Genomic DNA, 72,089 nt, shown 5'->3' on the forward strand with positions numbered 1-72,089 from the left:
AAATAATAATAATAATAATAATAATAATAATAATAATAATAATAATAATAATAATAATAATAATAATAATAATGAGACTAAAGAATCTTAAACAATTACATCCTTATGTTGACTAAAAAATAAAATAATATATATATATATATATATATATATATATATATATATATATATATATATATATATATATATATATATATATATATATATATATATATATATAAACTAGTACCACCTATTGTTGACTAAAAATTATAAAATAAAATAAAATCATTAATTAGAACATCCTTATGTTGACTAACACTCTAATACTTACACTATATAAACACCCCTAGACTCCTAGTTTCTCATTCACAAATCACACCAAAATCCTCTCTCAAAAACAATCTCTCCCTCTCCCTCTCTTGTGGTATTCGGATCTTCAAGCTTGTTCTTCGTGTTCATCAAGATTTTCAAGCGTGTTCTTCATTATTTGGGTTATTTGATCTTCATCACCAAGTTTTCTTCTTGTTTCTTGTTAATCTTCATAATCATTAACAAGGTATGATCCAAAATCTTAAAACTTTTAAATCTTTCTTTCAATTGATGTTTATATTCATAATCATATTCGTGCATGATCTTAACATTCATATTATTTAGATCCTCAAAACCCTAAACCCTAATCATTAAAATACTACTTTAATTAACTAACCCTAATTAATGAAACCCTAATACTACTTATACTATTAATTAACATGTATACACTATTACTATTACTAACACCTATAACCTACTACTTATATTATAACACATAAAAACATTCTGGGATATGTATTAGAGATGTATAGATCTTCGAACTTTCTTGACGAATGGTTTCTACGGAACTCTAGGCGGAAGGGTTTGGATTTCCGATTTAAAGGATCCTATAGCTCAAGCCCCTAGACTTGAAATGGCCATTCGAAGGGAAAGGGGTGATTGGAAGCTTATCTAATACGACAAGTATCCTAAAATGGAAAACACTCTTAAAGTAGAAACTTTCTAGTTATAGAAACTTACTAAGATAAGAAATCTACTAAAAGTGGAAACTTTCTAAAAATAGAAACTTACTAGGAAAGGAAACTTAGTAAAACGAACTATACTTACAACACTATCTTACTTAAACATCTACTTAAACTTGGGCAAAAACACTTACTACTCTTAAATGTCAATAGGTTGACTTTTCTGCTCACTCATCTAACTTTCTATTCCGAGGAATAACTCTCTCTCTCTACTTAATAAGGTGAACTTCATAGCCCCACTTTATATTGTGCACAACTTATTTAACTTTTTAGGGTGAGACACATGCTACTTTTACTATTTACAATTTAGACACAAGTACCAACTGTTAAACTATGCTATACCCGGCTATGTCCGACTAAGTCCCTACAGTGATATTTTTAATTACTCGTTGAATGCATGCTTAATTATTGGGGGTAGGCTTATCGGGAGTAACGTCCCCGATATATTTGACCAAGTCATTGTATTACTTAATAATGAAATTAAACCGACAAGTATAAACTACAACTTGTCTTTGGGGCAAACTTGAATGTTTAGTCTAAATATCACGCATTGGCATAACTTTTTGATCTACGAGATCAACTTTATAAACTAAATCTTTGGTCTAAAACAACGGTCAAATATATTTGTTAAACCTATGAACTTCACTCAACCTTTTTGGTTGACACTTTAGCATGTTTATCTCAGGTGCTGATTGATCAAGCTTACTTACTTACTGCTTATGTGATGCTACTTGGACTTAGGATTAAGAGATATCGCATTTATTATTCTTTCATTTGAAACAATTACTTTATTGTAATTTCCATTATTGTAACGACATTCATTTTTCGCTGCGTACTCAATAAAGTTTATTCTTATCATTTAGTATTGTTCTAGTATATTATAATATGTTGGTTTATTTGATATTAATGTCACATTCACCCAGGCCCTAATTGGGGGTGTGATAGATTGGTATCAGAGCAAACCAGGCTGTTATAGAGAACCAAGTTGACCGGCGATTCACGATCGTTACAAAATTGTAAAAACTACATGTTGTGGTATATGTAGACATATATATATATGGTTGACATAAGATTATGATGAGTAAGTATCTCACTAAATATATTAACAATGTGTGATATACATAAGAAATGAGATTACTAAGTTAAGAAACTCGAAATGATATATATAACGATTATCATTATGATAACGTTTACTAAATACATATGTATCATATTAAGATATTGATACACTATATTTAACATGATAAAATGATATTTAAATATATCATTAAGTGTGTTAATAATGAACTACATATGTAAAAACAAGACTACTAACTCAAGAATTACGAAACGAGACTTATATGTAACGATTATCGTTGTAAAGATATTTTAATGTATATATCATATTAAGAGATATTCATACATCATAATATCATGATAATATAATAATTTAACATCTCATTTGATATATTAAACATTGGATTAACAACATTAATTGAGATCGTTAACTTAAAGGTTTCAAAACAACACTTACATGTAACGACTAACGAAGACTTAACGACTCCATTAGAATGTATATACATGTTTTGTTTAGATATGTATTCTTACACTTTTGAAAGACTTCAAGACACATATCAAAGTACTTCTACTTAACAAAAATGCTTACAATTACATCCTCGTTCAGTTTCATCAACAATTCTACTCGTATGCACCCGTATTCGTACTCGTACAATACACAACTTTTAGATGTATGTACTATTGGTATATACACTCCAATGATCACCTCTTAGCAGCCTAGGTGAGTCACCTAACACATGTGGGAACCATCATTTGGCAACTAGCATGAAATATCTCATAAAATTACAAAAATATTAGTAATCATTCATGACTTATTTACATGAAAACAAAATTACATATCCTTTATATCTAATCCATATACCAACGACCAAAAACACCTACAAACACTTTCATTCTTCAATTTTCTTCATCTAATTGATCTCTCTCAAGTTCCATCTTCAAGTTCTAAGTGTTCTTCATAAATTCCATAAGTATAGTTTCATAAAAATCAAGAATACTATCAAGTTTGCAAGTTTACTTCCAAGCTTTCTAATCCATTCCAAGTAATCATCTAAGATCAAGGAACCTTTGTTATTTATAGTAGGTTATCTTTCTAATTCAAGGTAATATTCATATTCAAACTTTGATTCAATTTCTACAACTATAACAATCTTATTTCGAGTGAAAATCTTACTTGAACTGTTTTCGTGTCATGATTCTACTTCAAGAACTTTCAAGCCATCCAAGGATCCTTTGAAGCTAGATCCATTTTTCTCATTTCAAGTAGTTTTATCCAGAAAACTTGAGTTAGTAATGATGTTCATAACATCATTCGATTCATACATATAAAGCTATCTTATTCGAAGGTTTAAACTTGTAATCACTAGAACATAGTTTAGTTAATTCTAAACTTGTTCGCAAACAAAAGTTAATCCTTCTAACTTGACTTTTAAAATCAACTAAACATATGTTCTATATCTATATGATATGCTAACTTAATGATTTAAAACCTGGAAACACGATGAACACCATAAAATCAGATATACGCCGTCGTAGTGAAACCGGGGGCTGTTTTGGTTTGGATAATTAAAAACTATGATAAACTTTGATTTAAAAGTTGTTCTTCTGGAAAAATGATTTTTCATATGAACGTGAAACTATATCCAAAAATCTTGGTTAAACTCAAAGTGAAAGTATGTTTTTCAAAATGGTCATCAAGATGTCGTTCTTTCGACGGAAATGACTACCTCTTTAGTAATTGACATGTAACTTAAATTTCTGACTATAAACCTATACTTTTTCTGTTTGGATTCTTAAATTAGAGTTCAATATGAAACCATAGAAATTTGATTCACTCAAAACGGATTTAAAATGAAGAAATTATGGGTAAAACAAGATTGGATATTTTTGATCTTTTTAGTTACGGGAAATGTTTAACAAATCTATACAAATCATATCCTAGCTAACTTATATTGTATTATACATGTATTCTAATATATTATGTAATCTTGGGATACCATAAACACGTATGCAAATGTTTTGACATATCATATCGACCCATGTATATATATTATTTGGAACAACCATAGACACTCTATATGCAGTAATGTTGGAGTTAGCTATACAGGGTTGAGGTTGATTCCAAAAATATATATACTTTGAGTTGTGATCTAGCCTGAGACGTGTATACACTGGGTCTTGGTTTGATTCAAGATAATATATATCGATTTATTTCTGTATATCTAACTGTGGACAACTAGTTGTAGGTTACTAACGAGGACAGCTGACTTAATACACTCGAATCTTTAAAACATAATAAAATGGTTGTAATTATATTTTGATCATACTTTGATATATATGTACATATTTGTATAGGTTCGTGAATCGATCCGTGGCAAAGTCTTATTTCCGAGGAAGGAAATATCTGTGAAAGTGAGTTATAGTCCCACTTTTAAAATCTAATATTTTTGGGATGAGAATACATGCAGGTTTTATAAATGATTTACACAATAGACATAAGTACGTGAAACTACATTCTTTGGTTGACTTATCGAAATCGAATATGCCCCTTTTTATTAAGTCTGGTAATCTAAGAATTAGGGAACAGACAACCTAATTAACGCAAATCCTAAAGATAGATCTATTGGGCCTAACAAACCCTATCCAAAGTACCGGATGCTTTAGTACTTCGAAATTTATATCATATCCGAAGGGTGTCCCGGAATGATGGGGATATTCTTATATATGCATCTTGTTAATGTCGGTTACCAGGTGTTCACCATATGAATGATTTTTATCTCTATGTATGGGATGTGTATTGAAATATGAAATCTTGTGGTCTATTGTTACGATTTGATATATATATATAGGTTAAACCTATAACTCAACAACATTTTTGTTGACGTTTAAAGCATGTTTATTCTCAGGTGAATATTAAGAGCTTCTGCTGTTGCATACTAAAATAAGGACAAGATTTAGAGTCCATGTTTATATGATATTGTGTAAAAACTGCATTCAAGAAACATATGTCGATGTAATATATTTCTATTGTAAACCATTATGTAATGGTCGTGTGTAAACAGTATATTTTAGATTATCATTATTTGATAATCTACGTAATGTTTTTAAAACCTTTATTGATAAAATAAAGGTTATGGTTGTTTTAATAATGAATGCAGTCATTGAAAAACGTCTCATATAGAGGTCAAAACATCGCAACAAAATCAATTAATATGGAACGTTTATAATCAATATGAACGGGACATTTCACGTAAGTGTCTTGTAGATGATTCTTCATAGATGCCATTAGACGAAATTGAGTTGAACAACAAGTTAGAATATGTTGAGGAGCCGATTGCGATACTCGACGAAAAGGTGAAAAGGTTGAGGAATAAAGAGGTGAGAACTTATAAAGTTCAATGGCGTCGTAGTAAGGGTTCCGAGTTTACATGGGAGCCCGAAGAGTTTGTGTTGGTTTATCTTCCCTCTTGTCATGCGGCTTGGATCGCGAGGACGCGCTCCGATTCAAGTGGGGGAGAGTTGTAAGAACCGAATGATAATTGTACAATGGTGTAAATAGTGTACATTAAGTGTGGGCTGCAGTGTGTAATTAAACTGGGTCAGAAGCTGTTAAGACCACTAGTGTATGCCGCGCACTATTAGGGATGCGCATGGCGCACTGCCCCTGGGCCAGTATTTTGCTTTTTAATTAAAAGTTAAATGAAGGGTATTGTTGTCTTTTCACTTGAGGACGAGTTGGGGTTGTAAAGGCCAGTTGTGTGGTGGTTGCAAACACATTCAACACTACACCAACCTTATCTTCAACCCCAAATCAAATTCTAGAGAGAGAAGAGTGTTCTTGAGAGAGAAAGCTTGAATCAAGGAGGAAGAAGCTTGACGGGTTAAAGCTCAAGTATTAAAGTTGTTCATCTAGTCTTTTGCTACGTTTTGGTTGTGGTGGTATGTTCTAACCTTGATTTCCCTATTTTAATTTGTTAAGGGTTAGGGTTTGGGTTAGTGATGAACACAAAACCCATATTTGGTGATTTTGGGTGTTCTTGGCTAAGATTGAGTCATGAAGACTCAATAGTAACTAACCTAGGGTTCTAAATGGTTAATTGGGGTTTATGAGCCTAAATTGGTTAGTTAATTACTAGCACACCTAGATGTTTGGTAAATGGGTGTTATGTGGGTTTGTGGATGACCCGAAATGGGTGTGTTGATCTTAAAGTGGTCAAACGGGTGATAACTGACCTAATTGAAATAGATGGGTATGAAACACACAAATTATGTATTAGTTAGTGTTGTTAGACCTAAATCACTAGCTTTTAGTGATATGTGGTGGTTTTGACCTTAAGGGTTGGTTTTGGTGAAAATGGGACATTTAATGCATTAAGTCATTAAATGCACATGTGTAAGTTGTTGACTTTTAGCACAACTAGTTTGTGTGTTGATCAAGTACTTATTGTATTAGGTACTTTGCTTCAAGGCTTGCGGAAGTTAAAATCGTCACCGAATCATTAAGGTGAGTGGAATAATTATGCGCATATGTATATGGCGTATTTATTTGTGAATGTTATGGTATGAACCACGAGCCGGTAGTACCATAGCATGTATGTGATGTATCATGATGTGAACCACGAGCCGGTAGCATCAAATGTGAACCACGAGCCGGTAGCACTATAAACGAGTGAGACTCAAATACGTATGGTGTGAACCACGAGCCGGTAGCACCATAGCGTTATGGTTAACCATATTATGTTGTTGGATATTGTTTAGCATGATATATATATATATAGATATATATATATATATATAGATATATATATATATATATATATATATATATATATATATATATATATATATATATATATATATATATATATATATATATATATATATATATATATATATATATATATATATATATATATATGTGTGTGTGTGTGTGTGTGTGTGTGTGTGTGTGTGTGTGTGTGTGTGTTGAGTATATGCTAATGTGATGTTGCGATAGTGTATGAGTTGTTAGCATTATGAGTAAGACGGCATGCTATTTGAGTTATATTCTCGTATGAGGTAATTGGTGGGTGCGAATGTAAATAGATGGGTTATATATGTGTATGTATAATTGTTGCACTCACTAAGCTTTGCTTACCCTCTCGTTGTTTATCTTTTTATAGGCTCCGGCGGAGACAAGGGTAAGGGCGTTCGTTTGGACTAGATATCCCGCTTTGTTTGATAAGGGACGCTTTTGGGGTGATAGCTTTTGGAGTTTGACCGAGAATTGGGTAGTTTAACCCCCAAACACCATGCTCATGTTGTCGTTTAGAATTTAAACTAATGTGGTCGAAACTCATGTTTTGTATGAAACTAGTAAAATGGTCGTTGTGGGCCCCATTTTGTAAAACTCGTTTAATGATTGAATCGTGTTAGTTTTACATATAAGAACATGTCGTGAAAAGCGTTTCGTCTAAATATGTCGGGAAGTGGGTGATCTTTATTTGAAAATTTACCGATTCGGACAGAAGCTGAAAGAGCCTGTGCGCGCCGCGCACCCTAAGGTGCTGCGCGCCGCGCACTATACTGAGAAAAAAAATTCGCATATTCAGTTGGATATTGGGTTGGGTTGTTACAAACGGCAATGGAAAATGATCTTTTCGGGTTGCATCATTAAGTTTACGATAATCTATGCAAACCCTCCAACCGGTGACTTGCCGTGTTGGAATAAGTTCATTATTCTCATTTTGAATTACGGTCGTCCCTCCCTTCTTGGGTACCACTTGAACAGGACTGACCCATGGTGAATCAGAAATGGGATAGATCAGACAGGCGTCCAGAAGTTTGATTGCTTCTTTCTTGACGACCTCTTGAATCATAGGGTTGACCCTTTTTTGCCTCTGAACTGACGGTTTGAAATCATCTTCCATAAAGATCTTGTAGGTGCAATAGTTGGGGCTGATTCCTTTATGTCAGAGATCTTCCAAGCAATTGCCTTCTTATGTGATTTTAGAACTTGAATCAATTTCGCCTTCTCTTGTGGCGTGAGGTCTTTCGAAATGATTACGGAGAGTTGGTGATTCTCCTTCTAAGAATGCATACTCCGGATTGTCGGGTAACTTCTTTAACTCCAATTCCGGAGGTTCCTCGATAGATGGCATCATTCTAGCTATCTCCTTTTGATCTACCGAGTCATATCTCTCCTGGAATTCTGATTCTTCTTCAATAGCGGTCATTGATGCTATCTGTTCTTTGTTCTTAGAAATTGTCCTTCTTAATGCTTCTTCTTCAGAAACGTCTTCTTTAGTTTTGAAGGTTAATTCAGGGATTTCAACACAGTCCTCTTTTGACTGGGGTTCCTGGGATACCGAAATGAAATCTATTTCTTCATTCGGTCTTCTCCTTAATAGAGGTAGGGGAATTCCTTGCCCTAGCGGTGCTATTTGGATTGTCTTGCCAAGAAAGTTACTTTCGGAGAGGGGAGATTTATTTTGACCAGTATCTATGGCTGAATGGGTGTCGAGATTTCCTTCAGGAGGTGTAAAGAATAGATACTTAGAAATTTGATCTTGACTACATATAGACATGGTATCCTCCAAATATACGTTGACAAATTCTTGAAAAGAATCAGTGAGATTGATATCTTCTTCGCGGGGGTGGCTCATGAGTTGGTCGACATTGAATGTGACTACTTCACTCCCAACTCTTAATTTCAATGATTTCTCGTGTACATCGATTATAGCCTTGGCAGTATTCAAGAATGGTCTGCCAAGTATGAGTGGGACCTTCGTGTCTTCCTCAATATCCATAATGACAAAGTAAACGGGAAATACGAACTTATCCACTCTGACTAGGACATCTTCAGCTATTCCTCGAGGAACTTTAACTAATCTGTCTGCGAGTTGGATAATCATTCTGGTAGGCCTTAAGTCATTTAATCTTAGCTTCTTGAATAACTAAAAGGGCATTAGGTATACACTGGCTCCTAAGTCTGCTAATGCATTGCTAATTTGGACATCTTGCAGGTAGCAAGGTACCGTAAATCTTCCTGTATCTCCTAACTTAGGGGGAATACCATGTTGTAATACTAATGAACATTCTTCACCTAAGGGCAAGCTAACTATCTCTCTTAATCTCTCTTTGTTTGAAAGTAGTTCTTTGAAAAATTTAGCGCAGTCATAGTATTATAATTTTATAAATTTAAATAGTTGATTCTGCAGACGCACACGACTCACGCTCATCAACAACCCATTGTCGAAGAGGCCGAGACTCTAGAATATGAGTTATCTGAAACTGGTAACAAAGATTCTTACTTTCTCAAGATTGTTACTCTGTTTACTAACACTGTAAACAAACAATTATCCAAAGCAAAGCTAACCAATAAAAGTTTAAGTCTTACTTAGGCATCGTCATACAATAAGAAGCCAGAGTTCAAAAGCAAGTCTGAGTACCAGCAGAACTCTTAAATGAAAAATCATTCAACGAAAAATGTCAGACCAACTGACCAGAACGTTGATGCAAAAGGATGTTATAACTGTGGAAAGCCAAGTCACTTTACACGGGATTTTCGGAAGCCCATGAAAAACCACGAAAACTACTATTGGCATAAAATACTATTAGCTAAGCAACAAGCTTCTAAAATAGCACTTCTAGCAGATAATGTAGCCTTATCTCATACTACATATAAGGAATATGAGAATCATCAAGCAAGCTTCTGTTAAATGGCTCAGCAAACATCATTAAAGGATTTTGAAGAATCTAATTCTCTCTATTCTGACACAGAGGACAACTCTTTAGAGGTACAAGTTCCTCAAAAATATGTTGATATTCTTAATATGCTATATAGTAAGGTTTTCAGCTTGAGTAAAGACAAGAAAAACCTAACAGAAAATCTTAATATCATAAATATGATTTACAAGAATAATCATTAACCATTTCTGAACTCGTTATAAAATGATGCCTTTTTTAATGAATTTGATGTTTTCATAAGTTAAATTGACAATTTAAGCTGAAAACCTTACTTTATCTAAGTCAACATGTGTTCTACCAGTGACACCAATTCAGATTCAATCTTCCATCGTTGAACTTGAAAAAGAAATGGAAGATTTAAACAAGACCATTGAGTCCTTGAAGATTGAAAGGACTGGGGAATCTTTGAGAGCAAATGCCCTTTTGGAGGAATTTGAAATTCAAAAGGAGAAAAATAAACAATTTCAACCAGAGATTAAACTGTTAAATGATAAAATATGTGATTTAAATCATGAGATATTCATGAAATGTGGTGAAAATATCAATCTTTCAAAAGATACTGATTCGTTTAAAGAGGAAATGGTTTATTACGAGAAAACGTTATATCAACAAAAACAATCAAAGCAAACTATTTGGATACATCAACCAAAATATTTTGAAGCAATTCTTGAAGAAGAGCACCACAGTTTCAATGATAAATCTGGGTTGGGGTATGATAATCCAGGAACTTTGCTCTCAATTCAATCAGAAGTACTACCACTTTATGATCCCGACTACATGGGTTTTGGTCTTTTGATGAATTATGTTCATTCTTCAAATGAAGATTTAGATGATGAAATTCAAATATCAAAACAAATGTATTATGGAGTTGATTTGGCCTATGATCATTTAAATGATTCTTATGAAAAACAAAAATTAACTTTTTCACATGCTCCCGAGAATATTATAGATCCTATAGCTTCAGCATCAGTAATGATTCATCATCTTTACCATCTGAATCAAGTTCAAAATCATATATACCTTCATCTATGTTGGAAAAATGTAAAAATATGTTTCATTTGAAACAAGACTTGAAGGTTCTCAAAACAGTAGGTTTCCATAATGAAGAACGTTTAATGAATATTATATTGGCTCTTCGACATCATTCTAATTTTGTTGAAGAGAAAATCATCTCTTGTGAAGCACAAATGGAGAATCACAAATGTAAATATGTGGCTACAGAAACTGGTATGTCACATTTTCATAAAGTTAACACATCATCAGTTAGTACACAAACTGATTATTCTCCTTATATCCTGGATATCAAAACCAATGATGAGGATTTTGAACCTCGGGTTTTGTTTATGACACTAATACGAAGTTGAATGATTCTCCTTATATTCCAGATATCAAAACCAATGATGAGGATTTTGAACCCTCGGGTTTTGTTTATGACACTGATACGAAATTGAATGATTCTTTTCCAAGCGAATTTGATGAGATCAAATTGAGATTAGAATCACTCGAATCTACGTGTTCTGAATCATTAAATTCAAATAATCAAATTGATTATGATTTGTGTTTCGTAGATAGTGATATTCCACCAACACGTAACTCTGGTAAAAGATGTAAACAACCAAAACCAATTCTGTTAATCAATAAAGTTGATCAAAATTTATCAAATGTTGATTTCAACAAAATCTCTTCAGCACCTAATTTATTTGATCTTACAACTTCTAAGGATTATGTTTTGGTGACGTACACATAAGTTTTCTCTTTATCATATGTTTTTGAAAAATACCCTCTGCCCAATATCATAAGTAACACAATTCCGAATAATCAATTTTTTGATTGAAAATTAACATCTTGAAATACGTATCAAAGATTTAGAAACTGATGTTGAATTCAGAACTTTCAACTTCCTTCGAAGAAACGATGGAAACATCTGGTGACTTCAAATGGTTCCTCACAAAACAAAATTCGCCAAACGTCATTAAAGAAATCAAATGGTTCTTCACATAACAAACTTTCTAACTTTTAATCTTCTTCATGGATACCAAAGACTTCTACTCAATATCCATTAAAGTCATCACAACATACTAAACAAATAACTCCAGGAGTACATGAAAATTCAAATTACCATACTCAAAGGAATCGACCACTTCTTGTGACTATACCATGTAAAAATGGAAAACCAACAAGATCTCAAGACCATTACGGGTGATTTTTAAACAGTTTAGAGAAAATATTTATAGACTCCAAGGGTCCTTGCCAAACTTTTGTGACTTTTCAAAACTCAAAAAGATATGATTTTCCAATGCGTTCAAAAAACCTATTTTACTATGATACACCTAGAAACAAACCTAGATGGAACGCAATGTCCATAAACCAACTAGATAGTACCTACAAATGGTACTCAAAACATAATTTTTGAAAACTATAATGGTTTCTACATTCTTCAGTGAAGAACCCGCGCTTCAAATTGGTGATAATCACCATAATGGCTTTTGTACATATTACAGTAAAAAAAATCCATGCTTTAGTGTTTTTCTCGCGGGCTTAAGGATTACATCTTCATTCAGTGAGGTTATATGGAAACAACCAAATCTAATTTGTTTCAGGGGGGGGGGGGGGGATTCTTATTACTTCAAAATGGAGTAACCCTCATGTGCTTATCACGAATACTAACCATGATATTATCTTTTGTTTACTATTAACTATTGAATAAATTCACCATGAAAATAAATCACTAAAAGAAAAAGGTGTAATGTCACCTTCGAAAGGAAGTAAAGTCTTTCACTAAGACACTTATGTTTGAATTTGGTTAGAGGTTGTAGTCCTGAACAGCCGAAGGTTCGCCGAAATTTTTTGAAAAGGCTTCATGCGTATCGGCTGGAAATCCTATTGCGCATCAACGTTAAACAGGAACTGGAGGTCAGAATTAACTTCATCATAAGGAAGATCTTTCTCAAGCAAAGGGGGGCACCATGATACTACTTTGATATATTACTCATACCCCAGATGGATGATCTTCATAAAGATCAAGCTATTATGTTTCATTGCGATTAACATAGCCTTGCCTTAACAGATAGAGATGTTCAAACTCACGCCTCACCGATGATATTTGGACGTAATGTAGCATCTTCCTACCCTACAATATTTTCAATCACCATCAATGCGATGTTAGATTCATTGGGAAGCCTTGACTTGACCAAGAACGTGAGAAACTCGCAATCAATTCACTTGGATTATATTCAAGTGTTAATAGTTTTTTGTTCATCGCTTTCCTTTTCACCCAAAAAGTTTGTGTACCGAACAAGTAAACTTTTCGTTGCTAATCATTACCAGGTTAGCAGTGATTGAAACATACATTTCACTATTAACAATTGCTTTCACATCACGTTCCTTTTCACCCAGAAGGTAGTTTGCTGAGTAAGTTAATTGACTTATGTCGCTGTTCAATACCAGGACTAGTTGTGGATGACACACTACCTTACAAAAAAATTCATGTGTCTTGCCCATATTAGGTCTTATAACCCGAGGTGATTTTGTTAGGGTTTCATACTTGCAACTTGTCACAAACCTAAAACCAAGGTTTTCTATGGATGACACATCTCAATAACCTAAGTTACATGGGACTAAATCCATGAACTTTCATTTATTTGTGCATCCTAACCTAAATCACAAGAATAGCCGATATCAGCACGTTTGATTACAGTGTTGCATTCCTAAACAAAAAGGAATTTTCGTAGATGACACAACCAACCCTTCCTATTTTTCCTTAATTTTCTTGATCCTATCCTAGGTCACAAGGATGGTTTTTTTATACAAAAATAATTGTATCGTGCCGCTATCCTAAAACACAAGGATTAGTCATGGTTGACACAATCCTTTACAATTGGTTCTTATCACTTACTTATGTGGTTCTTGTCATCATATCAACAATTTATTCATCATGATTCGTCTCACAAACACATCATGTGGGAAAGAAAAATTTGAAGTTGATACTCACATTCGAGAAGATAATTCATGATGACAAAGTTACGCTTATTAAGTCAAGATCCTCCCTCATTAACTAAAAGACCAAGACCAAATCAAGATCTACAAAAAAAAAAAAAAACATTCAGACCTAACCAACACACCAACACCTTGAAGATCAAACCAAATCAAATCTAGACAACAAACATTTAAATAAACAACAAATGAGCAATTGCGAGGGAGAAAGAGATAATGCATTGATCTAGGAGGAGCAAGAGAAGATCACACATCTCAAACTTTGTCACACAAAGTTCTTGATCAGGCATAGATTGATCGGGTCAGGTTCGGTCCATGCTTGACATCAAAGAAGGGGGATTTAAGGGTCAATTGGGTTTAACTCTCTGGTCCGGAGTACCGTAAATAAACCCTCACGAGATGATGATCTCTGTAGGGGTGGTTAAACATAGACCCACCATCGACGGGTTGTCCGGTTAATGATGGCTCGCGCAGGGAATAGGGTTTATTTTCATAGAACGTTACCTGTATACCGAGAGTGTCTAGTGATACGTTATGAGTCCGGTAGTGCGGGTAGAGAGGGCGCTATATAGATAGAGCACTTAGTCCGTACGTGGGTACTAAAAATAATATGTGTGTAACTTCCCAAAAAACGGATCCTTTGCCTTGTGATTCGAGTCTGTTATTTATAGCTACAGTGCCATTTTCTTATTGGAGCCACGTGATCCACGTTGATTTCTTGTCTGTACTACCTGGTCGTTCAGGGGAGGGGACCAGGGAACAGTACAGTTACTCTTTGCTAGCTGTCGGTCCTTTTACAGAGATCGTGGTAAGTACAGGACTTACCATATTGCCAGGAACGACACGTTGTTCCAACTATTATCCTCACTTCAGTCGCCATCTTCAAGGTATATAGAACTTTTGACTTTCTCCACTTTTACTTCTTTCTTAACGTCTTTGTATTATGTTGACAGCAATTCCCTTCTCCAAGTATCTTGAATTCTCATCTTCTGCATCTGTGGCGGTGGATCGCACGCTTTTGGGGAAAGGCTTCTCGATTAAGCGCACTGTTACCGCAGCCTCTGCATCTAGTTCTTCACGCAGGAAAAAGAAGAAGAAGGTTGCGGCGCAGTATGCTAATTTGCCCAAGCGGTGTCCTCGTAGGAAACTTGTTCCATCACATAGTGATGCACCTGTTCAAAAGAAGCGTAAAAGATCGACCGTTTCCTTCTCGTCAAAGCGCGCTCGTACTGGTATGTTACCCGTTTATTTTGTTACGTATTTTGCTTATGCTTTGACTCTACTCATCATTACTACTTCTACCCAGATGATGGGCGCATGCCTACTGCAAGAGGGGGCGTGAATAAACTTCACCCGTCCCCTATTCAGGTCGATAGCGATTCCTTCGTCGAAAAACAGCGTCCTAATTCGACGAGTTCTGCTAAAGGTGAGAGCGTCCAGGGTCCCGGGCCTAGCAATGGGTCTTCTGGTGACGAAATGTCTATAATGAGGGACACCATAATGAGTCTTTACGGCAGGCTTGATAATGCGCAACAGGCCAACAAAAAGATACAGGCACAACTAGATTGTGCTAATTGCCAGAATAGTGACCATGAGGAAACTATTCATGCACTTAGGGCACAGTGCGCTAAATCAGAGCGGTGTGTGAAGTCAGCTGTTCATGAGTTAGGTGTGTTAAAGGCGGGTCTTCCTCTCATAGTGGATCATGCTTTAAATAGCGATGCTGTAAATGATCGCTATGAGGTTGCTTTGAAAGCCATATAGGATGTTTAAGTGCCTCCACTTTTGGGACATTATGAAGGAACATATTCAGGTGCCCACCATTCTTCCTAAAGCTATCCTAGATTGCCTTATTCTTGAGCCACGCGAAGCTGCTAGGGAGGCTTGCGGAGCCTTGTGCCACATCCCTATTCCCCAGCTTGAGGAGTTGTTACGCGATTCATGAGTGACGGCGCAAGATTTGGTGGATTCTAAGTTGTAGGTTTGCTTTGTAATGTCATAATGCGTTATTGCGCGTGTAATATTTTATTACATGTGTATTTTTTAAAAATAAAAAATAAAAATATACCATTGTGATGTAAGTTTGTGATATATTGACTGCTCATATTATTGCTTTGTTATCGATAACGTTGTTACTTTCATTCTTGGCGTGCCATCGCTAATCTTTATGTGCATTGATGTGCACTCAACACACACTTAGATCGCGTGCTCGTAATCGCGTCTAAGAGTCTTCCAATGGTAGTTTGGGATTGTGGTCAAGTGCGACCAACGCTTTTTCATTTATAGTCATGACTTGCAGATCCCTAGGTCTGCTCGAGCGGAACTAGGTCAACCCAATGACCGTCGCTCTCCGGTAAATAGTCTAGTATGTCACCAAATAGACTTCTGCAGTGCGGGAGCTAGGGAAAGTCATCCCTTAAAGAGGCCGGAACGCACTAGTATATTACTGTGCGCATGCAGTTTAAGTCAAGTAGCTATTCTGATTTCAAAGGCACGAGAAATAATTGACTGAAAATGACGCGTTGCTTTAATATAATCGAAAAGACGATTTTACAATAACGCAGTACACGGTCGGCCTACAAAAGCGCGTGGTTTAGTAATTACATGTAAATCTAGACAAAGTAGGTGAGTGATCAATTCCTCCTAATTCCTATATTACAAGTAACATTTCTTAAGCGCGGTAGCATGCCAGGTCCGCTTGATTGCATTGCCCTTAAGCTCTGCCAATTTGTAAGCTCCGGTATTACTTATCCCAATGACCTTATAAGTTCCCTCCCAGTTTAGCCCCAACTTCCCAGTGTTTTGGCCTCTGCTTGCTTGGTTGTCACGCCACACAAGATCTCCTACCTTGTATGTCCTTGCCCGCACACGCTTGTCGTAATATTTCGCTATGCGCTGCTTATTGGTGGCTTCGTAGATTGCCGCCATTTCCCTGCGCTCCTTTTCATAATTCAGATTAGTGTGCAGCCTTTCATCATTCTCACTCTCACTGTATGACATAATCCTTTCTGTTGGGACGGTTATTTCTGCTGGAATTACTGCCTCTGAACTGTATACCAAACTGAACGGTGTTTCTCCTATGATGTTCTTGTGCATCATTCTGTGTGCCCATAGAACTTTGGGTAACTCATCTACCCACCCGCTGTGCTTCATTCCTAACCTTGCTTTGATGGCGTGCACAATGTCTCTATCCGTAACCTCACATTGGCCATTAGCCTGAGGGTGTGCGACGGAGGTGAAACGTTGTTTGATGTTCAAATCCTGGCACCAGCTGCTGAAGGGGTTGCCTTCAAATTGTGTTCCATTATCGCTGACAATTTCGTTAGGTATTCCGAACCTGCATACAATGGTTTCCCAGAAAAATCTCTGATCTGCTTACTGGTGATGGTGCGCAGGGGTTTCGCTTCCACCCATTTGGTAAAGAAGTCGATAGCAACCACTAGGTATTCAGCGTTCCCTGCACCCATTGGGAAAGGTCCCACTCTGTCTAAAGCCCATTTGAAGAATGGCCATGGCGACGTGATGGGTATCATAGGGTGTTGTGGTGCTCTGCTAACGGGTGCGTGGAATTGGCATTCTTGGCAAACTCTTCTCCTTTCTGCCTTATCTACGTACATTCGGGGCCAATAATACCCTAGTCGCTTGGTCCTCTCAGTGACTGTCCTCGACCCAGAATATAACCCGCAATATCCTTTGAGAATCTCGTCAATAATCGTAGCGGCCTCTTTGGGTCCCACACATCGTAGGGACAAGCCTAAATAAGATTTTTGATACAGGATTTCCCATCGTAGCTCGTAATTTGGCGCTTTCACCCTAATATTCATTGCTTCCTTCTCTCCTTCGGAAAAAGACCCAGTCCGCAGGAATTCTATGATGTCTGTCATCCAAGTCGCTTCTTCCTCTTCGACAGATGCAACCGTTATATCCGGCTCGGTGGATTTCTTGAAAACTTGCTCCACTAGTATTTTCTTTTCCAAATGATTGAAGGTAAGAGCTGCTAGCTTACTGAGTACATCCACCTGTTTGTTCTAACTCCTAGGGATTTGAATGATTCTGAAGTCAACGAATGTATCAGCTATAGAGCGAACCAGAGCCAGGTATGATTGCATGGATTTTTCGTTGGCGTCAAATGTGCCTTTTATCTAATTGGAAACTTATTGCAAATCCACATATGCTTGTAACTTTTTTTACACCCAACTCCTGGGCTATACGCATCCCTGCTAGTAGTGCCTCATATTCTGCCTCATTGTTTGTCACCTTAAAGTTGAACCGTAGCGCGTATGTGTGCTCTTCCTGATGCGGACCTGTGAGGATCAAACCTGCACCAGCGCCCTCTGAGCTTGCTGTGCCATCGGTATAGAGCTCCCATAGTTCAGGAGAAGGAGTGGGAAGTTATTCGGGATCGCAGATTACTAGCATATCGGCGACTGTTTTGGCCAGATAGTCTGCCATCACCTGTCCTTTAATAGCGCTTCTAGTGCAGTATGCGATTTCATGCTCGCCTAGCTCTATCGTCCATTTGGTTAATCTCCCCGATATCTCTGGCTTGTAGAGTAGTTATCAAATAGGTTGGTCGGTGAGTACCGTAATTGGATGTGATTAGAAGTACCTGCGTAGATAGAGGGAAGTGACAACGAGCGCGTATACAAGCTTTTCTATGGGGAGATAGTTTAACTAGCTTCCTGACAATGCTTTGATGACGAAGTATATTAGCATTTGGGCGTCTTCTCATTCAGCTATAAGGACGGAACTAATAGCTTCTTTATACACCGCAAGGTATAGTGTCAGAGTTTCACCCGCTATTGGTGCTGTTAACATCGGGAGATCTTTGAGGAGCGCCTTCATCTCTTGGAATGCTTTTTTTGCCTCCTTAGTCCATTTTAAATCTGACTTTTTAGCGCAGTCTTTCAAGGTGTGAAAGAACGGGAGCGATCTTTCGGCGGCCTTAGACAGGAATCGCGTTAATGCGGCCAATTTCCCATTGAGGCTTTGGACTTACGTTTTTGTTTTAGGAGAGGGCATTTTCTCAATTGCTTATATTTTCTTTGGGTTCGCTTTGATTCCACGCGGAGTCACGATGTGCCCTAAGAAGTTTCCCTCTTCTTCTCCAAAGCTACACTTAGCGGGTTTGAGCTTCATATTGATGCTCCTGAGCGTGTTAAATGTTTCGAGAATATCTGCTAGCAATTGTTCCTCGGTGTTGCTTTTAATGACGAGGTCATCAACATACGCCTCAAGGTTGCGCCCAATTTGTTTAGCGAACGTTGTATCCGCCGCGTTTTTCAGTTCAAAGGGTATTTTAGTGTAACAGTATATGCCCTGGTCTGTGTGGAACGCGGTCTTTTCTTCATCTTTTTCAGCCATTTGTATTTGGTGATACCCTTTGTTGGCGTCCAGAAAACACTTAAATCTAAAACCTGCGAGCGACTCGACTTTCCAGTCTATCTCTGGCAATGGATAATTGTCCTTGGGGTAAGATTTGTTGATATCTTTAAAATCGATGCAAAGCCGCCACGTTCCATCGGACTTGGCTACCAACACGGGGTTAGCCACCCATGTCTGGTAGTTCACTTTGCGCAGTATATTAGCCTTTACCAGCTTGTCAACTTCCCTGCGCAACCATTCACTTCTTTCGGGCGCCATCGGCCGCTTTTTCTATTTGATAGGAGTCAAATTGGTACTTGTGTGGAGATAATGTTGCGCTATCTCTCGCGGTACTCTAGTCATGTCAGCATCGCGCCAGCAGAACACGTCGGAATTAGAAATGAGTATATTCCTCAGTTTCTCCTTAGTCTCGCGTGTGAGACTCCCCGTATTTTTACCTTCTATTCTGGATATTCGGAATTAACTATAACCCACCATTCATTCGCTCCTTTTTCTTCAGGAGTAGCGCTTTCTTTATCGGGAACAGACGAGCATAAAACATCCAGCGGCGTCGATTCGAGGGTGGCGACTCCTTGCTCTGTTGGGAACTGGACCATCCCGTGGATTGTGGATGGTATAGCGCCGAATTTTTAAATGGAGGTTCTCCTCAGTATAGCATTGTATCTAGAATACAAGCGGACTACACAAAATTCTATGCTCAGTGCGCTTTTTTAATTTATCCTTGCTGTCTCTCAGCTCCAGGCTCAAGTCTAGAATTCCAATGGGCCACGCTGATTCTCCTGAAAACCCAGACAAGCCTGTGATTGGAGGCTTGATGGTCCACCTTGTCGGTGTGGGCAACTGCGGAAGCAATGTTCATACATGATGTCAACATTACTGCCATTGTCCATATGAAGGCGCTTCACACCATGACCTGACTCGGGTAAGTATCCCTGCACTACAAGGGGAGCGCAGGAAGTGTCGAACGTTCGGATGGAGGGGAATGATATCTCTATCGCCTCTGAGCTTCCGCTAGCGCCGGCTTTGCGCTTAGTTCCTAGTTGCTGTCAGCAGTTGGTCATCGAATGCACTTACCTTTTCGTAACAGATGCCTGTATAGAAAAAATAAATGAGTGATGGACATATAGAGAAAAGATCAAATCAAAACCTTTTAACTTATATGTCCCACGGATAGCGCCAAATGATCATGCATAAATTGATCGAGTCGGGTTTGGTCCATGCTTGACATCAAAGAAGGGGGATTTAAGGGTCAATTGGGTTTAACTCTCCGATCCTGAGTACCGTGAATAACCCCTCACGAGAAGATGATCTCTGTCGGGGTGGTTAAACATAGACCCACACGGACGGGTTGTTCGGAAAATGATGGCTCGCGCAGGGAATAGGGTTTATGTTCATAGAATATTACCTGTATATCGAGAGTGTCTAGTGATACACTGTGACTCCGGTAGCGCGGGTAGAGAGGGTGCTATATAGATAGCGCAGTTAGTCCATACGTAGGTACTAAAAATAGTATGTGTGTAACTTCCCAACAAACGGATCCTTTACCTTGTGATTCGAGTCTGTTATTTATAGCAAAAGTGCCATTTGCTCATTGGAGCCACGTGTTCCATGTTGCTTTCTTATCTGTACTACCTGGTCGTTCAGGGGAGGGGACCAGGGAACATTACTGTTACTCTTTGCTAGCTGTCGGCCCTTTTACAGATATCGTGGTAAGTACAGGAAACATCATCTTTATGTAGCGCGCTATCCTAACCTGGCGCACACTAGCGCACATTTACTTGCGCCTGAAGTGCCAGAGCGTGAGGGATATGCACATATGGTGCAAGTGTGATGTGCAACACGAGCCAATCGGGTATGCGTATCATTAGTTCTCTCTACTCAAAAAGAAAAGACGGCACTGCTTCACATCATTTCAAGACAAAACACAATCAAAAACCATACAAGACCAAAAGAATAATTCGAAAGAAGAAGATTTTGTCACAATTAGGGATGGCAATGGCCACCCGATCTGATGGATATCCACCCGATCCACCTGCTTCGTGATGGATATGGATGAAACTAAATGGATATGGATATGGATATGGATGAACCTAAATAGATATGGATATGGACATGGATGAAAAGTTTCATCCATGGATATATCCATTATCATTCGAAATACGTATAAAAATACATAAATATAGATATATGCTTATATATTTGTTATTACAAGCTCATTTGCCGTTGGATTTACATTTTATTTTCAAACCTATAATGAAATAACTATAATATATTACAATAAAACATGTATATCTAACGAAATGGACTTACAAATTTCATATTTAATTTTTTATAATCTATGTCTTATAATAAATTTAACAAATTTTGTTATATCTTCGACAAAGATTACACATTTTTATGGATATAGTTTAATAATGTCATATTATATTTATTTTTGTTATACTATGTTTTCGTTTTAATCGCATATAAGAAAATATTATAACATTTTTTAATATCCATTGGATATCCATTAACCCGCTTAATCCACTGGATATGGATATGGACGGATGACATGAAACTAAATGGATATGGATATAGATATGGATAAACAAAAACTAAATGGATATGGATATGGATACGGCGTCACCCGATCCATATCCGATCCATTGCCATCCCTAGTCACAATATTAATCAAGTGCCTCTCAAAGAGAAAATAACTTCCAACAGAAGATTTTCGCCAACTGTTCATCAACATGACACAACATCAACCATTTACTCGCTTTACAAAGTCAAGATAATTTCCAACAGAAGAAATTTTTAAGAAATCAACAAACTAATTACCGAAACCATCTACATAAAAGATGAAAAGATGAGACAAGAGAACACAAATTACATTCAAGACTTAAAGACATCAAACAAGCCTTCCAATTAGTCTCCTTTAGAAAATCAATGACAAGAGACAAATCACATTTAAGGGGGAGATTGTTAGGCTTAATTTATAGACGTAATTTGTATTTATTTCTAGAGGATATAAATACCCCTCACCTAACTTAAGTCCTAATCTTTTCCCACACATTTGTAACCAACTCTTACACCATCAATCACACACACATCACAAAATCCTCTCAATCTCACAACCTTATCATTCTCTCCATTCATGTAATTGTAACAAGTTGTTAGTATCAGTTTCAATAACAATAATAGTCATCTTCATCATTCTATTAAATATTCATATATATATATATATATATATATATATATATATATATATATATATATATATATATATATATATATATATATATATATATATAGATAATACATTACATAGACACGAATACAACTTGATATTTAAACACAAATTTATCGAAAACTTACTCTTTTAGGTTGTCATGTAGACATTATTACTCAACTTCAAACATTTTTAACTCGTAATCCATTTTAGGTAACAACTAAAATATGAAGTTGAAAGAGAGAGAATGAGAGGACAGAGAGAGTTTAGAGAGAATGCAAGGAACATCAATTTGGGCACGACTAGGGTTATAGAAGGTTACAACGTGACACTCCAAGATCGATTAACAAGACTTTTCGGAATCCATTTGATCTCCTTCATGTTTTTCAACTTCCCCGACGATTGGAATGTTGCGAAACTTTGGAGGACCTTCAAAAACTTAGGTGATGTTAGTGATGTGTACATGGATGGGAAGCATTTAAGAAATGGTCATGGTTTTGCTTTCGTAAGGTTCGCAAATGTTACTGATGAAGATCGATTATTGGCTTCCTGCAATAGCATAAATTTCGATGGCAAACAGATAAGAATCTTTAAATCCATTGATAGGGGTAATGAAACTAGAAGGGCAAAACAAACCTCCAACTTTCATGGAGTTAATCGTAGAAACAATAAGACAAATCTCAATGGGGCCTCTTATGGTGCCTTTCGAGATAAACGAAATTATAGAGATGTGGCTGGGCAATACGGTGAGGATTTAAGGTATAAACTGCAAAATTGTAGAGATGTGGTTGGGCAATATGGTAAAGACCTAAGACATAAAATTCAAAATCGAGGGGCAAGAAATAACAATTACAGTGATGAAGAAAAGGTGTGGATTAGAAACAAAGTATTGGAAATAAAGGTAGAAGATAGTATCATGCATATCAATAAACGCATGTTAGTGGGAGTTGTTAAGGACTGGAAGAACATATCACAATTAGGGTCGTTGTATAGAGAAGATGGGATAACAAACTGTGATGTTAAGTATTTGGGGGTTTAAAATTTCTTCTTATCTTTAAATCCACGTTCGAGGCTAATCAAATTCTTAGTAACAAAGATATGGCAATCCACAAATGGTGTAACTGTGATTTCTTAGGCAATGATTAAATCTCGAATAATAGGAGGTTAGTTGGGTTGGATATTCAAAGTGTACCGGTTATGGGGTGGAATGAACTGTCGTTTAACAAGATTGGAAACTTGTGGGGGGATGTACTAGAATTCAATAACTGTGAGATCAATTATGAAAATCAAAATCTAGTGGTGGATAGTGTTCTTGTCCATACTAAAGATTCACAAAAGATAAACGAAGAGGTGAAGTTTAAGTTTGGAGATAGCATATATCGTGTTCATGTAAGTGAAAGTAATATCATGCCTACACAACTAGAGGTGAAGGATAGTTGTATTGCAGAATGCTCGGTTGATCAAGAGAATGATGATGATTATTTTTTTAAGATACATACATGGAAGATGATGAGGATGAAGATGGATCAGAAGGGTTTGAATCTGATGAGGAAGTCTTTGATCTAAATTAAATCAATATGCAGAACATTGAAACAGAACCTCCAGTGGCCGGAGAACATTCAGGTAATCGGAATAGTCTAGTAAAGGAAGGCGAAGAGGATGAGTGTATGGGAATTAGGGGTCTTTTCGAATGTAACAATTATGATGATGCGTTGGGAGACAGAAAAAGCGCCGCGAGCAATAATTTACAGTCACCTATTCCCGAAAAATATCCTTCTAGCTCGGTAAAACCAACAAATGTAAATGATCACTCAAATTCTAGCCCAATCAATAATCCACCTATTAATTCTGTTAGGCCAATTCCAATAAATAACGGCAAGTAAATGTTGGGCTAGATGATAGCGGGCCTGGAATGGAGAAGGCTAAGGATAAAGAGCCATCGGGTAAAAAACAAACTTCCAAACTGTCGAGAAAAAAATGACAAATACACCTCTAAACAAATCGAATGGAGTTGAGGTGAAGCGTAGGAATTGTTGTTGGGCGAATTTAAGAAAAATGGAAATCATCTTCCATTATGTTGAACCCTAAAGGTCGAGCTAGGGTGCAAACGTCAAATAATCAACATATGCGTTCTACATGTACTGTGTGCAAATCAAAGGTTTCTGATTCGATCCCAAATCCAAATCATAGCGGCAGTGTGAATTGTTCTGAACCACTGAAATCGCAGGAAGTAAGGGACTATGGTCAGAAACTGGGGCTCAAATAGAAGCGTAAAGCTTCTTCTCAGTAAGTTGATCTATGTTTTCTTTTCCAGTGCAGTACTCTTTTTCCATGAAGATAATTGCGCTTAAATTCGGGGGTTCTGTTTGGGTACCAAAGATGATAAATAGGGGTATATAAAAAATCTTATTCTAAAAGAGAAACCTTCTGTAATAGCTTTGTAAGAAACTAAGTTAAAGACCACAGACTTTAACTGGGTGGGTAAGATTTGTTCGGATGATTGTGAATTTATTCAGAAAGAAATGGTGGGAAAAATTGGGCGGGCAATTGTTAGTATGGGGTACCAAAATATCTGATGCAGAATCAGTCATTCGGGGAGACTATGTTATTGAGGTTAAAGGAAAGTGGGTTGGTTCGACTTGAATTATAATATTGTAAACGTTTACGGTCGACATGATGATGTTGGAAAACAAAAACTATGGAAGGAATTAACGAAAATTGTTCGAGTCGGATGTTGAGGGTGCGTGGATATTGTGCGGGGACTTTAACGAGGTTAGAATGAGGCTGAAAGATTCAATTGTGAATTTATCGAATATAGGGAAAAACGGTTCAATGTTTTCATTAGTGATAATTGTTTGATTGAAATACCAATGTTGGGTCGTATCTACACTCGAGTTAGTGGTGATGGATTAAAGTTTAGTAAACTGGATCGTTTCCTTATGATGGAAAAAAAAATTCCTACATCCTTGGAGGGACTTAACGGCGTGTATAATGGATCGACACCTCTCGGATCATTGTGCTATCATTCTAAAGGATGAAGAGAAGGATTTTGGCCCTAAACTGTTTAAAATTTTTGATGCTTGGATGGATGAAGAGGATGTTGGGAAAATTATACAAGATGCGTGGGAAAAAGAGGTATCGGTGATCAATAGGAAAGATTGTGTGTTTAGGAATAGGCTCAAAAATGTAAAAAATATTATTACGGAATGGAGTAGAAATAAGTTTGATAAACTCGATGGTGAAATAGAAGTGCATAAAGTTGCTGCGCTGAATCTAGAACTAAGGGCTGAAGTGGCGAGTTTACATGAAACTGAATTGAAAAATTGGAGAAATTCAAGGAAACCTTTAGTTCAAAAAAGAGAAAATTTAATCGAGTATGCTAAAACAAAAGGCAAGAATAAAGTGGGTATGGGAAGACGATGAGAAACAATAAAAATACAATTCAAGGACTATTAATTGATGGTATTTGGAATGATACACCGGAAGTTATAAAAGATGAGGCGGCTTCACATTTTGCTAGTCGTTTCAAAGAAAATGATCATGAAAGGCCGAGCCTAGATGGCCTTGAGTATCCACTCTTAGCAGCTTCCGAAGCTAATTGCTTAGAGGAAAGATTCGAGGGAAAAGAAATTTGTGATGCTATTTTCGAATGTGATGGTAATAAAGCACTAGGTCCTGAAGGGTTTAAATTGAGATTCTTTAAACAATATTGGGATACTATCAAGTTCGACCTCATTGAAGCAATTGCTTGATTTTGGGAAAAGAGGGAGATATCTAAGGGATGCAACGCTTCATTTGTTACACTTGTTCTAAAAGTTAATGACCTGCAAGTTCTAAATGATTTTTGTCCCATTAGCCTCATTAGTAGCTATTACAAAATAATTGCTAAATTACTTTCCAATCGTCTACGAAAAGTCATCCCCTCTCTTGTGGGCCTGGAACAAAGTGTGTTCTTGAAGGGTAGGTTTATTTTAGATGGTGCATAAATTGTAAATAAATGTATAGATTTTCTTAGATCGAGAAGGGAAATAGGACTTATATTCGAAGTTGACTTCGAGAAGGTTTTTGATTGCATTAATTGGGAATTTTTATTGGAAGTTATGAGATGTATGGGGTTTGGTGCTAAATGGTGTATGTGGATCCATTCTTGTTTATTCACGGCTTCGGTTTCTATTCTTGTAAACAGGTCACCGACAAAAGAATTTTCGCTTGAAAGGGGTGTTAGGCAAGGCGATCCACCATCACTTTTCTTATTTATTCTTGCGGCGGAGGAACTTAATATACTTGTTAAAAGTGCCTTAGACAAGGGACTTTTTAAAGGCATTGAAGTTAGGGATGATAAAATTCATGTCTCGCATTTGCAATATGCGGATGATACCATCTTTATGGCTGAATATAGTAGGTCGAATGCGCGAAGTCTTCAAAATTTACTGAAATGTTTTGAATTAGCATCCGGGCTAAAGGTGAATTTCCATAAAAGTTGTTTGTATGGCATTGGGTAAGTAATGAAGAATTTCTCGTGATTGTAAATCAATTCGGTTGTCAAATGGGTTCATTTCCGTTCACTTACCTTGGCCTCCCGATTGGGTGTTGAAAGGACCCGTTCATATACATTATAAACGATTCACAATAGTTGATTACATCGCTAGGTATTTGACCTCTATATGATACATTTTACAAATATTTCATTCATTTCTAAAAGACAAACTTTCTTTACAACGAAAGTTGACGGCATGCATACCATTTCATAATACATCCAACTATAATTGACTTAATAATAATCTTGATGAATTTCAACGACTCGAATGCAACGTCTTTCAAAATATGACATGAATGACTCCAAGTAATATCTCTAAAATGAGCAAATGCACAGCGGAAGATTTCTTTAACACCTGAGAATAAACATGCTTTAAAGTGTCAACCAAAAGGTTGGTGAGTTCATTATTTTATCATAATCATTCATTTCTATTATTTTAATAGACCACAAGAATTTCATTTCCAGTTCCCATAAATATACGTCCCATGCATAGAGACAAAAATCATTCATATGGTGAACACCTGGTAACCGACATTAACAAGATGCATATAAGAATATCCCCTATCATTTCGGGAAATTCTTCGGATATGATAAAAACGAATTCGAAGTACTAAAGCATCCGGTACTTTGGATGGGGTTCGTTAGGCCCAATAGATCTATCTTTAGGATTCGCGTCAATTAGTTGATCGGTTTACTAATTCTTAGGCTACCAAGCAAAAGGGGCATATTTAGCTTCGATCATTCACCCATATAATGTAGTTTTGATTACTTGTGTCTATTTCGTAAAACAGTTATAAAAATTGTGCATGTATTCTCGGCCCAAAAATATAAAGGGTAAAAAGGCAAATAAAACTCACCATACTGTATTTCGTAGTAAAAATACATATAACGTCAATGAACAAGTGCAAGGTTGGCCTCGGATTCACGAACCTAAATTAATTATATATATTTATATGTTGGTCAATATTTGTCTAACAATTAGGTCAGGTCATAGTGTACCACAATCCTAATGCTCGAGACTAATATGCAAAAGTCAATAAAAGTCAATTTGACTCAAAATGATTTCCAAAATTTATACATGATTATAATATATTTTAAATATCGTCATTTTATATTTTTAAAAGATTTATTAGAGTAAATAATATAATTCATTTATTAATAAATAACATTTTTTATTAAAATTTATATAATAAAATATACTTTTATATATATTAAGTAATAAAATTTATAGAGTTCATTTAATATCATAAAGATAATATGATAGGTATTATTAAAGTAATTTATTACACGTAGTAAAATATGTTTGTATCACATATTTATTTGATAAAATAATATATATAATAATAGTAAGTAAAAGTTGTATTATTTTGTAATAATAATTATTATTATAAAAATATCAATATTTATAATTACTAAGATGACATTATGATAAAACGATAATTCTAATTATGATAACTTTAATATTTAATATACTTTTTAATATTATTTTTAAAATAATAATTCTATTTAAAATGATAATAATAATGATATTTCATAGTAACAATGACATTTCTATTAAAATGATAATTTTTGTTAAAATGATAGTTTTAATACTAACGATACTTTTAATAATAATAGTAATAATAAAAATAATAAGAACGATAATTTTATCTAAATCAATATCTTATAATATTTTAATTTCATCATGATACTCTTACTCATTATTTCCTAATCGTTTCGTTTAATAGCTTTTAATCGTCTTTTATATCGTGTTCATAATAATGATAATAATAGTAATCAAAATAATTAGGTGTTACTAATATTTGTTTTAATTACAATAATACTAATAATGATAATTACTATGGCATTATTAACGATAATACTAATAATTATTTTAATGATAATATAATAATAATAATAATAATAATAATAACAATAACCATTTTTAAATAATGATATGCATTAATAATGATAATAATAATAATGATAATAATAATAATAATAATAATAATAATTAGATAATAAAATTATTATACTAATTATAACTTTAACAATAATAACGATAGTAATAATAATAAAAATAACAATAATATCTTTTATTAATAGCGACAATGATAATAATAATAATAATAATAATAATAATAATAATAATAATAATAATAATAATAATAATAATAATAATAATAATAATAATAATAATAATAATAATAATAATAGTAGTAGTAATAATAATAATAGTAGTAATAATAATAATAATAATAATAATAATAATAATAATAATAATAATAATAATAATAATAATAATAATAATAATAATAATTAGATTATAACGACGATAATAACGACGATAATAATAATCATTTTTAATAATAACACAAAAATTCAGTTGACTATAACTTCTAAACCGTTCATCGAAACCATTCCATATCTAAATGAAAAGTTCTCAAATTTTGGCTAGTTTTCCAACGACATGCATATCTTATACCTTATCTCAATCTCATATATAACTAATTCAGGATTCAACATAACCTAACTAAAGGCAATATCAAAAGTACAAACATGCATAATTCTATATACTCGAGCACTATTCAGGGATACACTATTAGTATGTAAAAGTTAAATTATGAGTACTCACGTATCAATATTGAGATTCAATATTGCAGGAAAGGTACGTAAACGCAACGGAGATGATAAACACTAGTTTGACTCATGAGCAAAACTCCCGAACCATACCCATAACCTCCAAAGCTATAACCCATAATTTCCTTAGCTCTATCCCGCTCAAAAAACAATTTCGAAATCATTCGGACAGCACTCCGTCGTAATATTTTATGTATACTAATAATATCTTGAAATAATACAGAGTAAATATATATATGTAAATCGATTGAGAGAGTTTAGAGAAAAAATATTTTCAAGTTTCTATGAAATAATGAAACCTATTGAATTCTATTTATAATAAATTTTTGAATTATTAAAGTGAATTATTAAAATATGAATTATTAAGGTGAATTATTAAAGTATGAATTATTAAAGTGAATTATTAAAGTATGAATTATTAAAGTATGAATTATTAAAGTAAATTATTAAAGTATGAATTATTAAAGTTAAATTAAAGTAAAAATAAAGTAAAGGTAAAGTTTAAGTATAGTAAAAGTATAAAACTATGTACGTATAATACGCGTATAAATATATATAATATTAATTTAAATCGTTATATATATTTAATAGAATAAAATATAAATATCGTTATCTTTATCATACTGGTTAAGTAATGAGTTGTCAAAAGTGGTTCTAGATATTTATAAAATTTATATACGTTTTAATAATAAAGTTCTTTTTAAACTGAAAACGTTTTTGTACGTTTGAAACTAAATCAAATAAATATGATAATTTTATTTTCCAAAACTAAATATATTTAAGAATCATTTTGTTTAAAGGTTAAAATAATGGAAATCGTTATATCATAAAATATTTTAGAAAAGAAAAATCATATATATTCATAATAGGTTTCAAGTTTTTTTAATTACAGTCTGTTGGTGAAGCATGCGATAAAGTTCAAAAGTTAAATAAACGTATGAAATCATCTTAATAAAAAATGTCGAGTTACTTAAGTTGTCGATATCCAACATCTAAGTTATTTACACTCCACGTTCTTACTTATAAATCACTTTACCATTTTCTGATTGTTGTCAAAAAGAATAGATTTCTTAAATCACAGTGGACCTCATAACATAGACCCGTAATCATATCACAATGTATCTGATAAATCAATCATTTGATATTATCTTCTAATTCCATCGATAAACATATTGAAACAAATACGTTCATGTAAAGTATTATACGTTTAATACTTTATTAATATTCTCAAGTTATAATATATATACATATATATACATATTTATTTATATATAATGGTTCGTGAATCGTCGGAATTTGGTCGAGGTTATAATGAATGTATGAACACAATTTAAAATTCTTGAGATTTAACTTAACAAACTTTGTTTTTCGTGTCGGAATAATATAAAGATGAAGTTTAACTTTGGTTGGAAATTTCCGGGTTGTCACAGTACCTACCCGTTAAAGAAATTTCATCCCGAAATTTAAATGGGATGGTCATGTCTGACAATAAGTATGTTTTCATGACGTATACGAGTTAGAAATTAGAGTTTTATTATCATCAAGTAATATAGATAAAGCAATTTGATTTTTATGAAGAGTACGAGTGAAGTTATCACAAAAGAATGAAATGAGTAAATGCACGTTCTTTTTAACCAATGACATAGTCACGGTTGATTTCCGGAATTCAAGGAATTTAGAGAAAATCTTCGTAATAAGATTTGGTTCTTCGGTAATTAAGGAAGTTAGGATCCGCTTTGATTAAATGCGATAATCTGTTTTGATTTCTCTGTCGGATATTTTACTATATATCCACCCCCTTCGTTTCCTTATTTCCACAACTCGCACCTTTTGTTCTTTCTCCCTCAATTCATACTTTATAGCATTCGCTAATATGCTCCATCCAGTTCTGATTCTTGATATACTCCTAACTTTCATATCTGTCATTCTTCTTTTTCATCTGCCGCCAGAAGAATCTATTTACTTCTACTATACTCTTGGTTTTATAGTGTTTTTAGTTCTCCCGTGTCTTTATATTGCTATATGCATCGATATATATGGTTTGTAATTTCTGAATTTTTGTTGGATTTTATATCTTCCCTCATACTTCAAAGTTCCTGCTTCTGTCTTCTATAATCATTGTCATCCACAGTTAACACTCCCTCCTATTTGCTGCGATTTATATTCCAATTTCTATTTTGGAGCTTTGTCCTTTCGTTTCTTCTTCTTGCGATTAAGCATCGCTTGTAATGGTCCATAATTCACAGATATAAATTTCGGAATGAATATTGTTAATGTTCTAAGAAGGAAATGGTAATGGCACGGTCTTGATTTGTTAAATTACCATAATACCCTGGAAAAGACCGAATCATCAAGAAATATTTTCTTAATATTTTAGAGGTTAAATAGAATACAAGAGTCCTGTAACATGGCACATGATGATGTTATGATCTGTGAATCATCACGTTTCATTTAAAAACTCAGCATGACTTACTATAATATAATCACGTTGATCAAGTGTCATTATATTATACTAACTCATGCTTCAGTTCCCAACACTACTTCAGAAGTATACATATTTTAAATTCGAATTTTTTAGAATTTAGAAACTAAAATAGTTTCTTTTATGATGTAACACAGATAGCACAAAGAGATAAATGATTTCGAATAACAATAGTTATGAAGATATCTTCAGAAACATTGAAGATATTTATAATGAAAGATATGATGATATCTTAGAATATCTAAGATCAGAGGATGATGAAGAATATTATTCACAAAGGTTTAGAGTCAGGAGTAAGGTATTTGATAATAATTTCAGCAGACACTGAATCATTTGGATTCTTTGAAGGCAGGTTTAGTCTTTGTGATTTGTCCACAGCCTCCTTCATGGTTTGCTTAATCCATTTTCCAGTTCCAAACCTTCTCTTTTTCTAAGCTTTTCCAACACACTATCCTTTATTATCAAACTTTTGACTGTTAAGGTCGTTTACAATTTTTGCTGCTTCATCAGCATTTTCCAAACTTCGGAGAACTAGTTCGCAGTTTAGGGTATTTTTCAGAAACTTCACATTCGAAGTATATAACTCTAGGAGATAGATGTTATATATATACCTATAACCATTGGCAGAGACATGCTGCAAGATTTCAAAATACTGATTGCTGATTCCCAGTAATTGGCATGACAATTCTTGTTACAAGATGCTGATGAGTAAATGATGGAGTTTCGATAAATATAATGATTTTTCGGAAAGTCAAAGATCAGTGAAGTTGTTGGTAAGTTTATTGCTAATGTGGTGAGACATAAAAGGTTCTCCGGTAACGATGACGAAAGGGCAACGTCTATATCAAGGTTATAATAAGACTGTTTCAACTTAAAAGTCGAAGTTGACTTGCTGGAGCTGTGACAAAACTGACTAATTTGAAAAGGAATCGCAAAGTTATTTTTGCTAATAATTGCCAAAGGGTCTGACACGGATACGTGTTAAATTATGACTCTAGTTTCGAGAGCTTTTCAGATGCAAGACTGTGGTTAATATGTGGTTGGATCATCATCTCGATTATTCATTATTTGAAGTGTCTTCAGGAATTTCGAAGGGTTTTGAACACAGATTGTAATCGTTAATATACATATGATGTTCTAACACAGTTTTAAGTCAAAGTATAGCTTGTGAAAGATGTAAGGATCTAAGAGTGATGATTTTGGTCATATCTCGAGTTGAATTATGAGATTTCAAAATCAGAATATGTAATTAAATTTTAAATGAGTATGGTTGTTTTGATTTCTATAAAAGAATGTATATTGTTGTGAAAGTAGGGAGTATAATGGATGATTTGCTGAATCAGATTCGAAGAATGTAACATATTAATTGTGAATTTATATATCTCTCAGGTATTACCTACCCGTTAAAAAAAATTCACAATTAATATTTTGTACAAAATAATTTTATTACAGTCTTTATGAAAATATATATATGTATATTTTCTTCAGATGTAATATAGATTTAATGAGTTAATGTTAAATTAAAATCATTTGATTTAAGGTTGAAACTAGAATTGAATAATCCCTAAAGGCTTTAAAAATTACATAACTTTTACGGAGTATTTCTTTAATGACATTGAAATTATGAATCAATACTTCGTTATTTGTTGATGTATGATGTTCGGTTCGTGGAATTCTTGTGAATTTTGCAAAGTACGAATGATGTTATTTGAAAAGTTTCGAGTACATCGATGATGCAAGTGTAAAATCAAACATATATTTGAATAATACACTTGATTTAATATGAGATGGAATTTATTGAATTAAAACAGAGATTGTAGTTAACGATGGTTAATTTGTTAAGGAAGGATGTACATCTTAGCATATTAGTAATATGAATTTAATCGAGTAGTATTTACCCTTATTTATTTCATACATAATAGCTTAGTACGAAAGATTTATTTTGATCTCAAAATTTATATATATATATATATATATATATATATATATATATATATATATATATATATATATATATATATACATATAATTTCTTCAGAGGGAATGAGTTAATACTTCATAACTCATTGATACAATATACGCGTTATTGATTCTTAATGATGTCCACGGTGATTCTTGAACTGACGGACTTTGTGATGTTATAGGTGCTGCTGATTCTGATGACACTGACGGCACTGACTGTGATGGTGATGCTACGGTACTGTTGATGCTGTTGGTAAAACAAATCTAGCTTATAAATCACGCATCATTCTTGTCAGGGTTTCTACTCTTCCTTCTATCATTTCGATCCACTCATCTGATTTATAGTTAGGGTTAGAATAGATAATCTCTAAGACTTCAGAGATTACATAATCGACGCGGAGTGTTTCTCCAATGAAGTTATGAATCAACACTTCATCGTTTGTTGTTGTTGGTATTCCTTGGTATCTACAGGGCGTATGACATTGGTGCTAGCGGGACAGATTGTAAAGTTGAGGTTTACGACGCAGTTGCAGTTGGGGGTGGTAATGGTACTGTTGGCGTTGATGATGGTAGTACTAGTTATGCTGCTGCTGGTGTTTGTAACCTTTGCACCATATTCTCCAAAGCCACTACCCGAGCGCGAAACTCGTTGACTTCTTCTATTACACCGAGGTGATTGTCGGTTCGGACGAGCGGATAAATAAAATCTAGAATTTGATGTAGTATATAATCGTGACGAGATACTCTGGAAATGAGAGAGAAAATGGTGTTTCGGACAGGTTCGCCGGTAAGTGTTTCGGGTTCTTCGCCAAGAGGGCAATGTGGTGGATGGAAAGGATCGCCTTCTTCTTGTCTCCAATTATTGAGGAGGCTACGAACCCATCCCCAATTCATCCAAAATAGATGATGGCTGATTGGTTGATCCATTCCAGTCACACTGCTTTCGGAGCTTGAGTTGGATTCCATATCGGAATTCGAGGGACTTGAACTAATGACGAATTCCATTTCGTTCGATTGAATAAAGGATTTTTCGATATGAAATGATTTTTCGGCTATTGAGTGGTATTCTAATTATATAGAATATCTATATATATAGCGTAATAGATTTCGTAGATTACGGAAGAATTTACGGGATATGTCAGGCAAAGTTTACAGTAACAGATATGCTAAGATATGAATTTTGTCTATACACTGTTCATGCAATCAATGCAGTAAGACGTGTCTAGACTATGAATGATAAGCAGGCAATTTTCGACAAAAATGATAAGCAAAACTTTTGACAATGCAGACACGGTCGAAGTCCAGACTCACTAATGCATCCTAAAGACTATCAGTTAGACACACTAATGCAGAACTGGTTTGCTAAGACCACTGCTCTGATACCAACAGAAAGGACCCGTTCATATACATTATAAAAGATTCACAATAGTTGATTACATCGCGAGGTATTTGACCTCTATATGATACATTTTACAAACATTTCATTCGTTTCTAAAAGACAAACTTTCTTTACAACGAAAGTTGACGGCATGCATACCATTTCATAATACATCCAACTATAATTGACTTAATAATAATCATGATGAATTACAATGACTCGAATGCAACGTCTTTCAAAATATGTCATGAATGACTCCAAGTAATATCTCTAAAATGAGCAAATGCACAGCAGAAGATTTCTTTAACACCTGAGAATAAACATGCTTTAAAGTGTCAACCAAAAGGTTGATGAGTTCATTAGTTTATCATAATCATTTATTTCTATTATTTTAATAGACCACAAGAATTTCATTTCCAGTTCTCATAAATATACGTCCCATGCATAGAGACAAAAATCATTCATATGGTGAACACCTGGTAACCGACATTAACAAGATGCATATAAGAATATCCCCTATCATTCCGGGAAATCCTTCGGACATGATAAAAACGAATTCGAAGTACTAAAGCATCCGGTACTTTGGATGAGGTTCGTTAGGCCCAATAGATCTATCTTTAGGATTCGCGTCAATTAGTAGATCGGTTTACTAATTCTTAGGCTACCAAGCAAAAGGGGCATATTCAGCTTCGATCATTCACCCATATAATGTAGTTTTGATTACTTGTGTCTATTTCGTAAAACAGTTATAAAAATTGTGCATGTATTCTCGGCCCAAAAATATAAAGGGTAAAAAGGCAAATGAAACTCACCATACTGTAATTCGTAGTAAAAATACATATAACATCAATGAACAAGTGCAAGGTTGGCCTCGGATTCACGAACCTAAATTAATTATATATATTTATATGTTGGTCAATATTTGTCTAACAATTAGGTCAGATCATAGTGTACCACAATCCTAATGCTCGAGACTAATATGCAAAAGTTAATAAAAGTCAATTTGACTCAAAATGATTTCCAAAATTTATACATGATTATAATATATTTTAAATATCGTCGTTTTATATTTTTAAATATTTTTAAAAGATTTATTAGAGTAAATAATATAATTCATTTATTAATAAATAACATTTTATATTAAAATTTATATAATAAAATATACTTTTATATATATTAAGTAATAAAATTTATAGAGTTCATTTAATATCATAAAGATAATATGATAGGTATTATTAAAGTAATTTATTACACGTAGTAAAATATGTTTGTATCACATATTTATTTGATAAAATAATATATATAATAATAGTAAGTAAAAGTTGTATTATTTTGTAATAATAATTATTATTATAAAAATATCAATATTTATAATTACTAAGATGACATTATGATAAAACGATAATTCTAATTATGATAACTTTAATATTTACGATACTTTTTAATATTATTTTTAAAATAACAATTCTATTTAAAATGATAATAATAATGATATTTCATAGTAATAATGACATTTCTATTAAAATGATAATTTTTGTTAAAATGATAGTTTTAATACTAACGATACTTTTAATAATAATAGTAATAATAAAAATAATAAGAACGATAATTTTATCTAAATCAATATCTTATAATATTTTAATTTCATCATGATACTCTTACTCATTATTTCCTAATCGTTTCGTTTAATAGCTTTTAATCGTCTTTTATATCGTGTTCATAATAATGATAATAATAGTAATCAAAATAATTAGGTGTTACTAATAATACTATTATCAAAATAAATAGTAATCAAAATAATATTAGTAATCAAAATAATATTAGTTTTAATTATAATAATACTAATAATGATAATTACTATGACATTATTAACGATAATACTAATAATTATTTTAATGATAATTAGTAATCAAAATAAATAGTAATCAAAATAATATTAGTTTTAATTACAATAATACTAATAATGATAATTACTATGACATTATTAACGATAATACTAATAATTATTTTAATGATAATATAATAATAATAATAACAATAACAATAACCATTTTTAAATAATGATATGTATTAATAATGATAATAATAATAATGATAATAATAATAATAATTAGATAATAATAATAATAATACTAATTATAACTTTAACGATAATAACGATAGTAATAATAATAAAAATAACAATAATATATTTTATTAATAGCGACAATGATAATAATAATAATAATAATAATAATAATAATAATAATAATAATAATAATAATAATTAGATTATAACGACGATAATAACGACGATAATAATAATCATTTTTAATAATAATACAAAAAATCAGTTGACTATAACTTCTATACCGTTCATCGAAACCATTCGATATCTAAATGAAAAGTTCTCAAATTTTCGCCAGTTTTCTAACGACATGCATATCTTATACCTTATCTCAATCGCATATATAACTAATTCAAGATTCAACATAACCTAACTAAAGGCAATATCAAAAGTACAAACATGCATAATTCTATATACTCGGGCACTAGTCAGGGATACACTATTAGTATGTAAAAGTTAAATTATGAGTACTCACGTATCAATATTGAGATTCAATATTGCAGGAAAGGTACGTAAACGCAACGGAGATGATAAACACTAGTTTGACTCACGAGCAAAACTCACGAACCATACCCATAACCTCCATAACTATAACCCATAATTTCCTTAGCTCTATCCCGCTCAAAAAACAATTTCGAAATCACTCGGACATCACTCCGTCGTAATATTTTATGTATACTAATAATATCTTGAAATAATACGGAGTAAATATATATATGTAAATCTATTGAGAGAGTTTAGAGAAAAAATATTTTCAAATTTCTATGAAATAATGAAACCTATTGAATTCTATTTATAATAAATTTTTGAATTATTAAAGTGAATTATTAAAATATGAATTATTAAGGTGAATTATTAAAGTATGAATTATTAAAGTGAATTATTAAAGTATGAATTATTAAAGTATGAATTATTAAAGTAAATTATTAAAGTATGAATTATTAAAGTGAATTATTAAAGTTAAAGTAAAGTAAAAATAAAATAAAGGTAAAGTTTAAGTATAGTAAAAATATAAAACTATGTACGTATAATACGCGTATAAATATATATAATATTAATTTAAATCGGTATATATATTTAATAGAATAAAATATAAATATCGTTATCTTTATCATACTGGTTAAGTAATGAGTTGTCAAAAGTGGTTCTAGATATTTATAAAAGTTATATACGTTTTAATAATAAAGTTCTTTTTAAACTGAAAACGTTTTTGTACGTTTGAAACTAAATCAAATATATATGATAATTTTGTTTTCCAAAACTAAATATATTTAAGAATCATTTTGTTTAAAGGTTAAAATAATGGAAATCGTTATATCATAAAACATTCTAGAAAAGAAAAATCATATATATTCATAATAGGTTTCAAGTTTTTTTAATTACAGTCTGTTGGTGAAGCATGCGATAAAGTTCAAAAGTTAAATAAACGTATGAAATCATCTTAATGAAAAATGTCGAGTTACTTAAGTTGTCGATATCTAACATCTAAGTTATTTACACTCCACGTTCTTACTTATAAATCACTTTACCATTTTCTGAATGTTGTCAAAAAGAATAGATTTCTTAAATCACAGTGGACCTCATAACATAGACCCGTAATCATATCACAATGTATCTGATAAATCAATCATTTGATATTATCTTCTAATTCCATCGATAAAAATATTGAAACAAATACGTTCATGTAAAGTATTATACGTTTAATACTTTATTAATATTCTCAAGTTATAATATATATACATATTTATTTATATATAACGGTTCGTGAATCGTCGGAATTTGGTCGAGGTTATAATGAATGTATGAACACAATTTAAAATTCTTGAGATTTAACTTAACAAACTTTGCTTTTCGTGTCGGAATAATATAAAGATAAAGTTTAACTTTGGTTGGAAATTTCCGGGTTGTCACAAGTGTAATATGACAAAATTAAAAGATTGGGATCCGGTAATTAAAAAAATAAAGAAACGCCTCTCGAGTTGGAAAATGAGATCGATGTCATATGGAAGAAGATTAGTTCTTATCAGATCAGTTCCTTCGAGTCTCCCGTTGTATTTTGTTATCACTCTATCGTGCCTCGAATTATCTGTTAAAATTACTAGAGTGTGTGAGACTTAAATTTTTTTAGGGTGGGTCGGATTCGGGTTCAAAAATCTCTTGGGTAAAATGGGATACTATTTTAAATTCATATGGGATGGGAGGGTTAAATATTGGGTCTGTTAGAGAAAAAACTTGGCTTTACTCGCAAAGTGGTGGTGGAGGTTCAAAACCGAAACCAACTCACTTTGGATTAAAGTTATATGTAGAATTTACGATTCGTGTGGTGACTTAGGTTACCGCCCCCTTTCATTGCTGGTAACAACTTGGAAGAAATTGGGATCGAGTTCAAAAATTCCTTCACTAAATCAATTGGGAACGGGGCGGATACTGCTTTTTGGAATGAAGTGTGGGTTGGGAACAACAAACTCAGGGACTTATACCCTCGTCTATATCGGCTAGAAACAGAAAAAAATGCAATAGTGTGTTCAGGGATACAAGGAGGCAGGTACGATTAGGCATGGGCCCGCCAACCTTTGGGCCGAGGCTTAGGCGCATTAGATTCGTTGATGCAGATGCTGGCGGAAGTGCGACTAGGTGATGAGAAATATAAATGGATTTGGGCTTTGGATGGTGAAAAAGAGTTCACGGTCAAGAAATTATCGGGGCTATGTGATGACTTAATTCTTGCTTCAGGTAACAATTCAAATCATACCTTGCGAAACAACTTAGTCCCAAAAAAGATTGAAATATTCGTGTGGCGTATAATGAAGAAAACACTACCGGTACGGATTGAGTTAGACAAATGGGGTATTGATCTACATAGTATTAGATGCCCCCTTTGTGATGAAGACTTGGAAACAACGGATCATACCATGGTATTTTGCTCGTATGCGCATGATATTTGGAATCGAGTTTTTCAATGGTGGGGTTTCGGTGCATTCTCGAACCTTAGCTTTAATGAAATCCTTAGAGGCAATCAGGGGTCTCGATATCTACTTTCGGGAAGAAAATTTGACAAGCTATCGAGTGGATAAGTACTTATTACATTTGGAAGAATCGTAACAACAAAACATTTCGTGGAACTTCGTAGAACTTCGTGGAGTGCTTCGGTTTCTCTTAGCGAAATTCAAGTCAAGTCTCTTGAATGGATTTATCTTAGATCAAAGGGGGAAAAGTTCGATCGGATAACTTCGTTGAGCAACCCGCACTCATATTTATCGAGTTAGTTTAGGGCATATTGGTTGCTCTCTTTGCAGCCTTCATCTCGAGTTATTATAGCGATTGTGTTGTAATTATAAACATTGTACAAATTGTTTCGTGATTTATAATATTTTACTTGCTTTCAGAAAAAAAATAAAAAAATAAAAAAATAAATATATATATATATATATATATATATATATATATATATATATATATATATATATATATATATATATATATAGAATATTATTAGAGCAACGGTCATGTTACTTTTACTGAAAATTCATATAATTACCGTTACCTTTATAGACTATTTGTCCTTGTGCTAAATAATTAAAGATGCAAACTTAAATAAGTACCAACTACCAATATGTTACAACTATTATACGTAGCAGTATAAGAACACTCAAAGCATTAATCACATTTATGTGTTAAATACAAATTTTGAAGCATCATTTTCATATTAGGTTAAGTTGTCATTATTAATTCAGACTTACACTAATAAATTAATGTCAATGTAGCAAACGGGCTAAGTGGAATTTAGCGAGCTTATTCCTAGGAAGGATAATTTTTTAAAATTTTAATTATATAAAATTACTGCTTTTTTTTTTAACCATTCAGGCATAGCTTGGATGGCCACCAGGACTTCCTGTGAGGGGAGCCACCCGGGTTCGAATCTTGGCGAAGCCATTTCGTTCAAAAAGGGAGCTCACCTGAGGATGTTTCATCTGGGATCCGGGTAAGCCTGGGGGCTCGGGTACCCGAGGGTTTACCGGTCCGTAGGGCTCCAATGTGGGTGTTGCGGGGCGGGTTCCCTCGTTAACAAAAAATAAAAAAAATAAAAAAATAAAAAAAAATTTACTGCTTTTGTCTTGTTGCATTTGATATCGTTGTATTTAATATGCACGTTTGAATGTATGATGCACACTTATTCCATTCTCTTCTTGACAAAACTACATACTTAACATATAAAAATAGAGTTGTTTAGGTTAATAGGTTGTGTTTGGCAACGAGTTTATGTTAACATAATTGAAATTACAACATGATAAATGATCGGTTAGATAATTTAACCAATTAATTACTAACTTTGGTAATAAACTTTTCCATGTACACTACTTTGTTTAGCATACCTTAATTTGCAGCTTTTTAAAGTTGAAAATTGAATTGATAGTAGCTTATCGTGATTTGTATATTGTTATCTGAAGTAAATGAACATGTATCACTACAATAAAGTTTGTAATTTTTGGCACTTTTTAAATGAACTTTGACGTTTATAATGGTGATATGTAAGTTGGAAGCATAAAAAAATATGGCGTCAAAAATTTTAAGTGTGAAAAAAATATAGCGTTAAAATTTTAAAGCAATATTAACTCTTTGACACTTTTAAGTGTCATTAAGTTTTTCATTTTGACACTTTTTAGTGTCAAAAATGTTGTGACGGTTATAGATATCAAAAATATGTTAAATTATTCACGCTTTAAGGAGTTAAAAATAATAAAAACCTTAAAAAAAAAATTAATAAATAAATAAAAAAAAATAGTGTGTTAACTACTTACCAAAGAAGATATGTAGACGTGATATGATTGTAAAATTGATGTGTTCGTGAAAGGGTAACTGAAATGATGATTGAAAGTTGTATGGGAGTCGTGTTAATTGGAATCACTTTTCAAAAACTTTATTTGGACCATGTGTGTTATATGTCTGTGTTGCAAGAAATTTACTTTTGAATGACTTAATACTTTTGTTTTGGCAAAATTAAAGTAATTTTTTTTTTTTTGGAAAAGTAATAATTATATTATAAAAAAAAAAAATACAAAGCATGAGCAAGCAACTGCATGGCTTGCAGAAACAGCACGAATAGATGCAAAGGTTTGCAAAGGTTTGCAAAGGTAGCAAACCAAACCAAACCCAAAAGCTAAAACACGAGACTAATTATACTCGAGACTAAATACAACCATTACATTAATTTTAAATAACAACTAGGGTCGTTTATTCACGAAAGCCAATCAATTTTCCGTTTCTTCAATCTTTTAGAGATTCAATTAAAAGCTTTAACTTGTATCTCGTTCAAAGCTACCGGTGGGTTCCAACTTTTGCCCCGAAAAAACATCTCGTTTCTATTCTTCCAAATTAGGTATGCACATACTCATTCAACCGCTTGCCAAATTTTCTTCCCGGTCGTGGATGGGGAACTTGGACCATTTCCCCTCAATAATTCGATAATACTAAGGTTGGTCATGTTTCCAAGACCCCACCACCCGAAAACTCGATCCCAAACGTCCATTGCACACTTACAAAATATTAGAGAATGCTCCACGGATTCTAGATCATTATCACATAACAGACATCTTACACTATGCAAATCTATTCCCCTTTTATCAAGCTCAATTTTCACGGGTATTCTTTTTTTGCATACCCGCCAAACAAATACTTCAACCCTTTTTGGTACCAAATTATTACGCATACTTTCTTCATCAAATGTATTCGCGATTAAAAGTTTATCAATAATAAGAGAAAGAGATCGAACAGTGAAAATACCATTATGTGACAAAGTCCAGGAACATGTATCGCACCCCGATTCCTCGAAACCGTAGCTCGAAATCAGCTGCTATAATTCTGATAAATCGCCTTGTGTACGCCCTGATGGTTGCCTCGTCCAGTTGCTCATCAGAGTGTTTCCAGCTTCAGACGCGCCAATTCGATCAGTAATTCGAACCCCTTTATCAGCCTCTAAACGAAATAGTCTTGCGAACTTTGAGCTTAGCTTTCCGTTAACCAACCACTTTATCTTCTGTTAACTTTTTTAACGAAGGAGTCTTTGAAGTCAACTCCAAATTCTTGGATGTATGTACCTGTAACAAGAATATTTTTCCACAGTCTTGGTCTCAAAGAGCGAATTGATTCACTCTTCAATTTCAAGCCACCACATGTACCGTAAATGCTTCGAATGATTTTTGCCCATAAATAATTGGTTTCGGTATTAAACTCCACCACCATTTACCCAATAAAGAAAGATTTTTACTTTTTAAAAGCCCGACATTTAACCCTCCATTTTAGTAAGAATTAACCACATTATCCCATTTAACCCACGAAATTTTAGAGTTTACATCCGACCCGCCCCAAAAGAACACTCTCCTCACACTCTCAAGAATTTATAACACACTAGCCAGAGCACGAAAGATCGAGAAGTAATACAATGGTAGGCTACTAAGGACCGATTTAATTAGGACCAATATTCCTTCAAACGACATCGACCGCATTTTCCAGCTTGAAAGTCTTGATTTAAATTTATCGATGACCGGATTTCAACTACTCAACCTATTCATTTTTGCACTAATCGGTAGTCCTAGATATGTAAAGGGAAAGGACCCCACTTGACATTCTAAACGAGATGCAAATTGATTTAATTCAACCACACTTGACCCGATACCATACAAACAACTCTTTTGAAAGTTAACTTTTAAACCCGAAGTCAACTAGAAACATTTAAGTAGGTTTTGAATGTTTAGTGCATTTTCACGACTCCACTCTCCGATAAAAATCGTATCATTCGCGTATTGGAGATGAGATAAACTTATTTTGTCGTTTCCAATTTCAACACCTTTATAAAGACCCCTCTCGGTGGCGGCTTTGGTTAAAATGTTCAATCCCTCCGCGGCTAAAATGAAGAGAAAATGTGATAGCGGGTTACCTTGTCGAATACCTCTTTCCAACGAAAACTCTTTTATTGGTGACCCATTTACTAAGATTGAAATAGCCGCGGATTCAAGACACGCAAGGATCCACTTCCTCCATTTGAAGCCAAAACCCTTGCTTTTCATAACATCCATTAAGAAGCTCCAATTTAGGCAATCAAATGCCTTTCAAAATCAACTTTGAACAAAATGCTCTTTTCTTGATCTCTTTAAGATACTCAATACTTTTGTTTACAATCAATGCAACATCTAAGATGAATCTACCTTTAATAAACGCACTTTGCTCTGAACCAACAAGATGTGGCATCACCTTCTTCAAACGATTAGAAAGAAGTTTTGCAATGATTTTATAATAACTACCGATCAATCTAATCGGGCGGTAGTCACTAAGACCAATGGGGTCGGTATTTTTTGGAATTAAAGTGACAAAAGAAGAGTTACATCCACGCGAAATCTCAACCTTATCTCAAAACCATTCAATTGAACGAGTAAGTTCCCCCTTTATTTCTTCCCAATATTTTTCATAAAAACGCATGTTAAAACCATCAGGACCGGGTGCTTTAGTACTACCATATTCAAAAACCGCATCTCTAATTTCTTTCTCGCTAAAAGGGAGTTCAAGATCCGTGGTGTTATCCAAGGAAAGACAAGGATAGTTATGTGAAATGTCCCGTTCTTATTGACTAAAAACGTTCCATATTAATTGATTTCGTTGCGAGGTTTTGACCTCTATATGAGACGTTTTTCAAAGACTGCATTCATTTTTAAAACAAACCATAACCTTTATTTCATAGATAAAGGTTTTTAAAAAGCTTTACGTAGATTATCAAATAATGATAATCTAAAATATCCTGTTTACACACGACCATTACATAATGGTTTACAATACAAATATGTTACAACAAAATAAGTTTCTTGAATGCAGTTTTTACACAATATCATACAAGCATGGACTCCAAATCTCGTCCTTATTTAAGTATGCGACAGCGGAAGCTCTTAATAATCACCTAAGAATAAACATGCTTAAAACGTCAACAAAAATGTTGGTGAGTTATAGGTTTAACCTATATATATCAAATCATAATAATAGACCACAAGATTTCATATTTCAATACACATCCCATACATAGAGATAAAAATCATTCATATGGTGAACACCTGGTAACCGACATTAACAAGATGCATATATAAGAATATCCCCATCATTCCGGGACACCCTTCGGATATGATATAAATTTCGAAGTACTAAAGCATCCAGTACTTTGGATGGGGTTTGTTAGGCCCAATAGATCTATCTTTAGGATTCGCGTCAATTAGGGTGTCTGTTCCCTAATTCTTAGATTACCAGACTTAATAAAAAGGGGCATATTTGATTTCGATAATTCAACCATAGAATGTAGTTTCACGTACTTGTGTCTATTTTGTAAATCATTTATAAAACCTGCATGTATTCTCATCCCAAAAATATTAGATTTTAAAAGTGGGACTATAACTCACTTTCACAGATTTTTACTTCGTCGGGAAGTAAGACTTAGCCACTGGTTGATTCACGAACCTATAACAATATATACATATATATATCAAAGTATGTTCAAAATATATTTACAACACTTTTAATATATTTTGATGTTTTAAGTTTATTAAGTCAGCTGTCCTCGTTAGTAACCTACAACTAGTTGTCCACAGTTAGATGTACAGAAATAAATCGATAAATATTATCTTGAATCAATCCACGACCCAGTGTATACGTATCTCAGTATTGATCACAACTCAAACTATATATATTTTGGAATCAACCTCAACCCTGTATAGCTAACTCCAACATTCACATATAGAGTGTCTATGGTTGTTCCGAAATATATATAGATGTGTCGACATGATAGGTCGAAACATTGTATACGTGTCTATGGTATCTCAAGATTACATAATATACAATACAAGTTGATTAAGTTATGGTTGGAATATATTTGTTACCAATTTTCACGTAGCTAAAATGAGAAAAATTATCCAATCTTGTTTTACCCATAACTTCTTCATTTTAAATCCGTTTTGAGTGAATCAAATTGCTATGGTTTCATATTGAACTATATTTTATGAATCTAAACAGAAAAAGTATAGGTTTGTAGTCGGAAAAATAAGTTACAAGTCGTTTTTGTAAAGGTAGTCATTTCAGTCGAAAGAACGACGTCTAGATGACCATTTTAGAAAACATACTTCCACTTTGAGTTTCACCATAATTTTTGGATATAGTTTCATGTTCATAATAAAAATCATTTTCTCAGAATAACAACTTTTAAATCAAAGTTTATCATAGTTTTTAATTAACTAACCCAAAACAGCCCGCGGTGTTACTACGACGGCGTAAATCCGGTTTTACAGTGTTTTTCGTGTTTCCAGGTTTTAAATCATTAAATTAGCATATCATATAGATATAGAACATGTGTTTAGTTGATTTTAAAAGTCAAGTTAGAAGGATTAACTTTTGTTTGCGAACAAGTTTAGAATTAACTAAACTATGTTCTAGTGATTACAAGTTTAAACCTTCGAATAAGATAGCTTTATATGTATGAATCGAATGATGTTATGAACATCATTACCACCTTAAGTTCCTTGAATAAACCTACTGGAAAAGAGAAAAATGGATCTAGCTTCAATGGATCCTTGGATGGCTCGAAGTTCTTGAAGCAGAATCATGACACGAAAACAAGTTCAAGTAAGATCATCACTTGAAATAAGATTGTTATAGTTATAGAAATTGAACCAAAGTTTGAATATGATTATTACCTTGTATTAGAATGATAACCTACTGTAAGAAACAAAGATTTCTTGAGGTTGGATGATCACCTTACAAGATTGGAAGTGAGCTAGCAAACTTGAAAGTATTCTTGATTTTATGAAACTAGAACTTTTGGAATTTATGAAGAACACTTAGAACTTGAAGATAGAACTTGAGAGAGATCAATTAGATGAAGAAAATTGAAGAATGAAAGTGTTTGTAGGTGTTTTTGGTCGTTGGTGTATGGATTAGATATAAAGGATATGTAATTTTGTTTTCATGTAAATAAGTCATGAATGATTACTCATATTTTTGTAATTTTATGAGATATTTCATGCTAGTTGCCAAATGATGGTTCCCACATGTGTTAGGTGACTCACATGGGCTGCTAAGAGCTGATCATTGGAATGTATATACCAATAGTACATACATCTAAAAGCTGTGTATTGTACGAGTACGAATACGGGTGCATACGAGTAGAATTGTTGATGAAACTGAACGAGGATGTAATTGTAAGCATTTTTGTTAAGTAGAAGTATTTTGATAAGTGTATTGAAGTCTTTCAAAAGTGTATAAATACATATTAAAATACTACATGTATATACATCTTAACTGAGTCGTTAAGTCATCGTTAGTCGTTACATGTAAGTGTTGTTTTGAAACCTTTAGGTTAACGATCTTGTTAAATGTTGTTAACCCAATGTTTATAATATCAAATGAGATTTTAAATTATTATATTATCATGATATTATCATGTATGAATATCTCTTAATATGATATATATATACATTAAATGTCTTTACAACGATAATCGTTACCTATATGTCTCGTTTAAAAATCATTAAGTTAGTAGTCTTGTTTTTACATATGTAGTTCATTGTTAATATATTTAATGATATGTTTACTTATCATAGTATCATGTTAACTATATATATATCCATATATATGTCATCATATAGTTTTTACAAGTTTTAACGTTCGTGAATCACCGGTCAACTTGGGTGGTCAATTGTCTATATGAAACATATTTCAATTAATCAAGTCTTAACAAGTTTGATTGCTTAACATGTTGGAAACATTTAATCATGTAAATATCAATCTCAATTAATATATATAAACATGGAAAAGTTCGGGTCACTACAGTACCTACCCGTTAAATAAATTTCGTCCCGAAATTTTAAGCTGTTGAAGGTGTTGACGAATCTTCTGGAAATAGATGCGGGTATTTCTTCTTCATCTGATCTTCACGCTCCCAGGTGAACTCGGGTCCTCTACGAGCATTCCATCGAACCTTAACAATTGGTATCTTGTTTTGCTTAAGTCTTTTAACCTCACGATCCATTATTTCGACGGGTTCTTCGATGAATTGAAGTTTTTCGTTGATTTGGATTTCATCTAACGGAATAGTGAGATCTTCTTTAGCAAAACATTTCTTCAAATTCGAGACGTGGAAAGTGTTATGTACAGCCACGAGTTGTTGAGGTAACTCAAGTCGGTAAGCTACTGGTCCGACACGATCAATAATCTTGAATGGTCCAATATACCTTGGATTTAATTTCCCTCGTTTACCAAATCGAACAACGCCTTTCCAAGGTGCAACTTTAAGCATGACCATCTCTCCAATTTCAAATTCTATATCTTTTCTTTTAATGTCAGCGTAGCTCTTTTGTCGACTTTGGGCGGTTTTCAACCGTTGTTGAATTTGGATGATCTTCTCGGTAGTTTCTTGTATAATCTCCGGACCCGTAATCTGTCTATCCCCCACTTCACTCCAACAAATCGGAGACCTGCACTTTCTACCATAAAGTGCTTCAAACGGCGCCACCTCAATGCTTGAATGGTAGCTGTTGTTGTAGGAAAATTCTGCTAACGGTAGATGTCGATCCCAACTGTTTCCGAAATCAATAACACATGCTCGTAGCATGTCTTCAAGCGTTTGTATCGTCCTTTCGCTCTGCCCATCAGTTTGTGGATGATAGGCAGTACTTATGTCTAGATGAGTTCCTAATGCTTGCTGTAATGTCTGCCAGAATCTTGAAATAAATCTGCCATCCCTATCAGAGATAATAGAGATTGGTATTCCATGTCTGGAGATGACTTCCTTCAAATACAGTCTTGCTAACTTCTCCATCTTGTCATCTTCTCTTATTGGCAGGAAGTGTGCTGATTTGGTGAGACGATCAACTATTACCCAAATAGTATCAAAACCACTTGCAGTCCTTGGCAATTTAGTGATGAAATCCATGGTAATGTTTTCCCATTTCCATTCCGGGATTTCGGGTTGTTGAAGTAGACCTGATGGTTTCTGATGCTCAGCTTTGACCTTAGAACATGTCAAACATTCTCCTACGTATTTAGCAACATCGGCTTTCATACCCGGCCACCAAAAATGTTTCTTGAGATCCTTGTACATCTTCCCCGTTCCAGGATGTATTGAGTATCTGGTTTTATGAGCTTCTCTAAGTACCATTTCTCTCATATCTCCAAATTTTGGTACCCAAATCCTTTCAGCCCTATACCGGGTTCCGTCTTCCCGAATATTAAGATGCTTCTCCGATTCTTTGGGTATTTCATCCTTTAAATTTCCCTCTTTTAAAACTCCTTGTTGCGCCTCCTTTATTTGAGTAGTAAGGTTATTATGAATCATTATATTCATAGATTTTACTCGAATGGGTTCTCTGTCCTTCCTGCTCAAGGCATCGGCTACCACATTTGCCTTCCCCGGGTGGTAACGAATCTCAAAGTCGTAATCATTCAACAATTCAATCCACCTACGCTGCCTCATATTCAGTTGTTTCTGATTAAATATGTGTTGAAGACTTTTGTGGTCGGTATATATAATACTTTTGACCCCATATAAGTAGTGCCTCCAAGTCTTTAATGCAAAAACAACCGCGCCTAATTCCAAATCATGCGTCGTATAATTTTGTTCGTGAATCTTCAATTGTCTAGACGCATAAGCAATCACCTTCGTTCGTTGCATTAATACACAACCGAGACCTTGCTTTGATGCGTCACAATAAATCACAAAATCATCATTCCCTTCAGGCAATGACAATATAGGTGCCGTAGTTAGCTTTTTCTTCAATAACTGAAACGCTTTCTCTTGTTCATCATTCCATTCAAATTTCTTCCCTTTATGCGTTAATGCAGTCAAGGGTTTTGCTATTCTGGAAAAGTCTTGGATGAACCTTCTGTAGTAACCAGCTAGTCCTAAAAACTGGCGTATGTGTTTAGGAGTTTTCGGGGTTTCCCACTTTTCAACAGTTTCTATCTTTGCCGGATCCACCTTAATACCTTCTTTGTTCACTATGTGACCGAGGAATTGAACTTCTTCCAACCAAAATGCACACTTTGAAAACTTAGCGTACAATTCTTCTTTCCTCAATACTTCTAACACCTTTCTCAAATGTTCACCGTGTTCTTGGTCATTCTTTGAGTAAATAAGTATGTCATCAATGAAAACAATGACAAACTTGTCAAGGTATGGTCCACACACTCGGTTCATAAGGTCCATGAACACAGCTGGTGCATTAGTTAAACCAAACGGCATGACCATAAACTATTAATGACCGTAACGTGTTCTGAAAGCAGTCTTTGGAATATCATCTTCTTTCACCCGCATTTGATGGTACCCGGAACGTAAGTCAATCTTTGAATAAACAGACGAGCCTTGTAGTTGATCAAATAAGTCATCGATTCTCGGTAGTGGGTAGCGGTTCTTGATGGTAAGTTTGTTCAACTCTCGGTAGTCGATACACAACCTGAATGTACCATCTTTCTTCTTGACAAACAAAACAGGAGCTCCCCACGGTGATGTGCTTGGTCGAATGAAACCACGCTCTAAAAGTTCTTGTAATTGGCTTTGTAGTTCTTTCATCTCGCTGGGTGCGAGTCTGTAAGGAGCACGAGCTATTGGTGCAGCTCCTGGTACAAGATCTATTTGAAATTCAACGGATCGATGTGGGGGTAATCCCGGTAATTCTTTCGGAAATACATCAGGAAATTCTTTTGCGACGGGAACATCATTGATGCTCTTTTCTTCAGTTTGTACTTTCTCGACGTGTGCTAGAACAGCATAGCAACCTTTTCTTATTAGTTTTTGTGCTTTCAAATTACTAATAAGATGTAGCTTCGTGTTGCCCTTTTCTCCGTACACCATTAAGGGTTTTCCTTTTTCTCGTATAATGCGAATTGCATTTTTGTAACAAACGATCTCCGCTTTCACTTCTTTCAACCAGTCCATACCGATTATCACATCAAAACTCCCTAACTCTACTGGTATCAAATCAATCTTAAATGTTTCGCTAACCAGTTTAATTTCTCGATTCCGACATATATTATCTGCTGAAATTAATTTACCATTTGCTAATTCGAGTAAAAATTTACTATCCAAAGGCGTCAATGGACAACTTAATTTAGCACAAAAATCTCTACTCATATAGCTTTTATCCGCACCCGAATCAAATAAAACGTAAGCAGATTTATTGTCAATAAGAAACGTACCCGTAACAAGCTCCGGGTCTTCCTGTGCCTCTGCCGCATTAATATTGAAAACTCTTCCACGGCCTTGTCCATTCGTGTTCTCCTGGTTCGGGCAATTTCTAATAATGTGGCCCGGTTTTCCACATTTATAACAAACTACATTGGCATAACTTGCTCCGACACTACTTGCTCCGCCATTACTCGTTCCGACACCATTTGTTCCTTTCGTTCTATTAACACCTGGTCCGTAGACCTCACACTTCGCCGCGCTATGACCATTTCTTTTACACTTGTTGCAAAATTTGGTGCAGAACCCCGAGTGATTCTTTTCACACCTTTGGCATAGCTGCTTCTGATTGTTGTTGTTGTTGCGGTTATTATTGTTGTTGGGATGATTGTTGTAGTTGCTGTTGTTGTTGTTGTTGTTGTTGTTGTTGTTGTTGTTGGGCCGTTTGTTGTAGTTGCGATTGATGTTGCGATTGTTGGGATAATTGTTGCGATTATTGTTGTAATTGCTGTTGCTGTTGTATTGGTGATTCTTATCACCGTTTTCCTCCCACTTTCTTTTGACTTGCTTCACATTGGCCTCTTCAGCAGTCTGTTCTTTAATTCTTTCTTCAATTTGGTTCACGAGTTTGTGAGCCATTCTACATGCCTGTTGTATGGAGGCGGGCTCGTGTGAACTTATATCTTCTTGGATTCTTTCCGGTAATCCTTTCACAAACGCGTCGATCTTCTCTTCCTCATCTTCGAATGGTCCCGGACACAATAGGCACAATTCTGTGAATCGTCTTTCGTACGTGGTAATATCAAATCCTTAGGTTCGTAACCCTCTAAGTTCTGTCTTGAGCTTATTGACCTCGATTCTGGGACGGTACTTCTCGTTCATCAAGTGCTTGAATGCTGACCACGGTAATGCGTACGCATCGTCTTGTCCCACTTGCTCTAGATAGGTATTCCACCATGTTAACGCAGAACCTGTGAAGGTATGCGTAGCGTACTTTACTTTGTCCTCTTCAGTACACTTACTTATGGCAAACACCGATTCGACCTTCTCGGTCCACCGTTTCAATCCGATCGGTCCTTCGGTTCCATCAAATTCCAAAGGTTTGCAGGCAGTGAATTCTTTGTAGGTGCATCCTACACGATTTCCTGTACTGCTAGATCCAAGGTTATTGTTGGTATGTAGCGCAGCCTGTACTGCGGCTATGTTTGAAGCTAGAAAAGTACGGAATTCCTCTTCATTCATATTCACGGTGTGTCGAGTAGTCGGTGCCATTTCCTTCAAAATAGTTAAATGGAACAAGTTAATCATACAGAATATTAAGAGTAGTTAATAGTATTTCGTAGCATAATATGAACTCATTTATAAAAGCTTTTTCTTCATATTAGCGTTTTATAAGTTTAAATTCGGGTAGTACCTACCCGTTAAGTTCATACTTAGTAGCTAATATACAATTCAACTACTACAATTCTATATGAAAAACTGATTATAATAATATTTCGCGTTCAAACTTTTATACAATATTTTACAAACTTACAATACCGCTTATTTTACATAAAGCATGAAATATAGCACACAATAACTTTGATACAAGATAGTTGTGAAGATAATTCTAGCTAGTACACAAGTCGTTCAGCAAAGGCAATAAAGACACGTAATTCATACGTCCAGAAACAAGTCATGCATTCTGGTTTTACTAGGACTACTTCCCATCCTTGGTCTTGTGCAACATAACCGTTATGGCCGTTGATAAGACAGCGTGTTGTAGCGTCGTCAAAGGGACGAGGGTTACGTAATGTCCAACAGTCCCGTAATAATCTAAAAACCTCATTTCTTACCCCAATTACCGACTCCGTCACTTGTGGAAACGTTTTGTTTAATAGTTGTAGCCCGATGTTCTTGTTCTCACTTTGGTGAGAAGCGAACATTACTAATCCGTAAGCATAACATGCTTCTTTATGTTGCATGTTAGCCGCTTTTTCTAAATCACGAAGTCCAATATTCGGATATATTGAGTCAAAATAATTTCTTAACCCGTTGCGTAAAATAGCATTTGGGTTCCCCGCAATATATGCGTCAAAGTAAACACATCGTAACTTATGGGTTTCCCAATGTGATATCCCCCATCTTTCAAACGAAAGTCTCTTATAAACCAAGACATTCTTGGAACGTTCTTCGAATGTCTTACAAACTGATCTCGCCTTAAATAGTTGTGCCGAGGAATTCTGGCCGACTCTAGACAAGATTTCATCAATCATGTCTCCGGGTAGGTCTCTTAAAATATTGGGTTGTCTATCCATTTTGTGTTTTTAAACTGTAAAATAGACAAGAGTTAGATTCATAAAAAAATACTTATTAATACAAGCAATTTTTACATATATCATAAAGCATACGAACACTATATTACATATATTACACCACACGAATACAACTATCTTATTCCGACTCGCTCGTTTCTTCTTCTTCGGATTTGGTTCGTTTTGCCAAGTTTCTAGGGATATATGATGTTCCCCTAATACGAGCCGTCGTGATCCACATTGGTTTAGAAAAACCTGGTGGTTTAGAGGTTCCCGGGTCATTGTTACAACTTAAGGACTTCGGGGGTTGACGATACATATAAAGTTCATCGGGGTTGGAATTAGATTTCTCTATTTTTATTCCCTTTCCCTTATTATTTTCTTTTGCCTTTTTAAATTCAGTTGGGGTAATTTCTATAACATCATCGGAATTCTCGTCGGAATCCGATTCATCGGAGAATTGGTAATCCTCCCAATATTTTGCTTCCTTGGCGGAAACACCATTGACCATAATTAACCTTGGTCGGTTGGTTGAGGATTTTCTTTTACTTAACCGTTTTATTATTTCCCCCACCGGTTCTATTTCTTCATCCGGTTCCGATTCTTCTTCCGGTTCCGATTCTTCTTCCGGTTCCGACTCTTCTTCCGGTTCCTCTTCGGGAACTTGTGAATCAGTCCACAAATCATTCCAATTTACATTTGACTCTTCATTATTATTAGGTGAGTCAATGGGACTTGTTCTAGAGGTAGACATCTATCACATAATATCAAACGCGTTAAGAGATTAATATATCACATAATATTCACATGTTAAAAATATATAGTTTCCAACAAAATTTGTTAAGCAATCATTTTTCAAGTAAACACGGTCGAAGTCCAGACTCACTAATGCATCCTAACAAACTCGATAAGACACACTAATGCAAAATTCTGGTTCTCTAAGACCAATGCTCGGATACCAACTGAAATGTCCCGTTCTTATTGACTAAAAACGTTCCATATTAATTGATTTCGTTGCGAGGTTTTGACCTCTATATGAGACGTTTTTCAAAGACTGCATTCATTTTTAAAACAAACCATAACCTTTATTTCATAGATAAAGGTTTTTAAAAAGCTTTACGTAGATTATCAAATAATGATAATCTAAAATATCCTGTTTACACACGACCATTACATAATGGTTTACAATACAAATATGTTACAACAAAATAAGTTTCTTGAATGCAGTTTTTACACAATATCATACAAGCATGGACTCCAAATCTCGTCCTTATTTAAGTATGCGACAGCGGAAGCTCTTAATAATCACCTGAGAATAAACATGCTTAAAACGTCAACAAAAATGTTGGTGAGTTATAGGTTTAACCTATATATATCAAATCATAATAATAGACCACAAGATTTCATATTTCAATACACATCCCATACATAGAGATAAAAATCATTCATATGGTGAACACCTGGTAACCGACATTAACAAGATGCATATATAAGAATATCCCCATCATTCCGGGACACCCTTCGGATATGATATAAATTTCGAAGTACTAAAGCATCCAGTACTTTGGATGGGGTTTGTTAGGCCCAATAGATCTATCTTTAGGATTCGCGTCAATTAGGGTGTCTGTTCCCTAATTCTTAGATTACCAGACTTAATAAAAAGGGGCATATTTGATTTCGATAATTCAACCATAGAATGTAGTTTCGCGTACTTGTGTCTATTTTGTAAATCATTTATAAAACCTGCATGTATTCTCATCCCAAAAATATTAGATTTTAAAAGTGGGACTATAACTCACTTTCACAGATTTTTACTTCGTCGGGAAGTAAGACTTAGCCACTGGTTGATTCACGAACCTATAACAATATATACATATATATATCAAAGTATGTTCAAAATATATTTACAACACTTTTAATATATTTTGATGTTTTAAGTTTATTAAGTCAGCTGTCCTCGTTAGTAACCTACAACTAGTTGTCCACAGTTAGATGTACAGAAATAAATCGATAAATATTATCTTGAATCAATCCACGACCCAGTGTATACGTATCTCAGTATTGATCACAACTCAAACTATATATATTTTGGAATCAACCTCAACCCTGTATAGCTAACTCCAACATTCACATATAGAGTGTCTATGGTTGTTCCGAAATATATATAGATGTGTCGACATGATAGGTCGAAACATTGTATACGTGTCTATGGTATCTCAAGATTACATAATATACAATACAAGTTGATTAAGTTATGGTTGGAATATATTTGTTACCAATTTTCACGTAGCTAAAATGAGAAAAATTATCCAATCTTGTTTTACCCATAACTTCTTCATTTTAAATCCGTTTTGAGTGAATCAAATTGCTATGGTTTCATATTGAACTCTATTTTATGAATCTAAACAGAAAAAGTATAGGTTTGTAGTCGGAAAAATAAGTTACAAGTCGTTTTTGTAAAGGTAGTCATTTCAGTCGAAAGAACGACGTCTAGATGACCATTTTAGAAAACATACTTCCACTTTGAGTTTCACCATAATTTTTGGATATAGTTTCATGTTCATAATAAAAATCATTTTCTCAGAATAACAACTTTTAAATCAAAGTTTATCATAGTTTTTAATTAACTAACCCAAAACAGCCCGCGGTGTTACTACGACGGCGTAAATCCGGTTTTACGGTGTTTTTCGTGTTTCCAGGTTTTAAATCATTAAGTTAGCATATAATATAGATATAGAACATGTGTTTAGTTGATTTTAAAAGTCAAGTTAGAAGGATTAACTTTTGTTTGCGAACAAGTTTAGAATTAACTAAACTATGTTCTAGTGATTACAAGTTTAAACCTTCGAATAAGATAGCTTTATATGTATGAATCGAATGATGTTATGAACATCATTACCACCTTAAGTTCCTTGAATAAACCTACTGGAAAAGAGAAAAATGGATCTAGCTTCAATGGATCCTTGGATGGCTCGAAGTTCTTGAAGCAGAATCATGACACGAAAACAAGTTCAAGTAAGATCATCACTTGAAATAAGATTGTTATAGTTATAGAAATTGAACCAAAGTTTGAATATGATTATTACCTTGTATTAGAATGATAACCTACTGTAAGAAACAAAGATTTCTTGAGGTTGTATGATCACCTTACAAGATTGGAAGTGAGCTAGCAAACTTGAAAGTATTCTTGATTTTATGAAACTAGAACTTTTGGAATTTATGAAGAACACTTAGAACTTGAAGATAGAACTTGAGAGAGATCAATTAGATGAAGAAAATTGAAGAATGAAAGTGTTTGTAGGTGTTTTTGGTCGTTGGTGTATGGATTAGATATAAAGGATATGTAATTTTGTTTTCATGTAAATAAGTCATGAATGATTACTCATATTTTTGTAATTTTATGAGATATTTCATGCTAGTTGCCAAATGATGGTTCCCACATGTGTTAGGTGACTCACATGGGCTGCTAAGAGCTGATCATTGGAATGTATATACCAATAGTACATACATCTAAAAGCTGTGTATTGTACGAGTACGAATACGGGTGCATACGAGTAGAATTGTTGATGAAACTGAACGAGGATGTAATTGTAAGCATTTTTGTAATTGTAGTATTGAAGTCTTTCAAAAGTGTATAAATACATATTAAAATACTACATGTATATACATCTTAACTGAGTCGTTAAGTCATCGTTAGTCGTTACATGTAAGTGTTGTTTTGAAACCTTTAGGTTAACGATCTTGTTAAATGTTGTTAACCCAATGTTTATAATATCAAATGAGATTTTAAATTATTATATTATCATGATATTATCATGTATGAATATCTCTTAATATGATATATATATACATTAAATGTCTTTACAACGATAATCGTTACCTATATGTCTCGTTTAAAAATCATTAAGTTAGTAGTCTTGTTTTTACATATGTAGTTCATTGTTAATATATTTAATGATATGTTTACTTATCATAGTATCATGTTAACTATATATATATCCATATATATGTCATCATATAGTTTTTACAAGTTTTAACGTTCGTGAATCACCGGTCAACTTGGGTGGTCAATTGTCTATATGAAACATATTTCAATTAATCAAGTCTTAACAAGTTTGATTGCTTAACATGTTGGAAACATTTAATCATGTAAATATCAATCTCAATTAATATATATAAACATGGAAAAGTTCGGGTCACTACATTATGGTCTTCCATGCTTGGTCTTTCAACATCCGGTTCCTCAAACATCCGTTTAAAATGGTTAAAAATTTCATCTTTAATATCACATGGTGAGTCGACCCAAACTCCATTGACATTCAATCCTCTTGTGTTGCTCTTGTTTTTTTTCTTCGAATAATGGAATGACTCCATTGTTTTTTTTTCTTTTTTTTTTCAAAATACTTGTTTTCAGTTTTTCTTTATCCATCCACTTCTTTCTTGTTTGTAAACAATTCTCCTTTTCAAAGTCATTTAGTTGGTTGTTTTCCGCCTTCAATTCAAGATTATGTGAAAGTGTTTTCAGAGTTTCAATCTCACCATCAAGACTACTGAATTTATTCTCCATTCCTTTAAAGCACTCTGGAAATTTTTTAAACTTGTTACGAAACACACAATCATTTCGGTTTCTATTTGATATTGGAAGGTTCCGCGAATTTTTTATTACATCATCAATACCTTCTTCATCAAACCAAGCATCAAATATTTTGAACGGTTTAGGTCCTAAATTTCTTTCTTCATCATTCATCATAATTGGACAATGATCCGAATATTAACTTTCTAATGCGATCGCCGTGAGATCCTTCCACATATTGTAAAAAGATTCGATCGCAAGAAACCTATCAATCTTGCTAAACTTGAGACCATCATCACTAACTCTTGTAGAATTTCTCCCACTTACCGGTACTTCCATCAACCCATTGTTCGAAATAAAATCATTGAACCTTCTCGCCATATTTGATGAATTCACAATTTAATCTATCCGATTAAGCCCGTACCTCATTAAAATCCCCACAAATAATCCAACCTTCATCATTACCGTTAATTAACCTGGACAATTCATCCCATAATTTTGCCTTTCCAGCATCCTCGTGAGGCCTATGGACATTGATGAAATTGAAATTAAACCCCGAACCCTTCTACATACCACGAATACCAATTAAACCATCACTGCAAATTGTATCAGATGCTTCAAAGTAGGTTGAGTCCCAAATTATTAATTGCCCCCTGACATACCAACACGTTCCTTTTGGATAAAATCACAATCGGATGGGCCCCAAAGTGATTGAATCCAATTGAGGTTTATCAATTTCAAACGAGTTTCTTGTAATGCTTAAAAAGAAGGTTTTTCCTTTAGTATTAATTTTTTGACCCAATCAAATTTGTTCTCCTTAGACGCGATCCCAAAACCTCTAATATTAAGAGAGATGATCTTCATGATAATAGATTTAAATCGAAAAGGAAAGGAGGAAATACTTACAGAGAAGGCACCTTTCCATTTTAAACCTAGTTTACTACCCTAATTTCTAACTTATGTCGAGTTAATTGACTCAGTGTTACACGAACTGGAATTTTGTTGGAGATCGTTACATGAAGAGTCGTTGATTCAATTATCACACGAGGAGCATCTGGAACAAATAGGTTGATCAGCTCTTGATGTCCTTGTAGTGTTTTTAATGTTAAGCATTCTTGAGGACGCCTTCCATCGACACATACTGGACCAGCAACACTTTCGCCTTCTCTCAAAACCATCGACACTTTCTTTTGATTTACTTGTCTCCTTTCTTTTTGATCTGGTTGATTTAGGTTTGCCATCGTCTTTGCTCACAAAAGACCCAGTACGGGTATTAGAAAGAGGACTTCTCTTGATTTATTTTGAGCCCACATCGGAGTTGTGACCTGGTAAATCATCCTGGCCTAATTCCTCTTGGCCCACTTTGCTTCTATTATCCACATTAAAACTTAACCAATTATCATGACCCACTTCATTTTCTCCTTGGCCTACATCATCCCGGCCCACTTCATCTTGGTCCAACTTACCATTATCCACTTTATCCTTATCTAAGCCCAACGAATTAGGATTACCTCTACCCATGTCCGTATCAATTCTAGAGCAATTAGGGTTTTCCTTTTTGGAACTCGTAATATCTGGAGACTCACACTCATCATTACATGTAAAACTGTTCTGATCATCTTTTCATTTCTCACTCTTCCCAACATCGATTTCCTCAAACAAATCTCTAATACCTAGGCAGCAACTCGTCTCTCCATCTTCTTCATCTTCTTCTTCATCAGACAGAATATTTTTCGAGCAACCATGGTCACCGGAATTTACATCTTCCTTTGGACTTTTGACATTACTCAAGTTTTGATCTTGAACTTGAACATCAGATTGATTATCAACGTTGATATTAACCTCATACTAGGAAATGAGACTTTCAACATCGTCATCATCATATGTATCTTCCACAAATTCATTTTCTTTGTCTATAGCATCATCCCACATTTTTCGATCATCATCTCCTTTTGCATTTTCTTCAATGAATTTTTGTTCGTCCCCATCGATTTCATCTTCCTCAGGACAAAAATTTAGGTTTAAACAAGTGACATGGTGATAATCCTCTATAACTGAGATAGGACACTCCTTATATCCAATTGATCGAATGACAGATTACATGTTTATACTTAGACAATATGATAAGTTCTCCATGATCAAGATTTGGTCATCTTGGACAATTGCACAGTTCTTCATATCAACAACTTCGTCCCACATACAACCTATCACGCTAAAAATCCCCTCGTTCCAGCATATTGTTGGAACATTCTTGACAATTAAACTAATCAGCCTAGTTTCACATTGGTAGTTATCTTCAAAAAGCTTAACTCAATTACGCCATCTATGAATAGCATGGTCACTATTATCTCTAATCTTCTTAGCTTCAAAGGATGAGTTACAGACCCACAAGATCTCAGCACCGCCTAGATATTTAACATCATAATTAACTAACCCTTCAGCTCTACTTAATTTAACAATTTGTGGGATAATCTTCCAATCTTTTATGAACCAGAAGAGTGACCTTTTTGTAAGATGCTTTGCATTCATGATTCTTAACGATTATCCTTTTATCATTTTTCATCGCCTTTCCAAACATCTTTTCTTCGGCTTTATTGTTAAGAATATCTCTCAGGTCAGTTTCCTCAGAAATTGTGCAAATCCTGGTGTCTTCCAGGAGCATTTTTTTTCCAATAACATCACTATAAAACTTGTGGTCCCTGAATGCGTTGTTTGTGCAGGCATTTTGATTATTGAAAGGCTGATTACGATTGAAAGGTTGATAATGATTGGGATTCGACTTGTCATCTAATCTTCGTTCCACAGCCTTGAATACAAGAATAGGGTCTCATCAAAGCTTATATTTTTTAGTGATGCTAACATTAGATCTTCATTATTCACTTTGCTAAATCTTGCAAAACTGAATCTCTGACCTCCTTTCAATCTCTTACCCGCCAAATATACATCTCCGATCTCACCATATGGTTTGAAGCTTCGCCATAAATCTGAAACATTCCAACTCTCTGAGAAGTTGAAAAACATGAAAGACGTCAACTGAATTTCGAATAGCCTTCTTAAACGATCCCCGAAACCACCATTGTATCGATCTCTTTCAGTTGTGCCCGACCTTGTTTGATTTCGTGCTCTCTCTCTCATCGTTCTCTCTCCCACACTCTCTTTATAGTCTTTTATTGTTCCAAAATTAAAGTAATTGGAATGTATTTGTGAGTTGGAAATTTTGTGTGAATTGTGTATACCAATATGATGAAATGGGTTTTGTTAATATGTGTCTCTATTATATATTACGGAGTGAAAAGTATTCGTATTAAGTAATCATAAATTTTCTTCTCACAAATAAAAATTACATTAATTACATATTTATTTTATAAAATTTTCAAATTTATTCATTATATTTTAATTTATTTATAATATATAATATTATATATATATATATATATATATATATATATATATATATATATATATATATATATATATATATATATATATATATATATATAATGTAATATTCACTCTAATAAATATTTATTAACATGCGGCATTGGGCCTATTAGTGAAAAAAAAACTTAATGAAAATTATTTGCAGCTAAAATTATCTAAAATGCGTTTACTAGAATCTAGGAAGGTTGCAAGCCGTTATCGCAAGCTCGGTCTACTCCTGTGACGACCCGAAAATTTTTGAACAAATTTAAAATTTATCTTTATATGTTTCCGACACGATAAGCAAAGTTTGTAATGTTGAAATCTCAAAAACTTTGAATTATGTTCATATGACCAATTACCCTTCGACTGTTCTCGACGATTCATGAATCATTAAATGAATATGATTATATATGTATATGTGTATATATATATTATAATTTAAAAATATTAACAAAGTATTAAATGAATAATACTTTACATGAGCGTATTGTTTCGATATGAGTTTAATATAGTTATCGACGAGATATTAAGATAACATCAAATGGGTGGATTATCAAGATTCATTGTGATATGATTTGCGTGTCTCTATTGAGAGGTCCACTTTGATTTAGAAAACCTTTCCTTTTTAAAGGTATCCGGAATATTTGGCATAAGTGATTTACAAAAGTGTCATTAATGAGAGTTAGTCAAAAGTTAGTAATCATTTTCGTTTGAATTTCAAAAATGTACTTTACTATGATTAACTCGTGTCCCTTGATAATCAACTAGTTAGTTTTCATATTAAAAACATTACTTGATAAAATAACTACTATTATTTAAAAACGAGTTAAATTATATAAAACGAACTTTGAAATATATTTGATTTTGAAAGACTAAATATTATATCATTAGTTAAATATTTCAAACATATTTATTAAGTACAAATTTACAATTCTAAATATATATATACATATATATATATATATATATATATATATATATATATATATATATATATATATATATATATATATATATATATTAACTTAGTCATAAAATGTCCTGATTTAAAATAATATATTTTGATAAACAACGAGTCTTTGATTTATAGAAGCAAATAACCACAACGCTCAATTTTATAAGTTACATTTTTTATAAGGTAATTTATTGACGAGTAAGTCAAATTAGTAATAAGGGTACACGTCGCGTAACGTAAAAGGCTAGTTTTCTAAGCGTACGAAAGGACATTCGAAAAACCAGAACCGGCAAGTAAGTCGAGCGTCAACGTACTATTCATCAGTGCAAAAATTACAAATCAACTAGGCACAAGAATATAATATAATATTTAATTAATTCTAAAGATTAAATATTTTATATATTAAATAATATATATATAAAAATCATAATATTGTGTCGGCATGTAAAAAGTAACGAGCATAAGTTGAATATGTGGCTCATGCGATCGCATGAGGCCACCCTCACATTCCCATGCGATCGCATGAGGGGTTAGGTGAGGTAACATTGCTTTAAAAGTCGAACGAGCTCGGTTTTGAATTCATTTTTCATTCAATCTCTTATCTATCTATCTCAAGTACTCCATAAACCATTATTATTATTATTTATATTTATATTATTATTATTAATTAGTATTAGGATTATGATTATAAATTGTAATCTTAATATTATTATTATTTGTAATATACATAAAATACTACGACGAGGTCATGAGCGAATTATTTCAAGACGGGTTTTTCGAGTAGGATAGGGCTAAGGAAATTATGGGTTATAGCTATGGAGGTGATGCGTATGGTTCATGGGTATGCTCATGAGGTTAATCTAGTGTTTATTATCTCTGTTGCATCTACGTACCTTTCCTGCAATATTGAATCTCAATATTGATACGTGAGTACTCATAAATTAACTTTTATATATTAATAGTGTATCCCTGACTAGTGCTCGAGTATATAGGATTATGCATGCTTGTACTTTTGATATTGCCATTAGATAAGTTATGTTGAATCCTGAATTAGTTACATATGCGGTTGAGATAAGGTATAAGATATGCATGTCGTTGGAAAGCTAGCGAAAAATTAAGAAATTTTCATTTAGAACTCGAATGGTTTCAATGAACGGATTAGAAGTTATAGTCAATTGAATTTTTGTATTATTATTAAAAATGATTATTATTATCGTCGTTATTATCGTCGTTCTGGTTTTTATCTAATTATTATTATTATTATTATTATTATTATTATTATTATTATTATTATTATTATTATTATTATTATTATTATTATTATTATTACTATTATTATTATTATTATTATTATTATTATTATTATCATCATTATCAGTAAAAAGTATTATCATTAAAAATTGTTATTTTTATTATTATTACTATTGTTATTATCGTTAAAGTTATAGTTAGTATTATCATTAATATTATTATAATATTTCTTATCATTAGTATTATTATAATAAGAACTAATATTAGTAACACCTAATTATTATGATTACTATTATTATCATTAATATGAACGCGATATAATAGACGATTAAAAACTATTAAACGAATCGATTAGGAAATAATGAGTATGAGTAACATGATGAAATTAAAATATTGAAAGGTAATGATTTAGATAAAAATATCGTTTTCATAATTTTTGTTATTAAAACTATCATTTTTACAAAAAATTACTATTTTTAATAGGAATATCATTGTTAATATAAAATTTCATTATTATTAATAATAAGAATTATTATTTTATCATAATATCATTTTTAGTTAATATAAATATTGTTATTAATAGAATAATAATGATTATTGTTACAAAATAATACAATTTCTTTTACTTACTATTGTTATTATCGATATTATTTTATCAAATAAATATACGATACAAAAATATTTTACTACGTAATATAATTACATTAATAAAACCTATCATATTATTTTTATGATGTTAAATGAACTTTATAAATTTTATTACTTAAGATATATAAAAGTATATTTTTATATAAAATTTTATTTATTAATAAATGAATTATATTAGTTACTCTAATAGATCTTTTAAAAATATAAAACGACGATATTTAAACTATATAATAATCATGTATAAATTTTGGAAATCATTTTGACTCAAATTGAATTTTGTTGACTTTTGCATATTAGTCTCGAGTATTAGGATTGTGGTACACTATGACTTGACGTAATTTGTTAAGACAAATATTGAACAACATATAAATTTATATAGTTAATTTAGGTTCGTGAATTCGAGGCCAACCTTGCATTGTTCATTATCGTCATATGTATTTTTACTACAAAATACAGTATTGTGAGTTTCATTTGCTCCCTTTTAAATGCTTTTGCAATATATATTTTTGGGACTGGGAATACATTTCTGTTTTTATAAATGTTTTACGAAATAGACACAAGTAATCGAAACTACATTCTATGGTTGGATTATCGAATCGAATATCACCCTTTTAGCTTGGTAACCTAAGAATTAGGGAACATACACCCTAATTGACGCGAATCCTAAAGGTAGATCTTCGGGCACTAACTCCCCCCATACTGGAAAATGGTATGCTTTAGTACTTCGAGTTTATATTATACAGATGGATTTCTGTTTTGGGGATATTCTATATGCATGATGTTAATGTCGGTTACCAGGTGTTCAATCTATATGAATGATTTTTAAACACTTGCTAGTGTATGATTATTGAATAAAGGAAATCTTGTGGTCTATTAAAATTATGGAATTGATGGATTATGATAAACTAATGAACTCACCAACCTTTTGGTTGACCCTTTAAAGCATGTTTATTCTCAGGTATTAAAGAAATCTTCCGCTGTGCATTAGCTCATTTTAAGGATATTACTTGGAGTCATTCATGGCATATTTCGAAATACGTTGCATTCGAGTCATTGAGTTCATCAAGATTATTATTAAGTCAATTATAGTTGGATGTATTATGAAATGGTATGCATGCCGTCAACTTTAGATGAAAAGAAAGTTTGTCTTTTAAAAATGAATGCAATGTTTGTAAAATGTATCATATAGAGGTCAAATACCTCGCGATGTAATCAACTATTGTGAATCATTTATAATGTATATGAACGGGTCCTTTCAACTCCAGACTGAATAAAATTTGCAAGGTGAAATATTGACATTTCTGTTGTTATAAAAAAATCAGTTCAAATAGACTACATTCCTTCAAAATACGTAACGACATGCATGCTAATGATGATTTAGATCGTATATGTGTGTGTGCACGCGTGCACTCACGCACGCTCATTTTAAGATGGCGTAAGTAATTAAGTGAGATAAACCAACTCTCATTAAACAATTGCTTCATGTGCGGGTTGGAATATATTCTACAAATCTATCAGTGGTACAAGTTTGATGAAGTCGATTTGTTATTATTGGATTTCTAAAATTCAGATTAAAATGTTTTGTTAATATAGATAAACTATCAACCCTTTCTCATTGTCTGAGAACTTTACAATTACAAGATTATGATTTCATTTCCCAACTCAATTAAACAAGGTTTATATTAGGGACGAAGTCTTTTTGGGTGTTTAGTTAGTCAAATTGTAAATTGAAGAACAATTGAGTTGAGCGATGAAATTGTAATCTTGTAATTGTAAAGTTTTCATGATATCAGAGCATAGGAACTACACAATTGATAGATTGTTGTTTTCAATTTTCTCAGTTGTGTTCGCGTAAAATTGAATCTCTAGTCAAGCTCAGACTATTTTGATTCATCTTCAATTCGTTCTTATTAGCTTTCGCGCATCTTAATCTCATGGATCCTCAAGTTTTTCAGAATCCGTTGTTCTTGCATCCATCCAATGGTGCTAGATCACTCTCAATTCAGGTAAAATTGGTTGGAGCTCAGAATTATTGTTCATGGTGAAGATCGATTGAAATTGCATTGTCAACAAAAAGGAAACTATGTTTACGATTACAGATACAATAACAAGATTACGATTTGATTGCTCAACCCAATTGTTGTTTAATTTACAATTTGACTAACTAAACATCCAAAATGACTTCATCACCATTACAAACCCTAATTAAAAAAATTAACTACCTCAACAGACTTAACAAACTTTAGAACAATATTTACTGTTCTGGTCCCTTATAAATATATATTTACATTACCACCCCGTACTTTATTGAATCATGTATTTGAATTCTTGTTTTATTTCTTGTTTTATTTATGCTGTTGAATTTTGTTGACTATCACTTTGACATCGTCTATATTGTCGTAAGAGCACGATAAGTTGTGATGGTCTAATTCATTGTCTAGAAAGATATTGATAAAGGGACTTTGATAAGAAAGTAGATGATTAGTTCAGTGTCTAATTCACTGTCTAATATTAGTTTTAGTTATATTTTAATTCATTTCAATAGTTTTATTATTAATAATTTATTGTAGACAAAATTACACGGGAGTCTCTGTGGCATGTCCAAAATTACAACCGGAATTCATAAGAATTTTTATAACATGGGGGTCACTGTGGTATGCACTTGTTTCATGGGGAGTTCAAATCGCTAACAGACGTTAAAAACTCCATTAAGTTCCCTCACATGCAGCGCACATGAGGGTAAAAATGTCATTTTCAGTTTCTTCTTCTCCTAATCATTTTTTTTTCAACCACATATAAATATAAATATAAATATAAATATAAATATAATATAATCAGGAGATAACTCTACACAAAAAAATTAAAAAAAACATCTATTTTTACACCTACTTTCATTACCACTTGATCTGTACATTAGCAGTCAACAACTAAAATCAAAGTGAAATCCATCCACCATCACAAATTTAAACAAGATATAAACAAGGGGTCTATGGTTGTTACTGTTAGAAGATAAACAAACAAGAAATTAATACAAGGGTATGAAATAACAAACAAATTTAAATCAAGAACACCCCTTTCTTCTTTTTTTGGGTCAACAAATATGAAGTAACTAATCATATTCGTATTCTTATTGTTGTTTTTTTTTTTTTGAAAGGCAAGGCCCCAAAGTGAGGTTGGTGGGGATTGAACCTGGGTCTCCTTTGAAGATTCCCAAGCACCCAACCACTCAACCAACCCTTTAGGGTTTTATTCTTGTTGTTGTTGATAACCAGTAAATAGATGGTCATGGGATTCTGCTTTTATATAACAATGAAGAAGAAGAAGAATTGTTCCGCATTAAAAAGGCTTCTACTGCTACTACATCTGTTGGTTGAATGTTGGTTAATGAACTAAACGACAAAGAATAGTATGATGATTAACCAAAGAATATGTTTTTGATGATGACACATACATATGCATAAGTGATGACCGACATCTTAACATAAAACACGCAAGGTCACTAATCCATACTTTATCTTGTAAATGACCAAGTCAAACATAGCTTAAAAGAATAGAATTAAAAGTTCAGCAACATACACGGTCAAAGGCACGGTCGACCGCATAGCCAGCCGCATAACACCAAACTAAATTGCAACGTAGTTTTGTGAAAACAAGTTGCACGGTCGCCACCACGGTCAACCGCAGTGCGACCGCAGTTTTCTCTATTAGCAATTGACCAAATAAAGTTTGACTAGTTCCCGACATCTATAATTCATGAAACCTTTTTCAACACGCTTGTTATAGATACCTTCTCTATACTCAATTGAGTTTTGGTCGTAAAAACACTAATCGTGGTTAATTACGCCTAATGACATCTTAATGACAAATTAAGCAAGATTAGGCATAACAAACTTGTGATCTTAATTCTTATCTAAACATCCTTAGTATGATCATCAAGTACCAACACACTTAAGCTAATGTCACTAGAACAATAATTACTATTAAAGATGACTTAGTGATTAATTAAGGGAAATGCTTTCAAGTGTAACTAGTAAAGACTTGTAATCCTAAAATACACTTAGATACATTTAGGATGGTCACCAAGTCCCAACTAGAGATTGCTCTTCCCTTGTGCATGTGTTGAACATTAATGTGTGCTTACACATTAATCATGCAATATGTTATATTGCAAGTAAGCTTGCTAAAAGCTTAAATTACAAGTTGTGCAAATATCTATATGATTGATCTTAGAGTAATTATCTCTTGCTATGTGTGAGTATTACTTGCTACTTGCCAATATGCTTAATACTCATAAATTTGTCAACTTGATTAATATGTTTGCTATGTTAGGATTCAAGTAACTAACCTACTCTAATAAATTAAGTGTAAAATGGTTCACAATGAAATTATAGTCAATTGTCTATTTGGTCTAGTCTAAGTAACTAAGTGTGATTGGTTACTCAAGTATAACTTAACTTTGATGTCTCTACATACTTAATGATTATCTTAGAAAGACATCATTCAATTAATCTCTACCTAAACTCAAATGGAACATGACTTGTGAATAATTGAAACTAGAAAGTTAATGACATAGTGACTAGTCTTTAGAATTGAACCAAAGGTATTAATGTGACTAACTAAGTCTTGACCAAACTGAGATTTCCCAAAATATCCATCAAGACACTTCTCCAAGAATGTTGAGTTTACCACTTTTGGAATGTTAAGTCACATTCACACAATAAGACCAAATCTCACAACTTAATGCATATAGTACTTGCATAGGATGTTTGGTTTCTTTTGCAGGTGCTAGAAGGAGTAAAGGTGCCAAAATGTGGTGTTCAAATTTGAGTCAAACGGCTATACAACGGATACCAAATTTGGACTGGAGCACGCACGGTCGAACCACGATCGACCGTACTGGCAACCGTGTGTCAACGGCTATTTTTGAATTCCACTATAAAAGGCAAACATTAAAGAGCATTTGAAGCTGACCCTCTTGCATATTTCAAAGGCTTATTTCCAGAGATTACAAGGGCTCTAATTACTACTCAAATGTGATCAAGTAAGAGAAGATTCTTTGATCTTATAGATATAGAATTTGATTGTTGTAAACTTACTAATCAAAATCATTAATCTTGTGAGTTTACTTAGTGTAATGTATGTCCTAGTATTGTCTTAGGATCATCATTACATAGTGTATAAGTCTTGTAACTTCAATTAGTAGAAGCATAGGCTAGCTTAGTGATCTACTTCCTTAAAGGGACTTAGGAAGTTGATTAATCTTATTTGGAGATTAATACTTGTCCAAGGTGAAGACAAGTTGATCTAGGTTGGAATTGATCTTTCAAAGGGATAGAAAGATTAGGTTTGTTGTCTAACAAAGAAGTTGAAGACTTGTAAATCGGATCTCCACAGGGTTTGGTGAAAAGTGCTTAGTGAAGCAAAAAATCCCGATTAGTGTAATCGGGGAGTGGATTAAGGTGGATTAGTTAACATCCACCCGAAACACTATAAATCTTTGGGTCTATGTTCTTTACATTACTTTATTCATCATTTGAATCGGTTGATCATAATTAATCAAATTTGGTGATCAATCGAAAAAGTGGTAAAAACGTATTAAGTAACTATTCACCCCCTCTAGTTACTTACAATTGGTATCAGAGCGGTTGCTCAAATCATTGCTCTATAAACGATTGTGAAAGTGTCAAAATTCGTTTTGTGCAAAAACTTGAGTCAACGATTCTCGGATCAACTCAAACTATGTGATACTAGGAAAAATTGGTGAAAGAAGCACCAATCTTTGATAAGATGGATATTGATGTGTGGAAATTAAGATTTGAGGCTTATCTCAAATCCAAGGATTACTACTTGTGGAGAATAATCAAAGTAGGAGATTTTGTTTCACAAGCAAGTTCAAGACTAGTGAAGTCAACATTTCAAAACAATGATGTTTTGAAACAATTTGATGCAATTTTACTAATTCATGGAATTCTTCCTAGTGAAGAAAAAATAAAGATAATTTCGTGTAAAAGTGAAAAGAGTGTTGGGATTCACTATGCTCTCAAGAAGAAGAAAACTCTAGGAGTTTAAAGGGTAAAGGAGTACGGAAGAATTTGGAGAAGCTTGGTGATTCTCAAGCAAAGGGTTTGAATGAAAATAAAGACTTTTGCCTCATGAATTCTTGGGATGATCTAAATCAAGATGGTCAAAGTGAGAAAGAGGTTGAATCTCCCTTCAAAGAAGATGATGTCTCAAGCATGGATTGCAATGAGGTACATGTATTCTATCCTTCTAATTATGAAGAATTGTTAGAGGATTACAAGACTATTAAATTTGTGTATGATAGTAGTCGTGACAAAGTAAAACTTCTGGAGAAAGAATTACACAAAGTTAGACAACTTAACAAAGTTTTAATTGATGAAAATAACACCTTGAAAAGAAAAATTGAAAGGATAACTATTTATGATTCATCAAAAGATAAACTTGAAATGAATGTGTGTCACGACTCTAGCAAACACAAGTCATGTAATCAAAGTCCATTATCCATTATTAGAAGAATTGAGAACATGGGAAAAATGGATCAAGCTAACAATTCAATGGTAGGGATAAGTCAAGAATTAAGTAAACTTAAAATCAATCAAAATCAACGATTAAAATGCTAGTGAAAATAACTTTCTCAAAAGACTTTGTATTAATGAAAGGTTTTTCTTACAAATGCAAAATGGTTTTGGAAAAATGATTTTAAAAGATTATTGAAGGAAGCTTATTTGTATTAGAATTGTGTGCTTGTGTGAAACTATGTATTGCATGCTAAATACAAGATCGATGCGCTTTGTGTATACTATATATATATATATATATATATATATATATATATATATATATATAATATAGTATACTACGTGTCATTGATGATTAAACATCGGGAGGATGTAATCATTCAATGTTAGGGAAAGAAAACTTGTCCTCAAGTATTCTATAGAACCTGCAAATCGTCAAAACGCGCTCAAAAGAAGTAGAAGTGAAGAAATTGGTGATCAGAAGAATCTACGGCTGGATCACGGCTGACCGTCTACCCAACCGCAGATTCCTGCTCTATACGTTTAGAAATCCTTTCACGGCAGACACCACGGTCGACCGTGCGTGGTCTGATTTTATTTTAAATTAAATAAAACCCTCACTTTTACTTCATTCCAACTCACTTCAAAACACACACACTTTACACAAGGCTGAGGAGATTGACCGCACGAAGAAGAACGCTCATTCCT

At 33.5% G+C, this 72,089-nt stretch overlaps 1 protein-coding gene across 1 annotated transcript; it reads left to right on the forward strand.

Moving 5' to 3' along the window:
• The first annotated feature begins 25,826 nt into the window (after positions 1–25,826).
• On the forward strand, positions 25,827–41,938 carry LOC139859542 (uncharacterized). Its single transcript, XM_071848320.1, has 7 exons — positions 25,827–26,131; positions 26,594–26,870; positions 39,621–39,706; positions 39,825–40,011; positions 40,105–40,225; positions 41,357–41,474; positions 41,878–41,938. Exons 1-7 carry the CDS (start codon positions 25,827–25,829, stop codon positions 41,936–41,938), a joined length of 1,155 nt encoding a protein of 384 aa, XP_071704421.1.
• The last annotated feature ends 30,151 nt before the right edge of the window (positions 41,939–72,089 follow it).

Source organism: Rutidosis leptorrhynchoides, chromosome 7 (assembly GCF_046630445.1).
Source record: "Rutidosis leptorrhynchoides isolate AG116_Rl617_1_P2 chromosome 7, CSIRO_AGI_Rlap_v1, whole genome shotgun sequence".
Lineage (NCBI taxonomy): Eukaryota > Viridiplantae > Streptophyta > Magnoliopsida > Asterales > Asteraceae > Rutidosis > Rutidosis leptorrhynchoides.

What these genes read in the sequence shown, in the direction of transcription:
- LOC139859542 (XM_071848320.1), top strand. Translation starts at nt 25,827, where the DNA reads ATGAGAAACAATAAAAATACAATTCAAGGACTATTAATTGATGGTATT. An exon ending in AAACAGAAAAAAATGCAATA is followed by an intron (nt 40,012 to 40,104) that starts GTGTGTTCAGGG and finishes TCGTTGATGCAG; the next exon opens with ATGCTGGCGGAAGTGCGACT. An exon ending in TGACTTAATTCTTGCTTCAG is followed by an intron (nt 40,226 to 41,356) that starts GTAACAATTCAA and finishes TTAACCATTCAG; the next exon opens with GCATAGCTTGGATGGCCACC.